At 29.7% G+C, this 72,089-nt stretch overlaps 2 protein-coding genes and 1 long non-coding RNA gene across 3 annotated transcripts in view; 2 read left to right on the forward strand and 1 right to left on the reverse strand.

Annotated features, from left to right (window-relative positions):
• Nucleotides 1-12,197: 12,197 nt before the first annotated feature.
• LOC123270759 lies at nt 12,198-18,092 on the forward strand. The gene is made up of 5 exons (XM_044736907.1): nt 12,198-12,421; nt 14,029-14,301; nt 14,362-14,556; nt 17,601-17,765; nt 17,840-18,092. The coding sequence occupies exons 1-5, from the start codon at nt 12,365-12,367 to the stop codon at nt 18,011-18,013; spliced, it is 864 nt and encodes a 287-aa protein (XP_044592842.1). The 5' UTR covers nt 12,198-12,364; the 3' UTR covers nt 18,014-18,092.
• A 3,222-nt stretch (nt 18,093-21,314) lies between these two features.
• LOC123270701 lies at nt 21,315-30,334 on the forward strand. The gene is made up of 5 exons (XM_044736861.1): nt 21,315-21,462; nt 21,643-21,903; nt 23,967-24,167; nt 26,297-26,452; nt 30,042-30,334. The coding sequence occupies exons 1-5, from the start codon at nt 21,418-21,420 to the stop codon at nt 30,213-30,215; spliced, it is 837 nt and encodes a 278-aa protein (XP_044592796.1). The 5' UTR covers nt 21,315-21,417; the 3' UTR covers nt 30,216-30,334.
• Nucleotides 30,335-57,584: 27,250 nt separating this feature from the next.
• The window catches only part of LOC123270534, a 16,818-nt gene continuing 2,313 nt past the window's right edge, over nt 57,585-72,089 (reverse strand). Inside the window, exon 2 of the long non-coding RNA XR_006510623.1 lies at nt 57,585-57,641. This is a non-coding gene — a long non-coding RNA (uncharacterized LOC123270534). The remainder of the gene's footprint in view (nt 57,642-72,089) is intronic.

The raw sequence follows: 72,089 nt of genomic DNA on the forward strand, positions 1-72,089 counted from the left end.
ATAGCAAACTATCCCCTTGAAACTACAGTTTATGTAAAAATAATTCCAGCGCACCCTGGCGGGTGTAGATGCAAGCTGTGAAATATCTATTTTTAACTGTAGTTTCCCATCTAATGAAGGATTACTATGCATTCTCGAATTATTTAGTCTGTGGCAGATCACTTTGCCCATCGAAAAAAAAGTCAGGATCGAAATTTTTGCGTTGCTATAGTTTGTGCTGATTAAATTTAATAATTTCAAGTCGATTAATTGTTATAAGTGAATATAATTAACTAATAACAGTCAAATAAAGTATGAATTACTGTTATAATATACAATTTAGGAAAAAAAAGTACCGTAGAATTAAATAAAATTTTGTAACCTCAAAATACTGTTCTGCTTACAGTAAACACAGTCGGTAGTCTGGCGCTCCGTTTACAGCATATTTGAACGGAACTTGGCGCCAGATTCTACCGAATCTGTGGATTTAAGAATTTTCAATTTATAAAATTACGCAGAAATCGATTTAATTAATGTTATACAACAAGTTAAATAGTATTTACAATATTAAATATTTAGGAACAATATAATAATTATTTTTATCGTAACCATGATGTTTCTCACAATATAATGGATGTTTTAAACATGACAAATCTACAGCTGTGCAAAAATAAATTATCTATATGAAAATCATTTAAAAAACGTTCAAAATTGTCGTAAAATTGTTATAAAAATGTTTCAAATTTGTTGTAAAAACATTCTAAAACTGTCCAAGAAATGTTCCAAAATTGTCTCAAAAATATCCGAAAAATTTCTCAAAAGTATTTAAAATTTATTCTCAAATAGTTAAATGTTTTAAGATTATTCAAAAAAGGTTCCACATAAAATTTAAAGACAAAACTTCAACTAAATTGCTTCAAATAAATTGTATTGATTCTAAAATTATCTTAGAAGTATTCCGAAAATCTTAAAAAAAATACTTAAAAGTTATGAAATAATTACTAAAATCCACTATTTTAGAGTTTCCGATTATCTATATGATGTCCTAAAATTGTCCTTTAATAACGGTGTTAAAGTAACATGGATCGAAAATTTACACCGAGAGAATTTCACACCATTATTTCACACTACACGGCCGTGTAAAGTGCTCTGGGTCCATTTTTACATCAAAATTTTTTACAGTGTATTTATTTTAATCAAAAACTTTTATCTACTTTATATTTTATTATTTTAAACTTTCTAAATTGAATATTAACTTCTTTTGATTATTTATCTTTAATTATTAAACATAAAAAGTTTAATTATAAAAATTGTGTTACTTAAAATATTATCAACACCGGAAAATTTATAACACCGATTTAACACCGAAAAAAAATATTTACACCGCGACCGGTGTTACTGCTACACCAGCAAGCCAAACTTGCCCCTCACTAATTCTTCGGCATTCCTCACTACAATTTCTAGTCGGGTGTATTGTCGGGGTGAGCTTGTATCTTTAAAAATGTCATTTTTTTACTAGATATTTGGTAAATTGCTCTTTACTTTCTTAAATATTGATATTTTTAAAGATATAAGCTCATCTCGATGTTACATTCATCAAGAGCTTTAATTTGAATACCTACATGCATTTTTGATATATTTTTCATATATACATATTATATATAAAATATATAAATATATGAAAAATTGATGTGGGTACTCAAATGAAAGGTCTTGATGAGTGTATTGTCGGGGTGAGCTTGTATCTTTAAAAATGTCATTTTTTTACTAGATATTTGGTAAATTGCTCTGTACTTTCTCAAATATTGATATTTTTAAAGATATTAGCTCATCTCGATGTTACATTCATCAAGAGCTTTCATTTGAGTACCCACATGCATTTTTGATATATTTTTCATATGTACATATATATATAATATATATAAATATATGAAAAATTGATGTGGGTACTCAATTGAAAGGTCTTGATGAGTGTATTGTCGGGGTGAGCTTGTATCTTTAAAAATGTCATTTTTTTACTAGATATTTGGTAAATTGCTCTGTACTTTCTCAAATATTGATATTTTTAAAGATATTAGCTCATCTCGATGTTACATTCATCAAGAGCTTTCATTTGAGTACCCACATGCATTTTTGATATATTTTTCATATATACATATATATAAAATATATAAATATATGAAAAATTGATGTGGGTATTCAAATGAAAGGTCTCGATGAGTGTAACATCGGGATGAGCTTATATCTTTAAAAATGTCAATAGTTCACGGAATACATGGTCATTTCTTAATTATGTATCTGGAAAGCGTTTTCGAATGCAGCTTAAATACTTATCATAATAAATTGACTATAGGTAAGAGTAATATAAACCTTGTAAAGGCACAACTACAGGTCAAAACCTTTCCAACGATACCAAATTTATCTATAAAAACCCATTTAAACATAAAAATAAACTGGCCATTTAATTTTCTTTACTCTCTTAATTATACAGATAATAATAATGCGAAAATAAAATAAATTTTCAAGTAAAATTTATACAATAAAAAAAACTATAATAATAATAATAATAATTTTTTTAAGGGTGTAAATTTTCCAATCAAACATTTGCAATGAAAGGAAATAAATTAAAATAAAAGCGACAAGAGTGCAATGAAAAGAAGCTAACGAACTTATTCACTCTTCAGTTCAACTTAAAAGTTCTTTAGCTCCTAAAATTATGCCTTCAATTGATGAGGATATTAATTCATCAGGTGAATACGAGAGTAAAGAAAAAATATTCTGAATAAAACACTAATTATTCATAATCATAATTATAATAATAAAGAATATTAATAAGAACTTTGTCTAATTAAAATTGTAAGTCCACTTAAAGCTTCTTGTGTTTATTTCGTTTATTCGATAATTAAATGATGCATAAGATAAAGAACGAAAATAATCAGCAGTCGAATATAAAGAATTTTAAATTATTAATTGAGCAATTTTTAAACCTAATTAAAAATAATATTTATTTATAAATTACTAGGGCATTAAGGTGCAAAAATACACGTAATTAAAAATAATTATGTACTGTCGATTATTTAAGGTTCCATAACCTGATGAAACGGTCAGACACCTTTAACACCTTAGCGATTTATCAAGTACGTGACCGCGCGTTAATTAAACTCTGGCATACGAGCATATAATGAGAAATCTTCCGTATATGCACTCGTTTATTACACTATATTAAATATATGGATTCATATCTCTTTTATTCCCACAAGATGTAAATCTTAGAGCTCATTTATCTTTATTTCTTATTATAACAGCTCAGGCGTCTTATTAATTATCAATATCGGTATTAATCTCTTTTTTTTTCTTCCAAGAAAAAAAATTATGGAGAATTTTTGATGTTTTGTTGGTAGATAATGGTTGCTAGGGGCGTTACTAGGGGCGTGGTTAAGGTTACTAGGCAACGGTTTCTAAGCAACAGTTGTTAGAGGCGTTTCTAGGCAATAGTTAATAGATAACAATTTTTAGAGAACAGTTAGTTAGGAATTGTTGCTAAAAAAAGGTTTTTAGGGGCGTTGCTAAGTTATTGTTGCTAAGCAACAGTTACTAGGGGCGTTGCTAAGTAACTGTTGCTAAGCAACAGTCACTAGGGGCGTTCCTAAATGGTTGTTGCTATGGAGATGTCTATAGGGGCGTTTCCAAGCTATGGTTGCTAAGCAACAGTTGCTAACGGGCGTTTCCGGATGATAGTTGCTATGGAATTTTAGTTAGGGGCGTTTCTTAGCAACGGTTGCTAAGCAACAGTTGTTAAAAGCGTTGCTAGGCAATATTTAATAGATAACAATTTTTAGGGAACAGTTAGTTAGAAATTGTTGCTAGAAAACTGTTTCTAGAGGCGTTGCTAAGCAATTTTCGCTAAGCAACAGTTACTAGGGAAGTTTCTGGATGGTAGTTGCTATGAAATTGTTGATAGGGGCGTTTCTAGACAGTAGTTGCTAAGCAACAGTTGCTACGGGGCGTTTCTAGATGGTAGTTGCTATGGAGTTGTTGCTACAATAGGTTGCCAGGTAATTCTTAAAATAATATGGTTGCTAGGGGCATTTCTAAGTTAAATTGCTAAGTAATTATTATTAGGAAACGTTGCTAGGTTATTGTTGCTAGGGGCTTTTCTAGTTAGTAGTCTCTAAAGAAGTGTTGTTACAAAAGGATGCAAGGGGCGTTGCTAAGTAATTGTTGCGAAGCAACAATTACTAGGGGCGTTCCTAGGTGATAGTTGCTATGGAGTTGTTGCTAGGGGCGTTTCTAAACAATAGTTGCTAAGGAATTGTTGCCAGGAGCATTTCTAAGCTATAGTTACTAAGGAGTTGTTGCAAGGAGAGTTTCTAAGGAATATTTTCAAAGAAATAGTTCCTTAAGAATAGTGGCAAATCAATTGTTACTAAGAACAAGTAACCAGAGGCATTACTAAGCAACAGTTGCTAAGGAATTGTTGCTAAAAGCGTTTTTAGACAGTAGTTGCTATAAAGTTGTCGCTACAATAGGATGCTAGGTGATTGTTGCGAAGCAACAATCAATAGGGGCGTTCTCAGATGATAGTTGCTATGGAGTTGTTGCTAGGGGCGTTTCTTAGCGACGGTTGCTAAATAATTGTTGCTAGGGGCGTTTCTTAGCAATGGTTGCTAAGAAATTATTATTAGGGGTGTTTCTAGGCAGCAGCTTTGAAATAATTGTTGCTACAAAACGTTACTAGTGGCGTTGCTAAGCAACAAATGCTAAGGGGCGTTGCTAAGTGATTGTTGCGAGGTAACGGTTGCTAAGGGCCGTTACCAAGATTGTTATAGGCGTTTCTTAACAATATTTACTAAGTAATCAATGCTAGGGAGTTTCTAGACATTAGCTTTTAAATAATTGTTGCTATAAAATGTTTCTAGGGGCGTTGCTAGGTAACAGTTGCTAAGGGGCGTTGCTAAATGGTTGTTGCTAGGCAACAGTTGCTGGGGGGCGTTACTAAGATTGTTATGGGCATTACTAAAAAAATAAAGTAAGTAGTTTTTTTGTATTAGACATAATTATATATTATTTTATAATAAATATGAACTTATTAAATTATATAATAATAAATTTAAAAAGAAATTTTAAACTTAACGCTAGAGGCGTGCAATAAAAGTCGATTTAAACCGAAGGCCACTCAAAAGTCAGGCTCGTTCCTGCGCAAAGTTTGTTTGTCATAAACACAAAAAAAGAATAATCCAAATAGTTATTTATTTGTAAGATGCGAAAGGCAATGGAAGAATAGACTCGGATATTGAATGAATCAAAAAGACACGTGTCTTTGACTCTTTGTTGACGACTTTACCACCCGCAGATGCTCCGCTAAATAAAGACCAGAACAAGACTATGTATGGATTTTCAGGTAACATATAGATACACGAGATGTAGATGTAGATACAACTCCGCTTTTCTTAGTTTTATATTATACACATATATATATATATATATATGTATGTCTACTGAAAAGATTCGCTCGATAACATTCTATCCGTTTTAGAGTTTTTTATTCTCATCCCTCGCAAACGTTATTGTGTCGCAAATCCGAGGGAACTTTTAAAAAAATTACATTGCAAAAATAGTCCGCTGTAAATAGATTTAATGTTGTTGTGATGTGTGAATTAAATTTGGAGCGTATATCTATTTTTCAATTTGCATCAATATTGAAAAATAAATTAGTCAAGAGGATTTTAATAAAAAACATTAAATAAAATAAATTGATCCACACGGAAAAAATTTTCTTTAAAATTTACCCTTAAGGGGTTATATACAGTTAGAAGGCCGAGAAAAAGCGAATTTTCCAGAATTTTTTCTGAGAAAACTTTTAAATTTATTTATCTCAAAATTTGTGCACATATTATGGTATCTTTAAACTGTATTTTAAGACTTAGTATTTGTAAAAATATTTATTTGGAAAGGAGCTACAGCTGATCCGAACAAAAACAGTTTCACTGTAAAAAAGTCGCACCAAGTCCACGTTCATAAGACTATTAGGAAAAAAAATTTTTTTTTTCTTTACAAAAAGATACAAAATAAAAAAATTAAAAAATCCGAGTAACCGATATGATTGTTTATGATTTTCGAAATTAAAAAATTTTTGTAAATTTAAAAATTAAAAAAAAATTTTGGAACGTATTTAGTGTGCGCGGTTGCAAAATATTTTACTTTTAATGAAATTCGTAAAATCTATTTACTAGGACTTTAAAAAAAATTGAAATACACAATGACACACACCAAGTACGTTCCAAAATTTTTAATTTTAAATTTACAAAAAAAAATTTTTTTTTAATTTCCGAAAATCCTAAACAATCATATCGGTTACTCGGATTTTTTAATTTTTTTATTTTGTAGCTTTTTGTAAAGAAAAAAAAAATTTTTTTTTCCTAATAGTCTTATGAACGTGGGACTTCAGGCGACCTTTTTACAGTGAAACTGTTTGTTCGGATTTTTAGTATTTTTGTAATTATAATGAAAATTTACAATTGATAACAACTTAAATCTCGTGTTGACTGCATTTTTTACTGCAAACTATCCCCTTAAAGCTACAGTTTATGTAGATGTAATTCCAGTGCACCCTGGCGGCTATAGATGCAAAGCTATGAATCACTTTTACTGTAGTTGCGTGTCTATAGGAAGGATTACTACACATTTTTATTTTATCTAGTCTGTGGCGCTGATATTCCCCATCGAAAAAAAGTCAGGATCGAAATTTCTGGGCTTACTATAGTTTGTGCTGATAAAATTTAATAATTTTAAGTGAATTAAGTGTTATAATTGATTATAATTAATTAATATCAGTAAAATAAAGTATAAATTACTTTTATAATATATTATTTTGGAAAAAGGAGAACCATATAATTAAATAAAATTTTGCAACCTCGAAATACCGTTCTGCTTACAGTAAACACAGTCGGTAGTCTGGCGCTCCGTTTACAACGGATTTGAACGGAACTTGGCGCCAGATTCTACCGAATCTGTGGATCTCCGGGAGCTCCTCTTAAAAAAGACGTTTTGCGGTGACTACTATATCTCTGAACTGAATCTCTTAAAATTAAAAAACCGAACAGATTTCGTTAAAGTAATGTTAAACCTAGTAATTAATCGAAGGAATGAGTAAAATAAATTTTTTTGACAAAATGGCGGTTTCTCAAAAAAAAAAAATTGATTTTTGACCAAAATTTTGGCCATAAATTGTTTATAAAAAAAAAATATTTATCGGTTGGAAAAAATCTTCGATTAATTACTAAAAAATATATTTAAGAAGCTCGTGTTAATATTTGAAATTAATCGGTTTAACCGTTTTCGAGTAATGTTAGTCACCGACTTTGTAAACACCATTTTGAGAAAATCGCGTTTAAAGTTTGAAAAGTACTTTACATAGGATACAAATTTTTTTTTTTAATTGCGTGTAACTTCGAAAATATTCACCGGAACGATATGAAATTAAGAAAATAAAATTAAAAAAAAATCGATTTTTTGAAAATTCTAACTGTATATAACCCCTTAAATTAACGAGAAAAATTACCGGACTGTATTGTAATTGTGGGACGCTAAGGTGCTGCTTTACCATTTACTAGAAACAGAAATACTTTTTATAAGTGTAAGTAAAACTTACCGTTTTCCAGTAAAAAAATTTTTATTTTCACTGCAGCTTGCCGCTTGAAATATAATTATTATTGGACATATTGTTATTAATGGAATATTATTATTAGAAATTTTCTAGGTTTTATGTTTAAAAAAATTAGGAAAACGGTTGACCCTAAAGGCCATCCCTGCAACTTCCCGCTAATTCCGTTAATACCTGGCCGCTTTTTTGAGCTCTTCGAGCTCAAAAGTACAATCTGTGTGTTGTTTTAAGCTCTCCGAGCTCAAAAAGATACCTTTTCTATGCTTTTGAGCTCTTTGAGCTCAAAAGTCTGATAGAAGTTTCGTAGAACACTATTTTTTGAATGTTCATACCGCAATAATTTTTGAATGAATGAACCGATTTTTACGCGGTTGGTGGCATTCTACGTAGTTTTTTAAGCCTTATAAATAATTTCTAAGTTTCAATTGGTCAAACTAGAAATTTCGGAGTAACTCTGAAAAAACACTTTTTTCTGTTTTCTTTCGTTCACGATATCTCTCGAACGAATCAACCGATTTTGACCGGATTGGCGGCGATCGACGTGGTTTTTCAAGGTTGAGAGCTGATTAGTTTTTGGAATCGATCGGTTGAGCCGTTTAAAAGTTATCCCAAAAAAACCACTTCAGAAAAAATTTTTTTTCCTACTTTTTTTTAGATTCCTCCAAATTTCTCAAATTCTATCGGTCCGAATCGGTTTAAATTAACAGGAAATCTAAGTTTGGCGGTCCTTTCGAATGGCACCAACCGCGATGAAATCGGTTCAACCGTTCAAAAGTTATAAGAGGTTTACATACTTACACACACACACACATACATACAGATATAGTGACACCCTCGCGGGAATAGTCAGGAAAGCTTCCTAGGACCTCAAAACGTCGAGATCTGATGAAAACTCGATTTTCGAAAAACGGAGTAAAACCAATAACTTCCCGATTTTTGAAAATTTTCAATTTTCTTAGCGGGAAGTTAAAAAAGTTAATTTTAATTTAACAACATTAAATGTTCATTTAATTTTTTTAATTCAATTTATTTTTTTAGGTTATTTTACTTTACAATCTATATATATATATATATATAGAATAATAGCAAATATTTATAGATAATTAAGAATGTCATTAAAGCACATCTTTACAATTAATAGTTAACTAATTGCATAAAATTTTATTATAATGATAATTGTATAAATGTGTTGTTAGAATTTACTGCAATTCAGTGTCAACTGATCACTGACATGTGAAATTTTGTAAACAGCTGAGAAGTCTACAGCGATTGCAGCGCCGCTGAAAAGTCGGTGGATAATACCGTTACTTAGATCAACAGACTCGATAGAGTCTGGCGCCAAGTTCCGTTCTCAAGCCTGACTACCGAGTGTGTATATACCGTAAGCAGAACGGTATTTTGAGGTTACAAATTGTTTTTCAAATTTATTTTGATTTTTTTTTTATATGATATTTTATAATAGTAGTTTCTGCTTTTTATTACGCGTATTACTTGATTATTATCAATTATCTTTATAATTTCTATTTAAAATTATTAAAAATAATCAGCACAAACTATAGCGACCCAGATTTTTAGATTTTAACTTTTTTTTTATGTAAAAAGCGGACGGCCAGAGACTAAATAATATAATGATCCATGCTAATCTTATAATAGATGGGAAACTACAGTGAAAAAAAGATATTTGACAGCTTGCAATTACACACGCCAGGCGGCGCAAGAATAACTTTTACATGAACTATAGCTTAACTGGTAGAGCCTTTGGCGCGTAACCAAACGATCCGGGTTCGAGTCCCGGTCTGGGCTGTCTGAATTATTTTTTCGGTTACCGAAAAAATTCCTACTGAGTAAGGTCCCTCCTCCCCCCTTTATCCTTTATTTCCCCAGTTCCCAAATTTGTCTTTAATAACAAATTTAGCTATAAATTATGGCTGGTTGGACTAGTGATAAATTTTGAAAAAACGAAGGTTATGATACTGGGAAACAGCAGGAAATTAAAAGTCCTTGAAAACAGTGGACTACCACTGAATAATTACAGAAAGAGCGGAAAAGCGGGGATCAGGTTTAGGTCTGGATATCTCAATTAAAACGCTTAAATTATTATAAAAAATAACACTAGGAATTTATTTACATTAATTACACTCAATATTTAATATAGTTAATAGCGGATTGTTAAGATAAAAGCGGATTTGTAAATTACAGCGTGGTTTGCAAAGCGAAGCCGGTTGACACGTGGTTGAACACTTTGCCGGCACTGAAAAAGCGGTGAAATAAATGCACTGTTAACACAAATTACCTATAACAAACTAAAGCGAATTATTAGCGGTTAATTTAAGCAGTTTAAATTATAAAATTAGCAAAATGCGGTTTATTAACAAAAAGCAAAAGTAAAGAAATACTAATGGCGACTTGATGCAGCGAAAGCGTAGAAACGAAAGATAATAACAATAGTTCGTCTTCTTCCTCGTTGAGTTGGGGAAGAAGGCTATTGCGCATGTCTAGTGGGAGCGATCAGCCAATAAAGCGGTCGATTCATGACGTGATCGAGAGGCTGATTTTCTATTGGCGGTTCGATTTTTGCGGGAACTAGCGGTGGACAGGTGCGTCTCTTGAATTTGGGAGTCCCCCAGGAGCGAGTTAATCGCTACTGGGCCTTGTTGACCGAACAACCACAAATAGTGATTGATGGAAATATAATTCCATATGTTAATTCAGCTAAACATCTAGGGATTCATTTGTCAAATAATCTATCCTGGGATGTCCATATTGCTCAGATTACTAGAAAGGTCTATCTATGCTACTCTAAAGAACCTGAAATACAGGAAAAGCATACTATCTTCCTCTACAAGAAAACTTCTAATCACTGCTACTGTCATTCCTATTATTGAATACTGTTCTCTTGTTCAACTTGGTTGATTCATCAAAAAGATTGGACTATAAATTACAATGTCTAATGAACAATGCAATCAGATTCATTTTTAATCTAAGACGTGATGAGCATATTACACCATACAGACGCTCTCTAAATTGGCTGAAAATCAAATCCAAAAGGTCCTACAGTCTCGCTTGTTTCTTCTATAAGCTCATAAATTCTGGTGAACCAAAGTTTTTGAGAGACCTTTTTATAGATGAATCTCCTGACATCAGACGATCTGATAGACTGGCTACAAAGTACAATAATGTGAATTTCAAAATTCCAATTTTCTCAACAAACTCATTTGAGCACTCCTTCACTGTAACTGCTATTCGTCTATGGCAAGACCTACCAATCGACATCATAAATGCACTGAGTCTCGAGACTTTCAAAATTAAGGCTTTTGAGTTTTTCCAACATCTAGAATTGGAAAGTTCAACGTGCTAATAAATCTGATCTGAAAACTGATTTTTAAAATTTTGAAATTAAAATTATATGCAAACTTAATATCTTTACACAAATAGCTAATATATAACAATATTTCAGGATCTTTAAATTCTTTAAATTTTATAAATTTTTGATAAAATTCTCTTTTCTGTCATTTCTCTTTCTCTTTTCATTATATTTTAAATTTTAATTATTTATACGCTATGTTTCTCACTACTATACAAAGATGTAAATTGTTTCGATATGTTACTTACGTGTTCCATTTCTAATACTGTAATTTATAACATTTGTCATTCGGCTCTTAGCCTTGGCATTTAAATATAAATAAATAAAATAAATAAAGGGGATAGTTTGCCACCGGAAATGTATTAAATTAAAATTGTCAATTTTTATTATAATTACAAAAAATACTGAAATCCGAACAAAAACAGTTTCACTGTAAAAAAATCGCACCAAGTCCACGTTCATAAGACTATTAAGAAAAAAAATTTTTATTTCTTTACAAAAAGATATAAAATAAAAAATTAAAAAATCCAAGTAACCGATATGGTTGTATATGATTTTCGGAAATTAAAAAAAATTTTGTTGTAAATTTAAAAATTAAACGAAACAATTTTGGAACGTACTTGGTGTGCGTCATTGTGTACTTCAATTTTTTTTAAAAGTCCTAGTAGATAGATTTTATGAATTTCATAAAAAGTGAAATTTTTCGTAACCACGGTTCGTTTTTTTTTTTTTTTTAACAAATATAAATAATGCTGTGAAGCGGGAAAGAATAGAAATTACGGTAATTATTACGTGAAGCGTTCCACATTCACGTAACAGGATATTGGTAGGAAAGGATTGAGAAAGGAATGTGGAGAGGATCATCTTAATGTGAGTTTATAGAATATGCGAGAAAAAATTATTAGATAGCTCGGACTGGGGTTCGAACCCAGAACCTTCCGAAGACATGTCGGCTACTCTACCATTTGAGCTATCCGGTCTATACTAAATTTCCTTTCGCTTATTCTGTATACATTAAGCCACACCGTCCATTTGGAATCTGTGCAAATCAAAACAATACCCAATTAAATTTAAAGTCTAGATCTAAAAATGCAATTATAAATTATAAATTTCATTTTTATTTTTTTATAGTAATAATTAATTTTTATTCTTTAAATATTTGACTGTAATAATATTAATCAAGAACTTGCAAATATTTAATTATGTTAACCTTGTGATAATACTAGTAACAAGCCTCGATAACGAGGTTTATCTAGAGACAATTATTTAACTACCAAGTTCGCTCGCGGTATTTGTTCACTAAACATTGTCACAATTTTTTTTTTGTACGACGAAAATAAATAAAAGAAACTTAAACAATGTTTCAGTATTTTATTTTAATATTAAATATTTTGGGCATCATTTTGACAGCAGAAGTAAGTATTAGTATATTACACTACAAGGGCAGAAAGTTTGAGATTCCTGCACTGTGCGCCATGATGCCCGAGGCGAAGCCGAGGGCATCATGGCGCGCAGTTCAGGGCTCTCAAACTTTCTGCCCGTGTGGTGTATACTATTTTTCTTTATTTTCGGCCGAAAGTACGCTGACTTACAAATCAATTAACGTTACAGTTAAATGTTCTTAGTATGTTGTCGATGCCCACCCGTCATTTGCGGCACGAGTGAAGCGAGTGCGGCTAGTCGGGGGCGGTCATCGACTTCATCTAAATAGACAAAAATAATAGTAACTTTTTAAAATTAAATTAATTCAATTGAATAGTCTTATTTTTATTAATTTTTGATTACTCAAATACATTAAAATCATTAATTTTATCAGAATTTTAATTATTTCGAGTAATTTGTCAACTATTTTTAATTAATTATTGCATATTTTCTTTTTCATCACAACTATTACCAGTACATGAACTATAAGAATTATAAAAATTATTAATAATGAATGAAAAAAAATGATTCAATATTATTTGATCTTCCCATTTGACATGTTCGTCAATAAAAATATTAATGAAAATTTATTATTAAGATATTTAATTTTTTGGAGCAAAAGAAAAATTTTCTCAAGACAAGAAAATTTACTTCTGTCAAGAACTTAATTTTTTGGAACAAGAGAGAAATTTTCTCAAAACAAGAAAATTTTCTTGATTTAAATAAATTGTCTTGGATCAAGACACGTATTTCTTGAAGCAAGGGAATTAATTTTGTTGGAATAAGTGAAATTTCTTGTGTCAAGAAAATAATTAGGAAGAAAAATATTTTCTTGGTTCAAGTGAACCTTTCTTTCTGTGTAAATATTTATCTGCAGACTTTTTAGGTAACGTATCTGTTCTTATAATTAGATTAGCTTCCGTATCGAAATTCCTTAAAATTTCCTTTTGATGATGATAACGCATTCATTTTTTAAAATTTTAATTATTTTTCACTCGATATAATTTTTAGATTATAAATTTCAGCACACAACGACATAAGAACCTACAAAAGCAATTTTAAGGTTAGGCCTGAGTGCACAATAAACCGCGTCAGCTCTGGTGAATACTTTTTTTCGCTGCCTCGTACATCAATTCAGTGCACAACTAGTTTCTTCCAGCTCACTAGAGCAGCGCGCATGCGCGCCCCTACCAAAGCATCAATTACGGTCTTTCTGATTCCCAACAGAAGTATCAAGTACGTGCTTTCGGCCGTGAATAAAGAATAGTATATTACACACCTGTGGCAAGAAAATGAGAAATGTCTCCAGAACACATATATGTTGCCCGAGGCGAAGCCGAGGTCGACATATATGTGATCTGAGATATTTATTATTTTCCTGCCATAGGTTTGTATACTATTTTTCTGTCCGACAGAGGCGGAAAGCGGCAATTTCGTTTAGCGCAGCGGGCCGAAAGTTGCCACTTTCCGCCTGGAGGGCAGAACAATTACTTTTAGACTTGTTAAACTCTCAATTGAGAGGTTCAGGGTTCGATTCCCGGTGGGGGTCAAGCAAAAAGAAATGAGTAATTTTATTTTATTCTATAATTTTTTTTTTCAGGCTCAAAGTTTCAGAAATCATCTGAAAGTTTCAACGCGACTAGACTTGTCGGGGTCATTGAAGCATCTTTGTGCTGGGGATGATCAAAATGATGACGATCAAGTTGTCTCCTGTGCTTGCCTGAGTAAATTGTCAGTTGTATCGACCGTCCAAGTGGGAAAGTACCAAAATGTCTACCATTACAACGAGAGCAATCAATATGGCGTAAACACTTACGCGTCACTTCACCAAACTGAAGAAGACTTGGAAGTTTTTGGCTTCGGACGCTTCAATGTATTTTTTTCTTACTTTTAGAAGTTTTTGGCGGAAAAATTGATGTAATTTTTTTTGCAGTTACATAATGTTAAATGCGTAGAAAATAATGAGGTTAAAGATGTTGAAAGTCGGTACACTCATTGGTTCCACGTTTATTATACTTGGTCAAGTGTAGCTACACCAAATAAATTTGTTGATTACGAGGACTATGAGGCCGAGGTTCCATTGCCAGTAACGATTGTAGATATTAATCTTGATAATGCACCTAAGATTGTAAGTATTGTTATTATTATTTAATAATAATAAGGGGGCGTCCATAAATTACGTAAGGCATTTTTGAGAATTTTTTAACCCCCCCTCCCCCCTTGATGAGATTTCGTAAGATTTTCCTCAACTCCCTCCCCCCTCCCCTAATCTCACGCGAGATTATTCAAAATTTATGTTTTGGCTGTAAACGGGTTGGATTATTGAGAAAAAAAGTGCCATTCGGCTACACCCGACATGGATAGGTAGATTTCTTGTTTGAATATTGAAAAAAACACGTTATTAAAAGGCCGTAATGTCCTAAAATTTATTTTTTATTATATTTTTGCAAATAACGATATGAGACTGACTACAGCAAATAGATATTTAAAGACATCTACCTAAAAAATAGGATTTTTACACGCTTTATATTAGCTTCACTTGTATGTCAGTTTGTTTGTCAGTTTGTCAGTATGTCAGTAACTCTCCGTGGGTAATCTGCGCGCCTGCGGCCTTCCTTGGTTCTGGTAGCCGTTTCTCAGGCTCGCTCTCCGAAATCGAACTCTGATTCCCCGTATTTATAATATTTATAAATAATTATTTTTTATTAGCTTCACTTGTATGTCAGTATGTCAGTATGTCAGTATGTAACTCTCCGTGGGTAATTTGCGCGCCTGAATATTTTTGATAATCAACAAATAATAGTTTAAAAAAACTAAAAAATCACGCTTTTATAAATAAACCAAACTAAAAAGTAAAAAATAAATAATAGTTTAAGAAAACTAAAAACACGCTTTTTATAGAAAACCAAACTAAAAAATAGAAAATAAATTTAAATTAAGAATAGTGTTAAAAATTTCAATAAATATAAATTAATAATAGTGTAAATAAAAAAAATGTATTTTATTTTAAAAAAAGCGTGGGGTGCTTTTTAAGATATTATCAAAATGATAATCACTCTACTCATATCTGTCAATAAAATATTTATAATTATTGACACCATGCACCTCACGCTTTTGATAAATGATAAAATGCATTTTGATATATTTTTCATATAAACATATCTATATATATATATAAGAGATTCCCACCTATATATTGACTCATCACGATATCTCTGGAACCATAAGACGTAGCGACTTGAAATTTGGTAGGAATCTCCTATATGTGACGTAGAAATGATCTAAGAGCGGATTTTACGATAATCTACTCCCAATATGGATTGCGGGGGTGGACGTTAACAATGAAAATTAAAAATTTCCGACTTCTAGCTCCTACAGACTCAAAATTTTGTAGGAATTTTCTGTAAGTGATGTAAAAATAATTTATAAACGAATTTTAGGATATCTCAACCCACAGGGGGTTGCGGGGGTGGGTATTAACAATGAAAATTTTTAATTTTCAATCTATAGCTCCTACAGACTCCAATTGGGTAGGAATTTTCGCTAAGAGATGTAGAAATAATATACGAACGAATTTTAAGATACCTCACAGGAGTTTGCGGGGGTGGGTGTTAACAATTAAAATTTTGAATTTCCAAGCTATAGCTCCTATAAACTCCAAATTTAGTAGAGGTCTTCTATATGTGATATAAAAATGATCTAATAATGGATTTTACAACGAATCAACTCCATTAATGATCGTGGGGGTGAGTGTTAACCATAAAAAATCTTAATTTTCAAAATATAGCTTCTAAAAACTCTAAATTTGTTAGAAATTTTTTATCTCTTATGTAGAGATCACCTCAAAATGGATTTCAATAAAGTCTACTTCCGATAGGAATTGCGGAGGTGGGTGTTAAAATCTAAAATTTTCATTTCCAAACTGTAACTTCTACAGACTCAAAATTCGGTGAGAATCTTCGTGTATGACGTCTATTTCAGTTAAGGGATTGCGGGGGCATTGATAATGAAAATTTCCCGTTTGTAAAATATAGTTCTTATAGACTCTAAATTTGGTGAAAATCTTCTACATGTGGTGTAGAAATAATCTAAGAGCGGATTTAACGACGAATCACACCCAATAAGGATTGCGAGGGTGGGTGTTGACAAAAAAAAATCTTAATTTCCAAAATATAGCTTCTAAAAGCTGTAAATTTGGTAAGAATCGTTTATTTGTCATGTAAAAATCATCTCGAATAGGATCTTACGAAGTTCCTCCCCCACATAGGAGTGCAGGAATGATAATTGTCAAAAAATTCATATTCTTTAAATACAGTTCCTACAAATATCAAATTTGATAGAATCTCAAGAGAAACAGACAAATACCGGGATGGCCTCCAAGTTCAACGGATTTAAATATTTTTCTTACTTTATAGTGATATTTTCTTACAACAATCGTCTCTTTGGCAGCGGCAAAAAAGTCATTGTAACGTTTCCAAAATTTAACATTACATATAGCTATTCAGTCAACGGACTAAGAATTTTACATACATTTTATTTTTTCTGATCACATAATTGATGAATTGTTCTCATTACGGAATTGCGAAAATGTAACAGATTAAAAGCATTGCATTTTCTAAACACATGAGATATAAAAAAGAAATTTGAGATATAGAAAATATGAAAAAAAATAAATAGAAATAAAACATAAAATTTAATTTATTTCCTTTTCAATTCGCCCAGCGAAGCGGGCGGGAAACCGCTAGTATATAATATATATATTTTCAAAGATATAAGCTCATCTTGATGTTACACTCATCAAGAGCTTTCATTTGAGTACCCACATGCATTTTCATATATTTTTTATATATACATATATATATATAATATATATAAATATGTGAAAAATTGATGTGGGTACTCAAATGAAAGGTCTCGATGAATGTAATGCCAGGGTGAGCTTATATCTTTAAAAATGTCAATAGTTCTCAAGATACAAGGTCATTTCTTAATTTTGTATCTAGAGGTAGAGAATTTTCGAATGTAGCCTAAGTACTTATGACTAAAATGACTTTTTTTAATATTTATCAATTACAAATGATATTCCATAAATAATAATAATAACAACAGCCACAATAATAATAATAATAATAATAATAATAATAATAATAATAATAATAAGAATTTTTGCAGAGAAATTTAATAGTAAAATTGAACAGTACAGAAGTTTATAAATTCGAAGATAATTTGGGAACAATGTGTGGTGAATCGCTAGAAAAAGGTTCGATGGAACGTGCATTGTGGAGCATTGTAGATCAAGTTCTATTACATAATGATAATAATTGCAACTATCCCAAGGTATTTATTTTACATTAATACGAATAACTATTATAATAATTATTACTAAATGTAATGTGAATTTTTTTACGAAGGGTTCCACTTTCCCGACTGTCGAAAAAATTCCATTGACTATGATAGTTGACAAGCCTCTAAAGTGTGGCCAGTATGTGCTTGAGTTTTCAATTCATTTAGATGATCTTCCAACAATAAATTGGATTGGTAAAATTTATTGGTACTTGGAAGCTGGTAGTACTTGCGTTGGATAATTGACCGAAAAAAAAAAAAAAAAATTTCCTTTGGAATTCAATGAATTGTATTTATATTTATAAATGATGTATAATTAAATAAAGGATAACAATTTAATTTTAAGTGTACTTAATTTTATTACGACATTTTAGACTGACTTTTTTTTCCATAGCTTAATTTAAAACGAAACAACAATATAAATAATAAATTGAAAAAAATATAAAAATTTTTTTTTAAGAATTATTAATGATTAAAATAAATTTCAAAAAAATAAATAATTTGGATTTTTTTAACTTCCCGCTAAGGAAATTGAAAATTTTCAAAAATCGGGAAGTTATTGGTTTTACCCCATTTTTCGAAAATCGAGTTTTCATCAGATCTCGACGTTTTGAGGTCCTAGGAAAGTTTTCCTGACTATTCCCGCGAGGGTGTCACTATGTCTGTATGTATGTGTGTGTGTATGTGTGTGTGTGTGTGTGTGTGTGTGTGTGTGTGTGTGTGTGTGTGTGTGTGTGTGTGTGTGTGTGTGTGTGTGTGTGTGTGAGTACACTGTAAAAAAAAGCGGTGTTAAAATGGACTCATTGAGTACATTTTAATACCGTTGAGTTAACATAACAACACATAACACATAACAACATTGAGTTATCAGAACTAAATAACATTATGTTACTGTAACTCTACAACGAATAGTAAACTGTGTATAGTTGTGGTAACTCTACAGTTAAGTTACCAGAACGAAATTTTTTTTCCGTTTACGTAGAAACAATTAAAAAAATTAGGAAAACAGTTGACCCTAAAGGCCATCCCTGCAACTTCCCGCTAATTCCGTTAATACCTGGCCGCTTTTTTGAGCTCTTCGAGCTCAAAAGTACAATCTGTGTGTTGTTTTAAGCTCTCCGAGCTCAAAAAGGTACCTTTTCTCTATGCTTTTGAGCTCTTTGAGCTCAAAAGTCTGATAGAAGTTTCGTAGAACACTATTTTTTGAATGTTCATACCGCAATAACTTTTGAATGAATGAACCGATTTTTACGCGGTTGGTGGCATTCTACGCAGTTTTTTAAGCCTTATAAATAATTTCTAAGTTTCAATTGGTCAAACTAGAAATTTCGGAGTAACTCTGAAAAAACACTTTTTTCTGTTTTCTTTCGTTCACGATATCTCTCGAACAAATCAACCGATTTTGACCGGATTGGCGGCGATCGACGTGGTTTTTCAAGGTTGAGAGCTGATTAGTTTTTGGAATCGATCGGTTGAACCCTTTAAAAGTTATCCCAAAAAAACCACTTCAGAAAAAATTTTTTTTCCTACTTTTTTTTAGATTTCTCAAAATTTCTCAAAATCTATCAATCCGAATCAGTTCAAATTAACAGAAAATCTAAGTTTGGCGAAGCCCTTTCGAATGGCACCAACTGCGATGAAATCGGTTCAACCGTTCAAAAGTTATAAGAGGTTTACATACTTACACACACACACACACACACACACACACACACACACACACACACATACATACAGACATAGTGACACCCTCGCGGGAATAGTCAGGAAAGCTTTCTAGGACCTCAAAACGTCGAGATCTGATGAAAACTCGATTTTCGAAAAACGGGGTAAAACCAATAACTTCCCGATTTTTGAAAATTTTCAATTTTCTTAGCGGGAAGTTAAAAATTTGTTTTTATTGTGACTGGTGGGACAGGCATTTGTGACTGGTGGGACAAGTACAAAATGCCTACATCAAGTTGTTTATTAAAAAGACTTTTATATTATTTCAACCTTAGAAACATTATTGTTTATCCACAGATTTGGTAGAATCTGGCGCCAAGTTCCGTTCAAATCCGTTGTAAACGGAGCGCCAGACTACCGACTATGTTTACTGTAAGCAGAACGGTATTTCGAGGTTGCAAAATTTTATTTAATTCTATGGTACTTCTTGTTCCTAAATTTTATATTATAACAGTAATTCATACTTTATTTTACTGATACCAATTAATTATATTCAATTATAACAATTAATCGACTTGAAATTATTAAATTTTATCAGCACAAACTATAGCAAGCTCAAAAATTTCGATCCTGACTTTTTTTCTATGTAAAAAGTGACATGCCACAGACTAAATAATTCGAGAATGCATGGTAATCTTCCAATAGATGGGAAACTACAGTTAAAAAAATACATTTCACAGCTTGCATCGACATAAACTGTAGCTTCAAGAGGATAGTTTGCTATAAAAAATGCAACCAACGCGAGATTTAAGTAAGTTGGTACCAATTGTAAATTTTTATTATAATTACAAAAAATACTAAAATCCGAACAAAAACAGTTTCACTGTAAAAAATCGCGCCAAGTCCACGTTCATAAGACTATTAAGAAAAAAAAATTTGTTTTTTTCTTTACAAAATATATAAAATAAAATAAAAATCCAAGTAACCGATATGATTGTTTATGATTTTCGGAAATTAAAAAAAATTTTGTTATAAATTTAAAAATTAAGAAAAAAATTTTGGAACGTACTTGGTGTGCGTCATTGCGTATTTCAATTTTTTAAAATTTTGCAACCGCGCACACTAAATACATTCCAAACTTTTTTTTTAATTTTCAAATTTACAATAAAATTTTTTTTAATTTCCGAAAATCAAATACAATCATATCGGTTACTTGGATTTTTTAATTTTTTTATTTTATATCTTTTTGTAAAGAAATAAGAAATTTTTTTTTCTTAATAGTCTTATGAACGTGGGCGCGATTTTTTTTACAGTGAAACTGTTTTTGTTCGGACATATTTAACTATAAATTATTTAAGATAATTAAAAAAAACTAATTAAAAAACACTAATAAAGGATTCAGCATGCTGATAACACGATCTTGATAAACTTAGGTGTTAATTAATAACGAACATAAACAAAATTTGTTCTTAAGACTATAATAATAACTATGTTAGTTAATAACAAAGATAGAATGAATTTGTTGTTAAAACTATTAAAACAACATTTAACCCGGATAGAAGTTAGTACGGCTGAAAAGTTTCTAGAAGAGAAAAATCGATTTTCTTATTGATTAAAAAAAATTTTCTTTACAAATTAGTAAAATATAAACTTTTAATAATAAATTAGGACTAAATTAGAATGAATTAGAGAAATTTAAAGATTTTTGTCATTTTTCCAATTCGCATAGAATGCTCCTAAAATACTTCAATTGCAAATTTTCTTACTTGATAGAATTATAAAATAATTATTCTAGCTAGACAATAACCACAAGCTACCTTGGCAAACAAATAAGCGATAAAAATAATTGCGCTTCAAAATTGATAATGCGGTAATTAACCGTAACACTGACGTATGTGTCCAGTGTTTCGAGCCAAGAAAGCGACGTTCTATTTCTAAAGTATTTCATTAGATTGTTTTTTTAAAAATAAAATCAAATAAAATGAGGTCTTTGCTCCTAAAAATTTTGCTGCTCATTGCAGTGGAGGTAAGTAAATTTTTTTAAATAAAAAATCAATAATTGCACTAAAAAAAAAAAATTAGTTTAAATCAAAAAAAATTTTTTAGTTGAAAAAAATCGAGTTAAATTTCTTTAAAATTATTTAAGTTTATTTTTATTTTTTTTTTGTTGAAAAAAATAAAATAATTGATAATATCATTTTATTAGAGTACAGTATCGACGGGAATAGGAATACACGCTGATTGGGATATTCAAGGAAAAGTCGGACATTTATGCGAAAATGGAGTAATGCTAGATGAAGACTATCCACCTTGTGATTGCTTAAAAAAAATGCCAATTATGGGAAATCTTGCACTAGGGCCTCCAGATATTCCTTATTTTGGAGATGTTCCTGGGTTTAATGATCAACAATCAGTACCTAATATTTCGAGTGATAATGAGATGATTATTCCTTCTGGTTCTGTTTTGGTAAGATTTTTGCACGCCTCATAGCGCGAAGCGCGTGAGGTTGTGCTTTATACTCGACTCGTCAAGGTCAAGCAATTTTGTGATCTTTAAATGTCTCTATCACAACCATATTACACTTATACAATAATATAAGTAGATGTACACGGAGAAAACACTTAAATTAAACCATCTTTTACTTTCTAAAATCATTTCATGTTGCTATTTTGAAAAAAAAATTAGGAAAACGGTTGACCCTAAAGGCCATCCCTGCAACTTCCCGCTAATTCCGTTAATACCTGGCCGCTTTTTTAAGCTCTTCGAGCTCAAAAGTACAATCTGTGTGTTGTTTTAAGCTCTCCGAGCTCAAAAAGATACCTTTTCTATGCTTTTGAGCTCTTTGAGCTCAAAAGTCTGATAGAAGTTTCATGGAACACTATTTTTTGAATGTTCATACCGCAATAACTTTTGAATGAATGAACCGATTTTTACGCGGTTGGCGGCATTCTACGTAGTTTTTTAAGCCTTATAAATAATTTCTAAGTTTCAATTGGTCAAACTAGAAATTTCGGAGTAACTCTGAAAAAACACTTTTTTCTGTTTTCTTTCGTTCACGATATCTCTCGAACGAATCAACCGATTTTGACCGGATTGGCGGCGATCGACGTGGTTGTTCAAGGTTAAGAGCTGATTAGTTTTTGGAATCGATCGGTTGAGCCGTTTGAAAGTTATCCCAAAAAAACCACTTCAGAAAAAATTTTTTTTCCTACTTTTTTTTAGATTTCTCCAAATTTCTCAAAATCTATCGGTCCGAATCGGTTCAAATCAACAGAAAATCTAAGTTTGGCGAAGCCCTTTCGAATGGCACCAACCGCGATAAAATCGGTTCAACCGTTCAAAAGTTATAAGAGGTTTACATACTTACACACACACACACACACACACACACACACACACACATACATACAGACATAGTGACACCCTCGCGGGAATAGTCAGGAAAGCTTCCTAGGACCTCAAAACGTCGAGATCTGATGAAAACTTGATTTTCGAAAAACGGGGTAAAACCAATAACTTCCCGATTTTTGAAAATTTTCAATTTTCTTAGCGGGAAGTTAAAAAACGTTTTGAAAAAAATTTTACGTGGACGTCCGGATGTCACCCCATTTTGGATGTACCAATGATTACTCCCGAACAAATTGATATTTCAAGACCGGACCTTTTTTATTAGTTTACGAATGCGATGAACTGGGTCCGTATTTCATATCAGTAGCCTAGTTTACGTATTTTTTTTTTAAATTGAATTTTCATTAAAATTTATTACGATATAACCGTACAAAGACAAACGAATTTTTCTTATTTGTCACGTGAAAACTATGGCGCCACTTGATAAAGCTAGATTTTTTTAGACTGCGTGCGCATATAACAAGAAAAAAGGGCGCTGATATTTAAAAAAAAAAAAATACTCTGTAAGAAATTACTTAATTATAATTTTATTTTTTCTTATCAGTTCCACAATTTATTTTTTCTTAAAAAATGAATGAGCGTTATGAGGCGTGCACTTTTGGATTTTCCAAACTTTTTTAGTATTTTATTTGGTGTCTTTAATTAATATTTATTTAATTTAATTTTTTAATTAATATTTAGTTAATTTATTTTTGTAATTAATATTTATTTAAATTATTTTTTTTTAATTAATATTTATTTAATTTATTTTTTTTAATTAATATTGATTTAATTTCTTTTTGTTTTTTTTAATCAATATTTATTTAATTTAATTTCGTAATTAATATTTATTTTATTCAATTTTTTATTTAATTTGTTTTGTTAATTAATATTTATTTAATTTGATTTTTTTTTAATTAATATTTATTTAATTTAATTTTTTAATTAATATTTAGTTAATTTATTTTTGTAATTAATATTTATTTTATTAAATTTCTTATTTAATATTTATTTAATTTGTTTTTTTTAATTAATATTTATTTAAATTGTTTTTTTTTTTAGTTAATATTTATTTAATTTAATTTTTTATTTAATATTTATTCAAATTGTTTTTTTTTTATTAATAATGATTGTTTTTTAAGATTGACGGATTAGAGTGCATAGAAAACGGAAGCAATGAGACAGTAAAGTTAGAACGGACAATACTTTACATGCTTAATATTAAAATCACTGAGCATCAGTATAATTCTGAAAACAGTTATATTAAATTTAAAGATACGTCTTCTGGGGAATTTAAAATGAATTTCTTGAAAAATATCACTCGGAAAAATTCACTGAATCTTGTAAGTTTAAAATTATTATTATTGTTATTATTACTTATAAAAATTTATTTAAAATTTTTTCTAATGGATTATATGAAAACTGAAATATGAAAATTATAAAAAAAATTTTTTTTCTAATTTGCGGATTTTCTCGCGATTTTTCGCGTATTGATATTTTAAGAAGAAGAAAAAATGACCTTGTATTTCGTGAACTATTGACATTTTTAAAGATATAAGCTCATCCCGATGTTACACTCATCGAGACCTTTCATTTGAGTACCCACATCAATTTTTCATATATTTATATATATTATATATATGTATATATGAAAAATATATGAAAAGGCATGTGGGTACTCAAATGAAAGCTCTTGATAAGTGTAATATCGGGATGCGCTTATATCTTTAAAAACGTCAATAGTTAAGAAAGTGCTGCAAGGCTGCTAGTTATTATTATTATTATTATTATTATTATGATTTATAAAAATTCATCTAAAATTACTTCTAAAGAATTGTATAAAAATTAAAACGTATGAAAATTACAAAAAAATTCATAAAAATAATTTTTTTTTTCTAATTTGCGGATTTTTTCGCGATTTTTCGCAAATCGATATTTTAAGAAAAAGAAGAAATGACCTTGTATTTCGTGAACTATTGACATTTTTAACGATATAAGCTCATTCCGATGTTACACTCATCAAGACCTATCATTTGAGTACCCACATCAATTTTTCATATATTTATATATTTATATATATATATATATATATATGTATATATGAAAAATATATCAAAAATGCATGTTGGTGGTCAAATGAAAGCTCTTGATGAGTCTAACATCGGGATGAGCTTATATTTTCAAAATATATATTATATATATTTATATATGAAAAATATGTCAAAATTTAAAATGTTATTAAATTAAAAAAAAAAATTATTTTTAAAAAAATTGCATTTTTTTTTTTATTTTTTTTCCCATTATTTAATTGTTACAAATTTTTTAAAATTATTAAATATATGCTACATTAATTTTCATTAATTAAGAAATGACCTTGTATCTTGTGAACTATTGACATTTTTAAAGATATAAGCTCATTCCGATGTTACACTCATCAAGACCTTTCATTTAAGTACCCACATCAATTTTTCATCTATTTATATATTTATATATATGTATATACGAAAAATATATCAAAAATGCATATGGGTACTCAAATGAAAGCTCTTGATGAGTGTAACATCGAGATGAGCTTATATCTTCAATATATATATTATATATATTTATATATGAAAAATATATCAAAATTTAAAATGTTATTAAATTAAAAAAAAAAAATTATTTTTAAAAAAATTGTATTTTTTTAAAATTATTTTTCCCATTATTTAATTGTTACAAATTTTTTAAAATTATTAAATATATGCTAAATTAATTTTCATTAATGAAGAAATGACCTTGTATTTTGTGAACTATTGACATTTTTAAAGATATAAGCTCATTCCGATGTTACACTCATCAAGACCTTTCATTTAAGTATCCACATCAATTTTTCATATATTTATATATTTGTATATATGTATATATGAAAAATATATCAAAAATGCATGTTGGTACTCAAATAAAAGCTCTTGATGAGTCTAACATCGAGATGAGCTTATATCTTTAAAATATATATATTATATATATGTAGATATGAAAAATATATAAAAATGCATGTGGGTACTCAAATGAAAGCTCTTGATGAGTGAAATATCGGGATGAGCTTATATCTTTAAAAACGTCAATATTTAAGAAAGTACAGTGCAATTTAATAAAAGTCATTATTTAATAAACCAAAATTTTATTTATTTATCGTTCACAAGTCACAGTAGTCACATAGTGACTGCAAGGCTGCTAGTTATTATTATTATTATCTATCAAAATTTATCTAAAATTTCTTCTAAAGAATTATCTAAAAATTAAAACGCATAAAAATTAAAAAAAAAATTTTTTTTTTTTAATTCGTGGATTTTCGCGGTTTTCCGCGAATTGATATTTTAAAATAATTTTAGGCGTGTAAGTACTCATTTGAAAAGGAATTTTATTTTCTATAAGATACTATTGTTCAAAATTATTATTATTTTTTTTTTAATAAATAAAATATTTGATTTAGATAAGTGGCGAATTAAAAATCAACGACGAATCCGTCCAAACATTTGGACCAGAAGATAACCTTTGCAGACCTTTTGAAGATGGGATGATGAAAGACATTGTAGGACCAATATTAAGCCTGATTATGTTTGAGCGACAAAGTTGCCCAATTAAAAAAGTATTCAACTATTTTCTTCACGTAATTGGTTTTTAACTTCCCGCTAAGAAAATCTCAGATTTTCAAAAATCGGGAAGTTATTATTTTTACCCCGTTTTGCAAAAATCGAGTTTATCAGATCTCGACGTTTGAAGGTCACAGGAAGCTTCCCTGACTATCCCCGCGAGGTTGTCACTATGTCTGTACACGCATAAAATGATTTTGTTGAAATAACAAAAGACGGGATAACTAAAAAATTTGTTCTGGTAACAAATGAGTGTAGTTATAGCAACAAATCTATTAGTTGCATTAACAAAGTGTTTCAAGTTGTACTTACAAACCAATTTGTTAATTCAAAAAATCAGTTTGTTGTCCCAACAAAATCATTTTGTTGCTGTCACAAAATGAATTTTTCGCTGTTACAAAATGTTTTTTTTTTGCAATAACAATAGTATTTTTCTTACCTAGGACAGGAAAATAAGAATTGTCTCAGATTACATGTAATTGTTGACCGAGGCGAAGCCGAGGTCGACAAACATGTGATCTGAGGCTTTCTTATTTCCTGCCCGTGGTGAGAATACTATTTTTCTCCTCGACGGAGGCGAAAAGCGGCATTTTCATTTAGCGCAGCGGGCGGAAAATTGACGCTTTCCGCCCGGAGGGGAGAAATAGTATATTACACACCTGTGGCAAGAAAATGAGAAATGTCTCAGAACACATATATGTTGCCCGAGGCGAAGCCGAGGTCGACATATATGTGATCTGAGATATTTATTATTTTCCTGCCATAGGTTTGTATACTATTTTTCTGTCCGACAGAGGCGGAAAGCGGCAATTTCGTTTAGCGCAGCGGGCCGAAAGTTGCCACTTTCCGCCTGGAGGGCAGAAAAAGATTTTTTTGCCCTCTGGGCGGAAAGTGGCAACTTTGGTCTCACTGCGCTAAACAAAGTTGCCGCTTTCCTCCTTCCTCGGACAAAAAATATTATACAGCCCTTGGGAAGTAAAAAAGAAAACCTCAGATCACATGTTTGTTGACCTCGGCTTCGCCTCGGCCAACAATTACATGTGATCTGAGGCTTTTCTAATTTTCCTTCCCAAGGGGTGTAATATACTATTGTTGCTAAAATATTTTCCAAATCAGCTATAGTTGATTACATAATATTTTTAAATTATGTATTCTTTTGATTACTTTAACAAATTGTCTTTGTTACTCGAACAAATTCTCTTTGTTATTTTAATAGCATAATTTTGATGTTCCAACAAAAAAATTTGTTATACAAACTAAAGTATTTTGTCGAATCAACTTAAAGATTTTGCTATCGTAACAAAACTCTATCGTTGTTATAACATATCAATAACTTTGTTATAACCTAAATTTTGTTATTTCAACTTATAATTTGTTATCCCTATGTTAACAAATTCATTTGTTACCACAACATGTCTTAGGTTATCTTAACAAAATTTTTTTCTGCGTGTATGTATGTGTGTGTGTGTGTGACTATGTGACTCGCTTATAACTTTTGAACGACTGAACTGATCGGAACGTACTAAACGGTCTTCTAAAGAGTTCCCTAAAACTTAGATTTTCTGAGAATTTCAACCGATTCGGACCGATAGATTTTGAGAAATTTTGAAAAATCTCAAAAAAAATAAGAAAAAAATCATTTTTGAAAGTGGTTTTTTTGGAATATCTTTTAAACGGCTCTATCGATCAACTTCAAAAACTAATCCGCCTTTAAGCTTGAAAAACCACGCCGATCGTCGCTAATCCGGTCAAAATCGGCTGATTCGTTCGAGAGATATCGTGAACGAAAGAAAACAGAAAAAAGTGTTTTTTTGACATAACTTCGTCATTTCTTCTCGGATCGTTTTTGATGATGTAGAATAATTCCGGAACTTAAAAAACCGCGTCGATCGCCGCCAAAAACGTGGAAATCGGTTGATTGGTTCGAGAGATATCCTCGATAAAATATTTGGAAACAAGTGTTTTTTTTAACATAACTCCGAAATTTTTTGGAATAACTTTTAAACGGCTGCACTGATCGATTTCAAAAACTAATCAGCTATTAGCATGAAAAAATTACGTCGATTGCCGTCAAGCCGGTCAAAATTGGTCAATTCGTTCAAGAAATATCATGAACGAAAGAAAACCAAAAAAAGTGTTTTTTTGGAATTACTCCAAATTTCCTAGTTTTATCAATTCAAACTTGAAGATTCGTCATGAAACTAGAAAAATTGCATCAAATACTGCCAACCGCGTGAAAATCGGTTGATTCATTTAAAAGTTAGTGCGGTTTGAAAATTTAAAAAATATTGTTCTATGATACTTTTATCAGATTTTAAAGCTCGAAGAGATCAAAATAACACAGAAATTGTATTTTTGAGCTCGAAGAGCTCAAAAACGTCATTAGTGTAGTTTTATGCACCTACACGGTGAGAAATTTCCATTATTTTTTATTCTGCATGGATTTTAGATATTACAATGGTGCATATTACTAGTGAACCTTATTGACTCAGAATAAAATTTTACAATGGCCCATAGTAATTTCCGAAACAAATGAAATCAGACATAGTAAATGGTAGAAATTGAAATGTACCATAGTAAAATGAAATATGCAATAATTTAAATTTCCGAATGTACTATAGCAAAAAAAATAAGAAAACGTTTGTAAAAAATAAAAAATTTTAGAGTAAAAATGTTTTTAGCAATCAAAAAATATCAAACCAATCAAAATTTTTTGTTTGCAATAATTTTTAAAAATATTTTTTAAAATATAGTTTTTATTTTTTTTTCATTTTTAACAATGAACGTAGGATTTATTTTGGCATTTAATTTTATTATGTATAATTATAAACACATTTTATAACTTTTAAATTATTTTTATTATTATTAGAAGTGTCGGTTGCAGGTTAACCATCAAATGTTTGTTTTCATTTTAATTTTTCACGGTAAATTATTAAATATTTTATTATTTATGAATCTTACAAATTTCCATTAACTATTCATGTGTTGATGGATTTATAAACTAATATTTATTTAAAACTTAATGTTTATTGCAATTTTCATAACACCGTTAACCACTACTGATAGCGTCTGTAGACTTATGTTGACAAAACAAAGCAGGACGAAAAAATGAAAGAGCGCGCGTCGCGACTGACGCGCATACGTTTACTATGGGACATTTGAAAATTTCATAGTCACAATTTTAAATTTAAACCGAGCACACGTGACTAAATGTGAAACTTTTTTATAAATTTTTATTGTCGACTGAGCAACAGAAATTTTACTATGGAACTATAATGAAAAGTTTTAAGCACACTAACAGTTTTTGTTCTGTCAGTTTACGAAAATTTTTTATATATGTTTATGTAACAGTTGCATGGTGAAATTTACTATGGTCCCTAGTAAATATTGATTGGTACAATATGATATTCTTAAATTTTTATGGTAATATTTTGAATTGAGTCATTAAGGTTCAGTCTTATTATGTATGCATAGTAAATTTCTACAGAAATTTCTCACCGTGTAGGTATGGAATTAGCGGGAAGTTGCACGAATGGCCTTCAGGGTCTACCGTGTTTCTAATTTTTTTTTTTTTTTTTATTGAAGGGAACTTCTGTGGTAGTCAAATCCAACAACCCCATAACTTTGATATCAGATGATCCTCTGCAATGTGGCAATTACGAAATGAATGTACAAATCAATTCTTTGATGGAACCGGACGTTTTTTTGGAGCTTACGCTCGAGTGGACAGTGTCTGAAAATTTACACTGCGGAAAATAATTGTTTTATTATTTATGTTTGTTGATTTTAATTAGATACAAATTTAGTGATTTTGTTTTAAGGAAAATCATTTTAATGTAATAAATTTTGGTGATTAATAAAAAATTGTTCGATAAGAATATAACTGTGCAATTTTATTAACAATTTTTAAGAATAATTAAGAAAAAAAATTTTTTTTTGATTATTAAAATTTTTTCAATTTTTAATATCATAGTTTTTATTATTAAAATTTTTTTCAATTTTTAGTGTCAAATTTTTGTTTTAATTTTTATAATTAAAAAATTTTCTAAATTTTAAACAAAAAAAATTTTATTTTATTTTTCATAAAAAATTTTTTCAAAATTATCAATAAAAAATTTTTTTTTAATTTTTAGTGACAAATTTTTGTTTTAATTTTTGTAATTAAAAAATTTTCTAAATTTTAACCAAAAAAAATTTTATTTAATTTTTCATAAAAAATTTTTTCAAAATTTTTAATATGAAATTTTTTAAAAATTCTAAATAAAAAATTTTATTTAAATTTTAATCGAAAATTTTGTTTAATTTTTAATAAAAAATTTTTGCTATAAAAATTTATTTTGAATTTACAATAAAATTTTTGATAAAAATTTCAAACAATTAACTTTAAAAAATAAAACAAAATTGACCAGCAATTACCTTGAAAAAAAAAAAGATATTTATAATTTTAAACTTTTGATAAGAATTAGAAATTTCTTTTATCGAAAACTAAAACGAAATAAAAAAAAGTTTGGACAATCCAAAAGTGCACGACTCATAATGCTCATTTAATTATGAAATATAAAAAAAAAAAAAAAAAAAAACTTAAGTCGTTCAAAATTAATTGCCGAAAAAACAGCTGTAGTAGGAAGGTACTGCACAAGCGCCCCTGGTGGAATAAAATATACATAATATCTATAGATATAGATATATCACCATCCATGTTAATTTTACATAGATATATATAGATACACAATCTTATAGTTTTCGTTTTTTATTAATTGCAATTAAACGACACTGAATTAATTAATCATTCGCATTCAGTGACCTACAATCGTCGATTAGAATTAAAAAAAAAAAAATTTAACTCAAATAATGGATTTTTTCACAAGTTACAGTGTTTCCGGGTTTCACACATGACGGACAGGAAAATTTTTTGACCTATTTTGGTGTTTTTTTTTCCAATTCTATTGCAGTAAATCAATTTTTAAAAAGTATCAAATTAATCTCCATTAAATTATCTCGACAATAGTATGCAAAATATCTTGATTCCGTGAACTAACGAGGCTATAATAATAAAAATAGCCGCCAAAATGACCCGTGTAAAAAAAAAATTGTCCCAAAAATGTCCCAAGCGTGGGACATCCAAACGTGACACAATTTGGGACATTTTTGGAACAATTTTGGGACATCTCAAAAAAAAATTAAAAATTTTAAAATAGTGCGTTTAAGTAATTTTTCGTCGATTTTAGGTATTTTTTTGAAGATTTTCAGAAGACTTCACAATTTCATGACAATTTTACAACAATTTCAAACGGTTTTTAAATGATTTTGAAGAAGATAATTTATTTTTGCACAGCTGTAGATTTGTCTAGAAATTAATGGATGAAACATTTATTGAACATTTTTGGGACAATTTTAGGACATTTTTGGGACAATTCTGTAATGTTTCTACAACAAACTTTGAACATTTTTAGAACTATTTCACGACACTTTTGACCGATTTCAAGAAAGATAATTTATTTTTACACGCTTGTAGATTTGTACTAAAATTAATAGATGAAAAATTTTAGGAAATTTTTGGGACAACTTTAGGACATTTTTGGGACAATTTTAGGACATTTTTGGGACAATTTTAGGACATTTTTGGGACAATTCTGTAATGTTTCTACAACAAAATTCGAAAATTTTTAGAACTTTTTCACGACGTTTTTTTTTTTAATTATTTGAAAAACGTTCAAAATTGTCCTAAAAATATTTAAAAAATATTCAGAAAATGTCCTAAAATTGTCCTAAAGTTTTCCCAAAAATGTCTTAAAATTGTCCCAAAAATGTCCTAAATCTGTCCCAAAAATGTCCTAAAATTTTTCATCTATTAATTTTAGGACAAATCTACAACCGTGCAAAAATAAATTGTTTTTTTTTTTTTTAATTATTTGAAAAACGTTCAAAATTGTCCTAAAAATATTAAAAAAATGTTCCAAAAATATCCTAAAATTGTCCCAAAAATGTCCTAAAATTGTCCCAAAAATGGTCAATAAATGTTTCATTCATTAATTTCTAGACAAATCTACAGCTGTGCAAAAATAAATTATCTTCTTCAAAATCATTTAAAAACCGTTTAAAATTGTAGTAAAATTGTCATGAAATTGTGAAGTCTTCTGAAAATCTTCAAAAAAATACCTCAAATCGAGGAAAAATTACTTAAACGCACTATTTTTAAATTTTTAATTTTTTTTAAGATGTCCTAAAATTGTCCCAAATTGTGTCACGTTTGGATGTCCCACGCTTGGGACATTTTTGGGACAATTTTTTTTTACACGCGGAGGCGAAAAAAATTATTCGATCGTAAAGCACTCTCTGATGCTTCGCATCATGAGTCGTGCAATTAACAACTCAATTATTAGTAATTAATCATTAATGATTATAAGACGGTAATTCTGAATCAGTATCAGATTTGATAGCCATGAGAATGACATTAAATCAGAGAAGCACTCATAAACTTTTAATAAAAGTATAAAAATGAGTTTTGCGTTAGAAATAGTCAGTCATTTAATTAGTTGACTAGAGTAAAGACCTAAAAAAATAAAAATTACGTGATATTTTTTGGTGGATATTAAGAAGTATGTCTTTAATTGCTGGATCATTAAATGAAAGATAACTTTTATTCGATTGTTTCTATAATTAAATATACTTTACTTAAGTACAAGTGTAAGTATTGTCTTTAATGACTTAGAAGTAGTTTAGGAAAAATACTCGGATTTAAAAGCTGTTTATTTTATTGCAGGTGGAAAAGTTTAAAATAAAAAAAAATGAAAAGCCGAAAAGAGAGATTGTGGATTATTCTTTTGATATTGATGGTTTATTCAGTGGCTGGAGGAGTTTTTTTAAATTCATTTGGAGGTGTGACAATGGAATTTTATTTTGACCCTTATCCGATAAAATATAAGCCGTTTCAAAGACGACTTTCTATACCTACAGATCATTATTTATATGTTTTGTACAGAAAATTGTAATTAATTTTTTTTTGATTAAGAATTTTTTTACGAAGGTTGTATTTATTTTTTTATTTATAATAAAAAGAATGATATATTTTAATTATTGTATTTTATAGATCAGGAAATTCCTTTTAAAATATGTAATTACTCACCCGGATTTATTTTTCTAAATAAATCCGCAGAAAATTCCAAGAAAACGAAAATTAAAAAAAAACATTGAATTAAAAAAATTTTTTTTAATTTTTAAAAGTTTTACTGTTTATACAAATAATTAGAAGTTATTGAGAATAAATTTTAAAAATACGAATATTAATATTAATAAGAATAATTCTGAATAAACAATTCTTACACTGCACTGTAAAAAAAGCGGTGTTAAAATGAAATCTCGAACACTATTGTAGATATAAAAATGAGCTTTTTTTGTTTAAAAGGGGACACTTAAGGTTATTGAAAAAAAATTTTCAAAACAATAAAGACAATATTTGTCAAATTTTGAATTTTTGAAAATTGTTAAAAATGACGATCGAAGTTAAAATTTTAGCTCAATCCTTTTTGTATAATACATAGTAATCATTTTAAAAAATTCTGAAATTTTTAGAAGGGTGTTTTTTTTCAAAAATATCAATTTTTGAATTTCGAAATAGTATATTACACTACAAGGGCAGAAAGTTTGAGATTCCTGCACTGTGCGCAGATCATGGCGCGCAGTTCAGGGCTCTCAAACTTTCTGCCCGTGTGGTGTATACTATTTTTCTGCCCTCCAGGCGGAAAGTGGCAACTTTCGGCCCGCTGCGCTAAACGAAATTACCGCTTTCCGCCTCTGTCGGACAGAAAAATAGTATACAAACCTATGGCAGGAAAATAATAAATATCTCAGATCACATATATGTCGACCTCGGCTTCGCCTCGGGCAACATATATGTGTTCTGAGACATTTCTCATTTTCTTGCCACAGGTGTGTAATATACTATTTCTTTATTTTCGGCCGAAAGTACGCTGACTTACAAATCAATTAACGTTACAGTTAAATGTTCTTAGTATGTTGTCGATGCCCGCCCGACATTTGCGGCACGAGCGAAGCGAGTGCGGCTGGTTGGGGGCGGGCATCGACTTCATCTAAATAGACAAAAATAATAGTAACTTTTTAAAATTAAATTAATTCAATTGAATAGTCTTATTTTTGTTAATTTTTGATTACTCAAATACATTAAAATCATTAATTTTATCAGAATTTTAATTATTTCGAGTAATTTGTCAACTATTTTTAATTAATTATTGCATATTTTCTTTTTCATCACAACTATTACCAGTAAATGAACTATAAGAATTATAAAAATTATTAATAATGAATGAAAAAAAATGATTCAATATTATTTGATCTTCCCATTTGACATGTTCGTCAATAAAAATATTAATGAAAATTTATTATTAAGATATTTAATTTTTGGAGCAAAAGAAAAATTTTCTCAAGACAAGAAAATTTACTTCTGTCAAGAACTTAATTTTTTGGAACAAGAGAGAAATTTTCTCAAAACAAGAAAATTTTCTTGATTTAAATAAATTGTCTTGGATCAAGACACGTATTTCTTGAAGCAAGGGAATTAATTTTGTTGGAATAAGTGAAATTTCTTGTGTCAAGAAAATAATTAGGAAGAAAAATATTTTCTTGGTTCAAGTGAACCTTTCTTTCTGTGTAAATATTTATCTGCAGACTTTTTAGGTAACGTATCTGTTCTTATAATTAGATTAGCTTCCGTATCGAAATTCCTTAAAATTTCCTTTTGATGATGATAACGCATTCATTTTTTAAAATTTTTATTATTTTTCACTCGATATAATTTTTTAGATTATAAATTTCAACACACAACGACATAAGAACCCACAAAAGCAATTTTAAGGTTTGGCCTGAGTGCACAATAAACCGCGTCAGCTCTGGTGAATACTTTTTTTCGCTGCCTCGTACATCAATTCAGTGCACAACTAGTTTCTTCCAGCGCACTAGAGCAGCGCGCATGCGCGCCCCTACCAAAGCATAAATGTCGGTCTTTCTGATTCCCAACAGAAGTAGCAAGTACGTGCTTTCGGCCGTGAATAAAGAAAAATAGTATATTACACACCTAGGGAAGTAAAGTAAGAAATGTCTCAGATCACATGTAATTGTTGGCCGAGGCGAAGCCGAGGTCAACAAACATGTGATCTGAGGCTTTCTTATTTACTTCTCGTGGAGTGTATACTATTTTTTTGTTCGACGAAGGCAGAAAGGGGCAACTTTGTTTAGCGCAGCGGGCCGAAAGTTGACGCTTTCTGCCCGTCGAGCAAAAATTTTTTTTCGTTTTTTGCAACTTATAAAACAGGTGAAGTTATGCAGATACATAGTATTGTAATTTTGAGGATGACAATTTGAATTCATCACGTGGAAATATTGAATAATAAATTAATTTCAACTTTTTTTTATTTTTTTGACATGATCTCAAAGTCATCCTTAACGCATGGAAAATAAAAAAAAAATTGAAATTAATTTATTACTCAATATTTCCACGTGATGCATTCAAGTTTTAATCCTCAAATTTACAATACTATGTATCTGCATAACTTCACCTATTTTAGAAGTTGCAAAAAAAAAAAAAATTTTTTTTTGAAATTCAAAAATTGATATTTTTGAAAAAAAAAAACACCCTTCTAAAAATTTCAGAATTTTTTAAGATGATTACTATGTATCATACAAAAAAAATTGAGCTAAAATTTTAACTTCGATCGTCATTTTTAACAATTTTCAAAAATTCAAAATTTGACAAATTTGGCATTTTTGAAAATTTTTTTCAAAAATATTTTTTTTTCAATAACCCTAAGTGTCCCCTTTTAAACAAAAAACGGTTATTTCTATACCTACAATAGCGTTCGAGATATTACAAAACCAAAATTGAAAAACTGAAAAAATTGCGAAATTTTGAATTTGCATATCTTTTGAAAAAAATTTTTTTAGTTTTTCCTTTGGCAGAACTTCGTTTTATGATAAACGAAAAGTTCTAATAAAAATTTGTCCAAATCGAAAGAGATCGATTCCAACTATTTGTCGATCTGACATGGAATGACCCAATTGCCAACTATTTCTTTAAATTTCGAAATTTAGTCATTTTTAAATGGTAAGTAGTCTTTTTGTAGAGATAATCATACTTTGTCTTAGAGTTTTGTAAAGCTCGAAGACTCTACTTTAAGAATATCGAAACGTTTTTTGTAAAAAATTGCGTAAATTATGTGTAAATTCAATTTAAAACAAAAAAGAATTTTTCCCATGTTAATTAAATGAGAAACTAAAATAATAAAAGCGACCCCTTAGAGTTGAGCTATAGGGCTCGTGTTTGGTGAGGATTTTTGTTATATCAAATAGAAACATTTGAGAGGGTAAGAGTTAAAAAAAAAAAATTAAAAAGTTTTTTTGAATCACCCTAATATATATATATATCTTCTAATATATAAAATTCTCGTGTCACAATGTTCGTTCCCATACTCCTCCGAAACGGCTTGACCGATCCTCATGAAATTTTTTATGCATATTCAGTAAGCCTGAGAATCGGCTACTATCTATTTTTCTAACCTCTAAGTGATAAGGGGTGTTCACCCCAAAAATTTTTTTTTTATTTTTTTGATAAAATTTTTAACTTCCCGCTAAGAAAATCGAAGATTTTCAAAAATCGGAAAGTTATTGTTTTCACCCCGTTTTGCAAAAATCGAGTTTTCATCAGATCTCGACGTTTAAAGGTCATAGGAAGCTTCCCTGACTATCCCCGCAAGGTTGTCACGGTGTCTGTATGTGTGTGTGTGTGTGTGTGTGAAAGTATGTGAACCGCTTATAACTTTTGAACGGCTTGACTGATTTTATCGCGGTTGATACCATTCAAAAGGGCTTGACCAAACTTAAATTTTTAAAATTATTTGGACCGATTCAGATCAATAGATTTTGAGAAATCTTTAAAAAACTGATAAAAAAATTTTTTTCAAATGTGGTTTTTTTGGAATAACTTTTAAACGGCTTAATAGTTCAATTCCAAAAACTGATCAGCTCTTAACCTCAAAAAACTACGTAGATCGCCACCAGTCCGGTCAAAATCGGTTGATTCGTTCGAGAAATATCGTGAACGAAAGAAAACCGAAAAAAGTGTTTTTTTCGGAATAACTCCAAAATTTCTAGCGCGATCAATTCAAAATTTAAGATTCTTTATGAGGCTTGAAAAACTGCGTCGAATGCTACCAACCGCGTGAAAATCGGTTTATTCATTCAAAAGTTATTGCGGTTTAAAAATTCAAAAAATAGTGTCATCAAATCCCTATCAGACTTTTGAGCTCGAAGAGCTCAAAAGCATAAGAAAACAATCTCTTTGAGTTTGGAGAGCTCAAAATAACCCATAAATTGTATTTTTGAGCTCGAAGAGCTCAAAAACGTCATTGGTGCAATTTTAAGCGCCTAAGTATGGAATTAGCGGGAAGTTGCAGGGATGGCCTTCAGGGTCAACCGTTTTCCTAATTTTTTTTTACAATGTTTAATTATAATTAATTTATAAAAAAAAAATAAATAAAAACATTATAATAATAATTAAAATAAAATATTAAAAATAATAAATTAAATTTTTAATTATTAAATATTAAAAGGATTTATAAAAATATTTTTTTTACAAAAATTTATTTATTTCTAAATTCATTTATTTTGGGAGTGAATGCGGAGTGAATTTTAAAATTAATAAAAATTAATTCCTTCTCGGAGTAAATATCACTCCCGCTGGGAGTGAATCAATTAAAAATCATTCACTCTTCATTCACTCCGCGTTCATTTCGCAAATTTTTTACAGTGTACACCGCTTTGGACTTACCCCGATTTTTTTTACAGTGTACAATTTATTTTTAATAAAATTAATTAAAATCAATTTTCAATAAAATTTCTAAAAATCAATAATAATTTTATCCAAAAACGTCCCAAAAATATCTTAACTAAATAAAATTAGTACCTTCTAAAAAAATTAGGAAAACGGTTGACCCTAAAGGCCATCCCTGCAACTTCCCGCTAATTCCGTTAATACCTGGCCGCTTTTTTGAGCTCTTCGAGCTCAAAAGTACAATCTGTGTATTATTTTAAGCTCGCTGAGCTCAAAAAGATACCTTTTCTATGCTTTTGAGCTCTTTGAGCTCAAAAGTCTGATAGAAGTTTCATAGAACACTATTTTTTGAAAGTTCATACCGCAATAACTTTTGAATGAATGAACCGATTTCTACGCGGTTGGTGGCATTCTATGCAGTTTTTTAAGCCTCATAAATAATTTCTAAGTTTTAATTGGTCAAACTAGAAATTTCGGAGTAACTCTGAAAAAACACTTTTTTCGGTTATCTTTCGACAACAATAATTCACGAACGAATCAACCGATTTTGACCGAGCTTACGGTGATCGACGTGATTTTTTGATCTTAAGAGCTGATTAGATTTTGGAATCGATCGGTGAAGCTATTTAAAAGTAATTCCAAAAAACCACATTTAAAAAAATTAGGAAAACGGTTGACCCTAAAGGCCATCCCTGCAACTTCCCGCTAATTCCGTTAATACCTGGCCGCTTTTTTGAGCTCTTCGAGCTCAAAAGTACAATCTGTGTATTGTTTTAAGCTCGCTGAGCTCAAAAAGATACCTTTTCTATGCTTTTGAGCTCTTTGAGCTCAAAAGTCTGATAGAAGTTTCATAGAACACTATTTTTTGAATGTTCATACCGCAATAACTTTTGAATGAATGAACTGATTTTTACGCGGTTGGTGGCATTCTACGCAGTTTTTTAAGCCTCATAAATAATTTCTAAGTTTCAATTGGTCAAACTAGAAATTTCGGAGTAACTCTGAAAAAACACTTTTTTCTGTTTTCTTTCGTTCACGATATCTCTCGAACGAATCAACCGATTTTGACCGGATTGGCGGTGATCGACGTGGTTTTTCAAGGTTAAGAGCTGATTAGATTTTGGAATCGATCGGTTGAGCCGTTTAAAAGTTATCCCAAAAAAACCACTTCAGAAAAAATTTTTTTTCCTACTTTTTTTGAGATTTCTCCAAATTTCTCAAAATCTATCCGTCCGAATCTGTTCAAATTAACAGAAAATCTAAGTTTGGTGAAGCCCTTTCGAATGGCACCAACGCGATAAAATCGGTTTAACCGTTCAAAAGTTATAAGAGGTTTACATACTTACACACACACACACACACATACATACAGACATAGTGACACCCTCGCGGGAATAGTCAGGAAAGCTTCCTAGGACCTCAAAACGTCGAGATCTGATGAAAACTCGATTTTCGAAAAACGAGGTAAAACCAATAATTTCCCGATTTTTGAAAATTTTTAATTCTCTTAGCGGGAAGTTAAAAAATCTCAACTCATCAAAAAATTCCCTGAAGAGCTCCATAAATTCCGTGATAATCTGATAAAAATTCACGGCGTGGTCCTATAAATCAGCATACATGATTCCTCGCTGATGATGCTGGTGAAAGAAGAAGATATATAATGTTTGATCAAATAAGGCTCACTTCTTGTCAAGCAAAGTACCGATCTTTTAAACCGTAGCATTATTTACTCCACAGAATCTGTATCAGTATCTTGATCTGGCTCTTCAACACCTCCCTTATCTTCGTCTCGGCTTTCCACCTAACTAATGACACGTTTGTGGTAACCTCGGGGCGTATTGGTTTTGAAAAGCACCAGTTCAGAGTAACCGGATCCATGATGGACATAAACCAGCCTCTGGCTTACGTTTTTGGTGATGGAATTCGGCAAACACCCGACGCTAGCAATTACATCGTCAACTGGGTCTTTTCCATCATCTGGAGTAGCCAAATGTTGGCAATAAGATTAGATTAAGCTTCTAAAAAATAAATAGTGTTGGCTTTCTCACCTGAACAAAATAATATCAGCCAATCAGACCGAGATGCTGATGAGGGTCCAGAGATTGGAGATTTGATTCGATTCTAACTCATCTCGTAGATTGTAGAACCGGTAATTAGCCCTGGATCACGAGTCATGCTTTTGGGAACGCATGTCTTAGCTCGTTTTTAATTATTGAAGGCTGTAAGTGGCTGCTAACGAGCAACCGAACCTCTGTTGGTTTTTTGCTCGAATGGAGGAGCTCGATATGAGGCCCAGATGGGCGTACAAGGCTCTAGCACTCTCGTGCACCAGATAAAATCGTCTGGCTGGAGATACAACCGCATCAACGCTTAGGATGTAAAAACCAGAGGCGTTGACTCGACCTTTCAAGTAGAGCGATTTAAACGTTTGATTATTTAACGCCGCACGGGGTTATTCTTCGGATTCAAGTTGTTGTTTCGCGTGTGAAAGTTTTAATTAGATATTTCGATTTGTTGCCAAGCAATGAGTTTGATTAAAAAATTATTAAAATTATGGATACAGAAAAAAGAATTTACTTGAATCAAGAAAATAATTTTGAAAAATTTCTTCGAGTAGAAAAAATTCTTAAAGAGATTTTCTGGTCTAGAAGCTTGAATTTCAGGTTTTTTTGAAGTAAAAAAAAAGGGCAAACATTATTTTTACGATCCACTTTTATGATACTTATTAGGGTGGCGCAAAAAAACCGACTATTTTTTTTTTTAAGTCTCGAGTGAAAAAATGTTAGTTTTTGATGTTTTAAGAGCCCTCACCAAAGGACAGCTCAAAAAAAAATTTTAAGAGGTCACTCCAAATTTTTTTAAATTTCAAAAATCGTCAAAAATCGAATTTTTTTTTTTAATTTCTTTTCTCGTTACGGTATAATTTTATAGACCAAAAAAAAATAAGTTTCTGAAAGTTTCAGTTCAAAATTTAAATTTTGAAAGGTCGCTCATAATTTGTTTTTTTTTTTCTTTAATTAGTCATATCGCCGACTTGTTGTAGCCATAATTTATAGCTACATTTGTCATTAAAAACAAATTTAGGAACTGGGGAAATAAAGGATAAAGGGGGGAGGAGGGACCTTACTCAGTCGGAATTTTTTCGGTAACCGAAAAAATAATTCAGACAGCCCAGACCGGGACTCGAACCCGGATCATTTGGTTACGCGCCAAAGGCTCTACCAGTTAAGCTATCCCGGAGACATTGTCCGTAACTACCATTCCGTCACCTAATAAGTGTTGGGAGTGGTACGTTGGGGTCTTTTTGGTTTGAAAAAATCTTAACCTACGCGGCAAGGTCAAATCTCAACCAAGCTGGTTTCTAAGACCAGCTTGGGATTCGAACCCACGCCTGGCAGTTGATTAAATAAAATTATTAAATTAAAAAAAAATTATATTTTCAGTGTTGTGCTTGATTTTTAGTTCATCTCGTGATGTATTTTTATCGATTATTGTACTAAATAAAAAAAAAAAAATGCATGGAATTTTAATTTGAATAGTAAAAGGTCGCTTGAAAAAATCTAAACTAATGCACTAATAAATTGAAAAAAATTATGAGCGACCTTTCAAAATTAAAATTTTGAACTGAAATTTTCAGAAACTTATTTTTTTTTAGTCTATAAAATTATACCGTAATGAGAAAAAAAATAAAAAAAAAAAAAAATTCGATTTTTGAATTTTAAAAAATTTTGGAGCGACATCTTAAAAATTTTTTTTTTAGCTGTCCTTTGGAGAGAGCTCTTAAAACATCAAAAATTAACATTTTTTCACTCGAGACTCAAAAAAAAAATAGTCGGTTTTTTTGCGCCACCCTAATACTTATTACTATTTCAAAAATACAGAAAAAATTCAAAATTCACAATGTTAGCAGCTATACTAACTAAAAAAAAGTTAAAAAAAAATTTTTTTTTCCTAGATAGCAACTGCCTGAAAAAATTAATTTTTGTACCACTTTTTTTGAGTTTTCCGAATTTTTTAAAAATAGTATATTTAAATTTGGGGACGAGGATAGTTGATGCGATAGAGAAGTCTTTAAAGAAGACTAACACCAAATTTCAAGTAATTCGGTTCAGTAGAACTTGAGAAATCGTGGGTTGAGTTTTAAAAAAGACAGTTTCAAGAAAAACGCGTTTAAAGTTTTGCGTAAAGTTTCTCGCAGTCTAGTTCCGGCCGGGCCGGTTTGGATGCCGTGTCAGCAAATCAGCCATTTCTCCGAAAATAATTTGAATTTTCTAAATTACGGATTGTGTTTTATTTATTTAATTAGTTATTTTTGTATTAGAAAATATTTTTTTAAAATTGAATATTGATTAATAATTTTTTCTAGAAGGATAAAATTGATGATTTTGATGGAAAAATTCATTATTAAAAAAATAATATCAATGTTAGGGATAAAATATTTATTTTGACCAAAATTACTCTCAAAAATTGTTAATAATTTTTTGAATAATTTTAAATTAATACAAATTTTTAATAATTGTTAATAATTGTTAATAATTTTTTGAATAATTTTAAATTAATACAAATTTTTTATTAATTAAAAAAAAATTATAAAAATTGCATTGGTTAATTAAAATCCTCCTTTACATGTGTCATAAGTTTATTTTATTGACATAAATAAAACATAGTCAGACACTAAATAATTAAGTAGGGCTGGAACATTATTTTTTGGATAATTAGTATAAGTAATTTTGGCCAGACATTTATTATAAAAATTCTACAATAATTTCATCTTGTTTTATTATTTTTTATTCTCAATTTTCGATATCTTACACACAAATTTATATTTATATTCATCTTTATTTATTAATTATTCGTATAACTAATTTGAAAATAAAAATTTTATTAAAATAAAGGTTAAAATTCAAGAGAAAAAAATTGTAGAAGAAACTGATATTAAATAACTCGCTTTTCCTTGTTTACTTTGTTCATATAATATTGACGTAATTTTTTTTTAAATCCTGCTTTAATATTTTACTCACTCTTTTCTATTAGTTTTAATTAGATTATAAATAGCTTGTAAGTAAATTTAAGAGCAATTATTTTAATTTCTCGGCGCGGCTCATAGGTCAATACAGTAAGTACTGATATTTTAATTAATTATTCGAGATGAGATTATATTAAAAAAAAGTTAGAGTAATTTATTTTTAGTTTCTTATAAGACTTGAACTTTCTTCTTAAACTTTACCTCTTAAATTCAAATTATTATTTCAATAAAGTTTTTGCTCCTCAATTATTTATGCGATCAATACAAATAAGTTCAAAATAAAGATTTTTATGAAAAAAATAAAAAAAAACAATAATCTGTATTATTAAAAGAATAAAAAAAAATTTTGTCTCGAGGATAGTTATCTGATAAAATTGTTTTTTTTAATCAAAATTTTTTATTTATTAAAAAGAATTTTGATTTTTTTAACTTCCCGCTAAGAAAATTGAAAATTTTCAAAAGTCGGGAAGTTATTGGTTTTACCCCGTTTTTCGAAAATCGAGTTCTCATCAGATCTCGACGTTTTGAGGTCCTAGGAAGCTTTCCTGACTATTCCCGCGAGGGTGTCACTATGTCTGTGTGTATGTGTGTGTGTGTGTGTAAGTATGTAAACCTCTTATAACTTTTGAACGGTTGAACCGATTTCATCGCGGTTGGTGCCATTCGAAAGGGCTTTGCCAAACTTAGATTTCCTGTTAATTTGAACTGATTCGGACCGATAGATATTGAGAAATGTGGAGAAATCTAAAAAAAAGTAGGAAAAAACATTTTTTCTGAAGTGGTTTTTTTGGGATAACTTTTAAATGGCTCAACCGATCGATTCCAAAAACTAATCAGCTCTCAACCTTGAAAAACCACGTCGATCGCCGCCAATCCGGTCAAAATCGGTTGATTCGTTCGAGAGATATCGTGAACGAAAGAAAACAGAAAAAAGTGTTTTTTCAGAGTTACTCCGAAATTTCTAGTTTGACCAATTGAAACTTAGAAATTATTTATAAGGCTTAAAAAACTACGTAGAATGCCGCCAACCGCGTAAAAATCGGTTCATTCATTCAAAAGTTATTGCGGTATGAACATTCAAAAAATAGTGTTCTATGAAACCTATCAGACTTTTGAGCTCAAAGAGCTCAAAAGCATAAAAAAGGTATCTTTTTGAGCTCGGAGAGCTTAAAACAACACACAGATTGTACTTTTGAGCTCGGAGAGCTCAAAAAAGCGGCCAGGTATTAACGGAATTAGCGGGAAGTTGCAGGGATGGCCTTTAGGGTCAACCGTTTTCCTAATTTTTTAATCATAATAAAATCAAAATTCTGAATTTTAACATTTTTTCAGATATAAATTGACATTTTTAAATATTTAAGCTTATCCTGATGTTACACTCGTCAAAACCTTTCATTTGAGTACCTACATCAATTTTTCATATATTTTATATATTCATATATATGGGTGATCAATTTTCAATGATACCACCTATTATTTTGTTACTAATTTATTTTATTATCATTTTAGATAGTAAGAGTTACTATTTTTTGTATAGTAGGAAGCATAATTAATTTTTCTCCGTATATAATATATAGATATTATTTATATATATAAAAATATATATTTATAATATATATATATATATATATATATATATATATATATATATATATATATATATATATATATATATATATATATATATGATAAATATATAAAATGAATTTTATCATTTATCTTTGAGTATTAATATTAAAAAATAACAATTAAAATTTATATTTAAATTATTTTTCTTAAGAATAATCACAAAAAAAATGATTAAAATTTTTATAGAAAATTTATAATTTATTAAAACGAATTTTGATTTTTTTTAATCATAATAAAATCAAAATTTCGAATTTTAACATTTTTTCAGATATAAATTGACGTTTTTAAATGTTTAAGCTCATCCTGATGTTACACTCGTCAAAACCTTTCATTTGAGTACCCACATCAATTTTTCATATATTTATATATATTATATGTATGTATATATAAAAATATATAAAAAATGCATGTGGGTACTCGAATGAAAGCTCTTGATGAGTGTAACATCAGGATGAGCTTATATTTTTAAAAACTTCAATATTTAAGAAAGTACAGTGCAATTTAACAAAAGTCATTATTTAATAAAGCGAAATTTTTACGAAAATTTACAGCAATGTTAGATCCGGTTCCATTTTAGAAACCCCGACACCAAAAAAATAGTAAACCTAATTCAAATGTAAACATGCAAAGTACCTGACTAAACAATAAAATTGCCCTGGTGATTTAGTTAAAAGCGAAATTTATAAATTTTACGAGGCACATCCGGCGGATTCCTATGCAAAGCGAGAAGTAGGGTGAGCCGAAATCTCCATACAAAAAAATGGCTCCCCCGGGGCATGCAAAATCGGTCTGAGCATGCGAGGAGCGAATAGTATAGGTCGGTTCCCAACTCTGGGTGAGCCTCCATGATTATATGTGTCTTTTTCAACACAAAGGGCTCGAAAACCAACACCGTAATACGTCGGGGCGAGCGCCCTGTAATCAATCGAACTTTGAATCCTCCAGCCCAGAGGATCCTTCCAATATTATCGATTCCGATCCCTCCTCTTTCCTCACTTGATTCATTTTTATTCCCAATGACCCGGCTCCTTTTTTTGCCAACGTGACAGAGCCCTCAAGCTGTCATTACCTCCCGGTGATATCAAACATGGATGATAGTGATCAGGTCCAGGTGATGTCGTGACAAAACCAATTCAGACTCTGTTTGTTTATCTGAATTCATCGAGCCAGTGATTGGCAGACTTTAAGCACTTGTCTAAAGCTCAATTGCTGTTTACGACGAGCCAATTGAATCTGATGGCCGAAATTAAAACAAGTACGTACACTCGGAACAGTTTGGGGGAATAATTGAAGCCACCTGCCAAGTTGCCTCCTTAAACTTGGCTTAGAATCACCACGGGGACTGTTTTAGTGGCTTTAAGATGAGCGCAATTTCGAAACGGCTGCTGGCGAGATAATTACGTGTTGGTTTTAGAAAAGGGGAATGGTTAATTGCACACTACTGGAAGGTACCTGCCTCCGGGCTTGGGAGAAAAAAATGGAGATTGGATTAGATCGAATACCTGTGAACAATTTTTTGATATGCTTGTAAGTATTTTTTTGTGTGAAAGTGAACATATCTGGCATGGTAATAGACTAAACTGTGACCATATGTACAATAATAATTTATTTAATAATCAAGGGTATAATACTGTTATAAAATAATTTTTTTTTTTCATTATTTTGGAATTTTGGTAGAGCTTTAAAAATTATTTTCTTTTTTATTGGAGGCTTCGGAACTTCTAAATTTAATTTTACAATAAAAAAAATTGATTTTATTAAAAAAAAAAAAAATTTTTGCTTATATATACTCTGGTAGGAATTTTCTGGTAGCGAGAAAGCGTAGCCACCTAGCGGAGAAACTAAAAACTAAGTTCTAAAAAAAAATTATTATATAATTTTAAATTATTTAGAGTAAATTTCGCTGAAATTTATTATTATAATTGAAAATTTCATTCAAAAAAATTTTTTTCTTTATTTTAGGATTTTTGAGAAACTCTAAAAAATTATTTAATTTTTTTTTGGAGGCTTTAAACTTCTAAATTTAATGTTATAATAACAAAAAATTGATTTTATTGAAAAATAAATTTTTTGCTTATATATATTCTGGTAGGATTTTTCTGGTAGCGAGAGAGCGTGGCCACCTAGCGGCAAAATGAAAAACTAGGTTCAAAAAAAAATTATTGAATAATTTTACTCTATTTAGAATAAATTTTACTGAAATTTATTACTAATAATTGAAAATTATATTCAAGAAAAATTATTTAAAAAAAAAAAATATTTTTTTTTATTTTGGAATTTTCGTAGCGCTTTAAAAAGTTATTAACGAATTTTTTAGAGACTTTAAGCTTGTAAATTTAATCTTACAATGAAAAAAAAATTGATTTTATTGAAAAAAAAAAAAATTTTATATTTATATATACTTTGGTAGGATTTCTCTGATAGCGAGAGAGCGTAGCCACCTAGCGGTGAAACTAAAAACTAAGTTCTAAAAACATTATAACATAATTTTACTATATTTAGAGTAAATTTTACTGAACTTTTTTTATGATTATTGAAAATTATACTCTAGAAAAATTTTTTTCAAAAAATAAAAAGGTAAAAAAATTATTTTTTTCTTTTCTAACGATTTTTGTAGAGCTCTAAAAAATTATTTACCTTCTTTTTGGAGACTTTTATATTGCAAACTTAAATTTACACTGAAAAACAATGATTGATTAAAAAAAATTTTTTTTGGCTTATATATACTCTGGTAGAATTTCTCTGATAGCGAGAAAGCGTAGCCACCTAGCGGCAAAATGAAACAATAAGTTTTAAAAAAAATTATTACATAATTTTACTTTATTCAGAGTAAATTTCACTGAAATTCATTAATTATAATTGAAAATTATATTCAAAAAAATTTTTTTTGAAAAAAAAAGTTTTTTTTTATCATTTTGGGATTTTTGTAGAGCTCTAAAAAATTATTTAAATTTTTTTTTGAGACTTTGAGCTTCTAAATTTAATCTTAAAATGAAAAAAAAATTGATTTTATTGAAAAAAAAATTTTTCACTTATATATACTTTGGTAGGATTTTTCTGAGAGCGAGAGAGCGTAGCCATCTAGCGGTGAAACCAAAAACTTAATTTTAAAAAAAATTACGAATTAATTTTACTTTATTTAGAGCAAATTTCACTGAACTTTATTAATAATTTTTGAAAATTTTATTCAAGAAAAATGATTAAATAAATTTTTTTACTGGATTTAAAATCATTAAACTTTTTTTAATTAAATTTTTTTAATTTAATAATTTTTATTATAAATAAAATTAATTTTTTTTAACAGCGCAGAAGCTTAAAAAATTTAATTATGACTCAATAAAAATAATTTTAACGTAAAAAAAAATTAAACCAATTATTTTTTCACGATTTTTAAAAGATGAATGTTAGCTTGTAAAAAAAGAATAATATTTGACAAAATTATGCAGTTAAAATTAAAAGCTGCAATTGACTTTAACAACTTAATAACTCCTACAAGCTTCAACATGTTTACAATCAAGCAAGGGTTCATTCCACTCCTAATGTCCGCAAAAGTTGTAGCTGGACATTGCAAAGTTTTGGGTTTTTTCTATCCGACTGCGGACAAATGAATTAACGAGGCGTCAAGCCGCGCTGCAGCTGGCGACATAAGTCACCGCAACAACCGAAAAATATACATAGATTATCTCAGAGTTGCAGCAAAAACACAGAGATGTTAACTTTAAAGTTGCCCGTGATTTATTTTCCCCCAGTTTGTTATTAACTTTATGAATTACTGCCGCTTCAATCTTCGTCACTTCTCCGCGTTTTTTTACCGAGCAACTAAACTAAATTACCCAGTTAGCTTTTTAAAATCATAATTTTTTTTATTTTCAATCGAAAATTTAAAAATAAAAAATAAAACAACAACAATTGATCATTTAGATTGATTCTTGTGAAGAAGTTCCGGCTAACACATGTTACCTATGATTTTCTCACGATCAGGCGGCGAATTAAATTGAGCCCGGCTGTTGCTAGTTCCGAGTTACTTAAGACGCCTTATAGCCAAACTAGACAGCTCGGAAATTCAAAATTCGCAACAGCACACTTTTATTTTTATTTTATTACACATTGTGTTGGAAATTATTTCCTAGAAAAAACATATTTCGGGCCTTAAACGCCGCGTGTTATATTTAGGCGTAAAATAGCGTTTGTAGCCTCAAGTGTTTAATTTGAAGAAAAAAAAAAAAGAACCACTTGAGTAATCGATTTCTATAAACGATTTTCTACTCTACGCTTCACTCGATTCTTTATCGTCTACTCAACCACTAAATTTATGCACCGCAATACATTTTAACTCTGTAAATATACTTTACGATTCAAATAACCAGGGGCGTAATACTGTCACGAAATAATTTTTTTTTATTTTAGGATTTTTGTGGGTCTAAAAAACTATTTACTTTTTTTTTGGAGACTTTCAACTTCTAAATTTAATCTTACTTAAAAAAAAGAACTGATTTTATTGAGAAAAAAATTTTTTTTGCTTATATATACACTGGTAAGATTTTTCTGGTAGCGAGAAGGCGTAGCCATCTAGCGGCGAAACCAAAAACTAAGTTCTAAAAAGAGATATTAAATAATTTTACTATGTTTAGAGTCAATATTACTGAACTCTATGTATTGTAATTAAAAATTATATTACAAAAAATTTTTTTTCAAAAAAAAAATTTTTTTTTTTATTTTGGGATTTTTGCAGCTCTAAAAAATTTTCTACTTATTTTTTTAAAGACTTTCAGCTTTTAAATTAAATCACACTAAAAAAAAAATGATTTTATTAAAAAAAAAATTTTTTTGCTTATATATACTCTAGTAAATTTTTTCTGACAGCGAGAGAGCGTGGCCACCTAGCGGTAAAACCAAAAACTAAATTCAAAAAAATTTATAACATTATTTTACTTTATTTAGAGTAAATGTCACTGAACTTTTTTAATTATATTTGAAAATTATATTGAAGAGAAATTTTTTTTTTTATTTTGGGATTTTTGTTGAACTTTAGAAAATTATTCACATTTTCTTTAAAGACTTTCAGGTTCTAAATTTTATTTAGCACTGGAAAAAAATTTATTTTATTAAAAAAAAATTTTTTTTGCTTACATATACTCTGGTAAGATTTTTCTGATAGCGAGAGAACGTAGCCACCTGGCGGAAAAACCAAGAACTAAGCTTAAGAAAAAATTATTTTAAAGTTTTACTTTATTTAGAGTGAATTTCATTGAATTTTATTCAACATAATTGAAAATTATGTTCAAAAAAATTTTTATTTTAAAAAAGAAATTCTATTTTTTTTTTGGAATTCTTGTTGAACTCCAAAAAATTATTTACTTTTTTCTTAAAAACTTTCAGCTTTTAAATTTAATCTTACAATGAAGAAAAATCGATTTTATTTAAAAAAAATTTTTTTTGCTTATATATACTCTGGTAAGATTTTTCTGATAGCGAGAGAGCGTGGCCGCCTAGCGGCAAAACCAAAAACTAAATTCTAAAAAAATTCTTTCATAATTACATTTTATTTAGAGTAAATTTCACTGAAATCTTTTAATTATATTTGAAAATTAAAGGAAAAAAAAATTTTTTTTTCATTTTGGGACTTTTTGAGAATTCTAAAAAATTATTTACTTTTTTTGTGGAAACTTTGAGCTTCTAAATTTAATCTTACAATGAAAAAATGTTGATTTTATTAAAAAAAATGTTTTTACTTATATATACTCTGGTAAGATTTTTCTGATAGCGAGAGAGCGTAGCCACCTAGCGGCAAAACCAAAAACTAAGTTCAAAAAAAATTATTAAATAATGGTACCTGATTTGAATTTCTCTGAACTTTAAAAAAAAATAAAATAAATAAAAAGTGAAATAAAAATTTACGATTTGAGGCTTCTGTAAACCAACAAACCCGTTCCTAAACTTAATTATCATAATTATAATAAATTCCCGAATTTCGATTATAGACTTTTGCTAAAAAAAAGCAAAGGTGTCGACAGAAATTTGATAGATCGCTCGTAATCATAGGGTTGCTCTTAAATAAAAACAGTTTAGTAAAAGTTTTTGTTTACCAATTTTATATAAAATTTAATATTATTTAAAAAAGTTTAAATGAAAAAGTAATTAACGTCAGCGGAGGAATTCAACTGAAATAAAAAGTTATAAATTTATATTTTATTATTCATGCTTTCTCTTAATTATCATGGTCCATAAAAACAGGAATACACGATCGGAGATCACAACTCGTGCATCCAGAGGAGAAGGGAGATGGAGTGGTGGTGGGAAGAGGGGGGGGAGAGGAAGGGGGAGGAAGCCCATGGGCAGCATAACGAGCTTTACCGATGTGTGATAAATCTTAGAGGTACAAAAAAGGTAAAAAGTATAATGTTAAATGTAAAGAGCGAGTTGAGCTAACTGCCCGAAAATATTCACCGCGAGATGGATGGGTGGAGTGTGAGGGCGGAACCGACCGACTTTCGTTTCAGTTTGTTCTCCACTCTTTATATTATGGTCTTCGTCTGCACCGACATAATACAAGTGTGCTCGTTTTTTGTTCCACTCAATAAGAGTTCACTTTTTAAATTTTTTAAGTGATTGCTCGATTAGAAGAGGGCGTTGTCCATAAATCTACATTTATGACTTTTGCTTTTAAGAATTTTGAGAAAAATATTTAACATATTTCGGGCACCTGTGTTTGCTCGGGTGTTTTTGCAGCTTCCTTAGCTTGAGGACAAATATGTGCTCTATGGTTAATTTAAACTAATTTCATACGCGGTTTAACAAATGGGAAAATAAAAAGGGTTGATCATCTGTACAAATATTTTGTTATTTTAGTCGCTTAGAGTTTTTCAGGCTAAGTTATAAGCCGGATGTTTTTACTAGACTCGAGGAGAGACACAAGTGCAGCCTTTGTGATCTGCTTAGGAAAATAGCCTGTTTACCTAAAGGCTTTTGGTAGCTTGCCGGAGGAATGATTGGTCTTGGAAATTTTGTTTGATATTATAATTTTATTTTTCATGAAATATTCATTGGCTGAAAAATAAAATCATTTTTATACTGGAGAAAAAAAAATAATGAAAAAAACGAGATTATAGTTGCTAGATAACAATTTTTAGGGGCATTATTAGCTTACAGTTGCTATGTAACAGTTTCTAGGGGCGGTGCTAACTAATAATTGCTAAGTAACAATCTTTGAAGGCGTTACTAACCAATAGTTGCTAGGTAACAATTTTAAGGGGCGTTTCTAACTAATAGTTGCTAGGTAACAACTGTTAGGGGCATTACTAGCTTACAGTTGCTAAGTAACGAAAGTTGGAGGCGTTACTTAATTATAATTGCTATGTAAGAGTTGCTAGGGGTGTTACTAACTAATAGTTGCTAGGTAAAAATTTTTAGGGGCGTTACTAACTAATAGTTGATAAGTAACAATTGTTAGGGGCGTTACTAGCTTACAGTTGCTAGGTAATGAAGATTGGGGGCGTTAATTAGTTATAGTTGCTAGGTAACAGTTGAAAGGGGCGTGTCTAACTAATAGTTGTTAGGTAAAAATTTTTAGGGGCGTTACTAACTAATGGTTGCTAGGTAACGAAAGTTGGAGGCGTTACTTAGTTCTAGTTGCTAGGTAACAGTTAAAAGGGGCGTGGCTAACTAATAGCTGCTAGGTAACGATTTTTAGGGGCGTTACTAGCTTATAGTTGCTAGTAAGAGTTGTTGGGGGCGTTACTTACCAATATATGCTAGGTAATGGTTTCTAAAAGCGTTGCTAAGTAATAGTTGCTGGGTAAAGGTTATAAGAGGCGTTGCTAAGTTACAGTTACTAAGTAACGGTTGTTAGGGGCATTCCTTGCTTACAGTTGCTAAGTAACAGTAAATAAGGGCGTTACTAATAGTAATAGTTGCGAGATAATGGTTGCTACGGCTGTTACTAGGTTACAGTTGCTGGGTAAATGTTGTTGGGGGTGTTACTAACTCATAGTTGCTAAGTAACAGTTTTTGGGGGCGTTACTAATTAATAGTTGTCAAATAACAGTTTATGGGGATGTTACTAGATTATAGTTGCAAGGTAATAGTTCTCAGGGGCGTTACTAACCAATGGTTGCTAGGGAACGGTTGTTGAGGGCGTTCCTAGAGGATTTACTATACTACAGTTACTAAGTAACGGTCGTTGGACGCGTTACTTACTAATTATTAGGACGTAAAGGTTTCTAAGAGCGTTGCTAAGTAATAGTTACTAGATAAAGGTTTTAAAAGGCGTTGTTTAATTATAGTTTCTAGGTAGCAGTTGTTGGAGGCGTTCCTAACCAATAGTTGCTAGGTAAAAATTGTTAGGGGCGTTTACTAATAGTAATAGTTGCTAGATAACAGTTGCTAAGACCGTTACTAGGTTGCAGTTGCTAAGTAACATTTTTTTGGGGACATTACTAACTAACAGCTGCTAGGTAACGATTGTTAGGAGCGTTCCTAGCTTACAGTTGCATAGTAACGTTGCTAGCGGCGTGAATAACAGAAATAGTTGCTAGGTAATGATTTCTAAGGCTGTTACTGGATTACAGTTGCTAAGTAATGGTTGTCGGGGGCGTTACTAACTAATAGTAGCTAGGTAACGATTGCTAGGGGCATTACTAGCATACAATTGCTAGGTAACGGTAATTAAAGGCGTTGCCAGGTATTAATTGCTAGGTAACCGTCGTTAGGGGCGTTACTTACTAATAGCTACGAAAGGCGTTACTAAATAATAGTCGTTAGGGGCATAACTAAGTAATAGTTGCTAGATACTAGTTGCTAAGGTTGTGACTAGGTTACAGTTGCTAAGTAACGTTTTTTAAGGGCGTTTTTAAGTAATAATTGATAACTAAGCGTTGCTAAGTAGTTGTTGTCAGAAAATAATTGCTAGGCGGTTGCTAAGTTTACTAGAGTACTAGGGGCGTGGTTAAGGATTGGGGAGTAGAAATTCAATATCAAGCTTACTCTGCATGCTATTTGAAATTAAAAAGCTAATGATTGATTCCAAAAATATAACATTGCACTAAAGGAAGAACCAGAAGTGTCGATGGCCCTTTTTTAGAGCGAGCAATTTGTGAGCAAGTGTCAATGTCACGTGCAAGAAAGTCAGAGACGAGAAGTAACCTGAAGCGTGGCACCTGGGAGCCGATTTAACGGAAAAAAAGTGTGATGCCGGAATGCCAAAGTTGATGGACATTATTGCTTATTACTCTTGTCAGAATTGAAGCAATTTCGAATCCCAAAAAGGATTCCTGCTCTCTGTAAAAGGAGATGTAATTTATCCTTCAGAATCTTCGATCTCGTGTATTCTGCTGCTTCGATTCGCATCGAACATAACTGAGGCATTAATTGAAGACTGGTATTTTATCTTACCCCGGAAATAAAAGGACGGGTACCGACCCGACTCGTCCCGTCTTTATCTCATCGTCCGAAATAAAATGAAACCTGGACGGAAGTAGGGAATCTTCAAACGATTCATTCAGGTGCAATGGTCAGTAAAAGAAGCTGATGGTTTAGTTGTCCTATGTCTGAGCCGGATGAATTGATTCATGTTACAAGCTCCCGCTGAGAATCCTCGCTCATGTTTGGTTCAACTGCGTGTCATTATATTATTCTGGGGAATATTGTGATGACGTAGAAATGAAGAATCAATTTGCTAGGACTGGCAAAGGGGACCCGAGATATTAAATATTGATTTAAACTGGTGTTTAAGTTTTACTTCAGGTGGGCGAACTATTAAATCTTTAAATCCTAAATCAACTTGGAAGAGCTTGAGCAAACGTTGTCCAACGGCGCAATCTGCCGAAAGTTAAATATTGGGTAAACAAACAGTCTCTAGACTCGGGGTTTTTATCCGACTGGACGATGTGAGGATGTGAGCATCTCCGGGAGGTCCTGAGCTTTGCTTTTTCGTCAGCTCGTTTGTCAGCGCTTCCATGTGGACATAGGGAAATTTAAGAGTGGGTGTAGAAAAATTTTGTTCGATAGAATGTTATTTTTAGAGGATAGAGAATTTTAAATAAAATTATTTTCGGTTCTTTTTATATGATAAAATGGGTTTTTATGGGTAAATTTGGTATCGCAAAAGTAGCCTGAAATTGTGTCTTTATAATGTTTCATTTCCTTTTCTAAAATAGTTTATTTATTATGATAAGTTTTTGAAGTAGTTATAAATAGATTCGAATTTAGCGATAAACAAAATTTGTTTATTTATTAACTTCCCGCTAAGAAAATTGAAAATTTTCGAAAATCGGGAAGTTATTGGTTTTACCCCATTTTTCGAAAATCGAGTTTTCATCAGATCTCGACGTTTTGAGGTCTTAGGAAGCTTTCCTGACTATTCCCGCGAGGGTGTCACTATGTCTGTATGTATGTGTGTGTGTGTGTGTGTGAGTGTGTAAGTATGTAAACCTCTTATAACTTTTGAATGGTTGAACCGATTTCATCGCGGTTGGTGCCATTCGAAAGGGCTTTGCCAAACTTAAATTTCCTGTTAATTTGAACCGATTCGAACCGATAGATTTTGAGAAATTTGGAAAAATCTAAAAAAAAGTAGGAAAAACAATTTTTTCTGAAGTGGTTTTTTTGGGATAACTTTTAAACGGCTCAACCGATCGATTACAAAAACTAATCAGCTCTTAACCTTGAAAAACCACGTCGATCGCCGCCAATCCGGTCAAAATCGGTTGATTCGTTCGAGAGATATCGTGAACGAAAGAAAACAGAAAAAAGTGTTTTTTCAGAGTTACTCCGAAATTTCTAGTTTGACCAATTGAAACTTAGAAATTCTTTATAAGGCTTAAAAAACTACGTAGAATCCCGCCCCCGTAAAAATCGGTTCATTCATTCAAAAGTTATTGCGGTATGAACATTCAAAAAATAGTGTTCTATGAAACTTCTATAAGACTTTTGAGCTCAAAGAGCTCAAAAGCATAGAAAAGGTATCTTTTTGAGCTCGGAGAGCTTAAAACAACACACAGATTGTACTTTTGAGCTCGAAGAGCTCAAAAAAGCGGCCAGGTATTAACGGAATTAGCGAGAAGTTGCAGGGATGGCCTTTAGGGTCAACCGTTTTCCTAATTTTTATTTTGTTTTGTTTACGTCAATGTGGTTGGGTCAATAATAAATCTATATAATTAAGAGACTAAAAAATTTAGTTTAGGGTATATATTTATCGTAAATTCGGTTTGATATTTTTAGCGATAGTTATTTATGATTTAGATAATTGAGAGAGAAAGGAAAATTTTGTGACGAGCATATTATTATTTTTAAGGAATTTTTATAGTTTAATTTGGTACCATCAGAAAGGTCTTGATAAGAATTAGTGCCTAGGTTTTATATATTTTTAGAAAATTTTTTATTTAAAGTTTTTGGAGGAGTTTTTAATAGTTTTTTGGTTCTATAAATTTGTTCGGTCACATTTGTCCATTAAATTATTTGTAATTGGTCCTGTGATAGCACTATTATTTTTAAAATTTATTTAAAAATTTCCCAAACTATTAGTGTGATTAAAAAATCATTAAAGTTTTCTTAATCATAATTCGTAAATCCCGGCAGTCACGAAGTCACTGCCAATTGTTAATTATTATTAGTATTTAAAAATATTTATGTAAAATCACTTGTAATGACTCTATAAAACTTAAAATACAAAAATATTAAGAAAAAAAAATTTTTTTCTTCTAATTCGCGGATTTCCGCGGATTGATATTTTTAAATCAATTTAGGCGTGTAAGTACTTATTTTAAAAGAAATTTCATGATCTATAAAATATTATTATTCAAAATTATAATAATAATAATAACTAGCAACGCTGCAATGACTATGTGACTGCCGTGACTTTTGAATTATAAATAAATAAAATTTTGCTTTATTAAATGATGAATTTTCTTAAATTGCACTATACTTTCTTAAATAATGATGATTTTAAAGATATTAGCTCATTTCGATGTTACACTCATCAAGAGCTTTCATTTGAGTACCCACATGCATTTTTGATATATTTTTCATATATATATATTTATAATATATATAAATATATGAAAAATTGATGTGGGTACTCAAATGAAAGGTCTTAATGAGTGTAATGTCGGAGTGAGCTTATATCTTTAAAAATGTCAATTTATATCTAAAAAATGTTAAAATTCGAAATTTTGATTTTTTTATGATTAAAAAAAATCAAAATTCCTTTTACAAATTAAAAATTTTCTTTAAAACTTTTAATAAATTTTTTTTGTGAATATTCTTAAAAACAATGATTTAAATATTAAATTTTAGTTATTCTTTTTTAATATTAATACTCAAAGATAAATGATAAAATGCATTTTGATATATTTTTCATATAAACATACATATAATATATATATTTTGAAGATATAAGCTCATCCTGATGTTTCACTCATCAAGAGCTTTCATTTGAGTACCCACATGCATTTTTGATATATTTTTCATATTTACATATATATAATATATATAAATATATGAAAAATCGATGTGGGTACTCAAATGAAAGGTCTCGATGAGTATAACATCGGGATGAGCTTATATCTTTAAAAATGTCAATAGTTCACAAGATACAAGGTCATTTCTTAATTATGTATCTAGAAATAAATTTTTAAATGCAGCCTAAATACTTATCATAATAAATTGACAATTGGTGAAAATTATATGAGACCTTGAAAAGGTACAAATTCAATAAAAAATTTTTCTTATTCTCTTAATAATATAAATTATTATTATTATTATTTTTTTTTTAATATTAAATAAAAATAATTAAAACGGTACATTTTAAAGCGCAGTTTCCATCACAAAAGAAAACAACAACAAAAAGAAGTGTGGAAATAAATCCGAATTGTTACTTCTCAGAAATAAAATAAAATCGACTTTCATTTTCCTCATCAATGGACTAGCGTCCATTATTGAGCAATTATTTATTCACATAATAAACCAACTTGTCATTAAATTAACGTCATCAGAAAATTTACAACATCCCTTGTAAATAACGAGCTTATTTTGTATAAAAAAAAAAGAACAAAATAAAGAAAGCGGAGCAAACAGGAGAAATTCAAGTTGGGTCCTAAATCCTCGGTCACAAAAAACCTACAGCGAAAAGGACGCACACACGTGGCTTAACATACTGGTAGTTAAATGAAGGTATTGACAGTGCCGGAAGTGGGCGGAACTGCAGCCTGGCCCGTGCATTGTAAGGAAAACGGTTTTTTTACTTTTTCCTAGCTCTTATGAACAAGACTAGACTATTTTCCGAATAGAATAAAATGTTCTTTCTCCGGAAAAAAAGTGCTCTGTATGAGAAGTCGGTGAGCGATCAACTCATTCTAAAAAGACATTCGATATCCGTAATTCCAGTTTTAGTGTCTGGGATCATCGTGTACATAACGCTTGAGAAAATTCACGAAAACACTTGCAAGAAATAGAAAGAAAAAAGATTCCTTCTTTTTGTTCTTGCGTTTCATTTTTTAGGTAGATTTCTATAGAAATATAACTATTGTAGCCGGTCTCATGTTGTAATTTTAGGAAAATTTTATCATAATATGTTTTATTTTATCGAGTAATGTCGAAAAATGGCATTGGCTCAAAAGTTTATATATGTATTTATGTATGTATATATATATATATATGTGATATAACGCGCCATGTTAGCAGGATTGCGCCCACAGTTCTCAACCGATCTTTATGAAATTTTGTGAGCTTATTCTGTGGATCAATACCAAGATCAAGTTCAAAGATGAGCAAAATCGGCCGGTTAGTTTACGAGTTGTGGGTGTTTGAAAATTTTTTTCATTTTCAAAAAATTTTGAATTTTGTATTTTTTATGAAAATAATCTTCCAGATGTAAAAAATAGATAAAATCTATCAAATTTATCTTAAATTTCATTTAATAACCTTCAATTTAAACTATTATTTGTCTAGTTTTGATGATTTTTTTAATTAATTCCGTGAATTTGAAAATTTTCAAAAATTTTTCAATGAACGTATTTCAGCCCTTTTTCTTTAAATAATTTTTAAGCCATAAAAGATAGCTTGAATTTATCAACTTTATGTCAAAATTCACATAATTATCTTCGATTTGAGCTATTATTCGTTACCTTTTGATACTTTTTTCAATTTATTTCGGAGTTTGGAAAATTAAAAAAAAATCAAAAATAAATTAATTTTTAGCTATTATCATCAAATGACTTTCGTCTGTTACAAATCCTATTTTTTAGGAAGATGTCTTTGAATATCTATTGGTTGTAGTCGGTCTCATATCATTATTTGCAAAAATATAATAAAAAATAAATTTTAGGACATTTTTGCCTTTTAATAACGTGTTTTTTTTTTCAATATTCAAACAAGAAATCTACCTATCCATGTCGGGTATGGCCGAATGGCGTTTTTTTTAAATTGAGAGAGCAATGACTAAAATTTTAAATTTTTCTAATTCAGTCCTAATTTATTATTAAAAGTTTATATTTTACTAATTTGTTAAGAAAATTTTTTTTAATCAATAAGAAAATCGGTTTTTCTTTCCTAGTAACTTTTCAGCCGTACTAACTTGTATCCGGGTCAAATGTTGTTTTAATAGTTTTATCAACAAATTCATTTTATCTTTGTTATTAACTAACATAATTAATATTATAGTTTTAAGAACAAATTTTGTTTATGTTCGTTATTAATTAACACCTAAGTTTATCAAGATCGTGTTGTCAGCATGCTAAATCCTTTATTTGTCTTTTTTAATTAGTTTTTTTTAATTATCCTTAATGATTAATAGTTAAATATATAAACAATCCGAACAAAAACAGTTTCACTGTAAAAAAATCGCGCCAAGTCCACGTTCATAAGATTATTAAGAAAAAAAAATTTTTTTTTTTCTTTACAAAAAGATATAAAATAGAAAAATTAAAAAATCCAAGTAACCGATATGATTTTCGGAAATTAAAAAAAATTTTGTTGTAAATTTGAAAATTAAGAAAAAAATTTGGAACGTATTTAGTGTGCGTGATTGCAAAATATTTTACTTTTCATAAAGTTCGTAAAATCTATTCACTAGGACTTTAAAAAAATTGAAATACACAATGACGCACACCAAGTACGTTCCAAAATTTTTTTCTTAATTTTTAAATTTACAACAAAATTTTTTTTAATTTCCGAAAATCATATACAATCATATCGGTTACTTGGATTTTTTAATTTTTCTATTTTATATCTTTTTGTAAAGAAAAAAAAAAATTTTTTTTTCTTAATAATCTTATGAACGTGGACTTGGCGCGATTTTTTTTACAGTGAAACTGTTTTTGTTCGGATTTCAGTATTTTTTGTAATTACAAGGGAAAAAATTTCTGGGAAAATTTACGATACAACTATTGTAAAGCTGGACTATACTTTTATTACTATTAATTGTCAAATATTTTAGAAGAAAAAATACTATTTATTCATGATAAAATACGATATTACTATTGTAAAAAGTAAGAGATGAAAATTTCCAGTGCTGCCTCTGTATCTTTTCAATAGAACTATAGCAAATTTTACAATAGTTGAATTGGAATGTTTCTCAATTAGTTTGAGTGATGGCCGTGCACAGCGCTAGACTTCGAGTTTATGTAAATGTTAAAGGATATGCTTCTTAGTTCATCTCGGATAGCGTAGAGGGACAGTCTCTGGCTACCAACACAGAGTTCTGGGTTCGATTCCCAGATAGCACGAAAATGTCGCTTTCTTTTTCGATTACTGTACAGGTACCAATTAGTCCAACCTTCTATCTCTCCCTCCTTAATATTTCTTTAAAAAAAACCAACTATAAATTTTTACAATAGTTGAATTGTAAAGTTCACAAACACATATTGTTTAATTTGCTCTATAGTATTCGACTTTTTACGACTCTTGCTAGTCTTATTTGTTGGATAAAATTTACAATAGTAGATCGTAAAAATTACTAAATGAGAAGTATAGTCCACTGTTACTATTTTATTTAGTAAAAATTACAATAGTAAAATAGTAAAAACTCCTTCAATTTTCTTTCCGTGTATAATAAAAATTTGCAATTGGTACCAACTTAAATCTCAAGTTGGCTGCATTTTTTATAGCAAACTATCCCCTTGAAGCTACAGTTTATGTAAAAATAATTGCAGGTGTAGATGCAAACTGTGAAATTTATTTTTTTAACTGTAGTTTCCCATCTATTGGAGGATTACCATGTATTGTCGAATCACTTAGTCTGTGGTATGTCACTTTTTACATCGAAAAAAAGTCAGGATCGAAATTTTTGAGCTTGCTATAGTTTGTGCTGATAAAATTTAATAATTTCAAGTAGATTAATTGTTATAATTGAATATAATTAATTGATATCAGTAAAATAAAGTATGAATTACTGTTATAATATAAAATTTAGGAACAAGAAGTACCATAGAATTAAATAAAATTTTGCAACCTCGAAATACCGTTCTGCTTACAGTAAACACACTCGGTAGTCTGGCGCTCCGTTTACAACGGATTTGAACGGAACTTGGCGCCAGATTCTACCGAATCTGTGGATAATGTTTCTAAGGTTGAAATAATATAAAAGTCTTTTTAATAAACAACTTGATGTAGACATTTTGTACTTGTCCCACCAGTCGCAATAAAAACAAATCCCACAAAAAACAGTTTCACTGTAAACCGCCGCGCCAAGTACACGTCCAACTATTGTTACAAACTATAATAATTCAATTTTTACAAAAAACTATTGAATCGAAAAAAAAAAACGAAGTACAAAAAATTTTTTAGATTAAAAAAACATTAAAGACAGTAAATATTAAGGAAAAAAATTTAATGTATTTGGTGAGCATCATTCGAATACTTTCATTATCCACAGTTTTTAAAATTGATACTTGTAGTGTGAATTGTATAGCACACCAAGTACACTAAATTTTTGTCCTTAGTATTTACTGTCTTTAGTGTTTTTTTAATCTAAAAAATTTTTTGTACTTCGTTTTTTTTTTTCGATTCAATAGTTTTTTGTAAAAATTGAATTATTATAGTTTGTAACAATAGTTGGACGTGTACTTGGCGCGGCGGTTTACAGTGAAACTGTTTTTTGTGGGATATATCTTTTTTTTGTAAAGAGTATATTAAGTGACATAATCAAATATTTTATAAATATTTTAAAATTCCAAATATGTACTTCTCAAGTAATTCAACTGATTCTTTATGCATGAATTTTTGTAATAATTTAATTACAAACAAAATTACTACAATACTTCAAATGACGCGCGTGACTAACCAATGTGACATCTAAAATATAGCGGTAATGATTTTGTGGCTCCACCTACTGTCATATATTGAAATGTTAAACTAAAGACCAACTACTTATATCGGCGCTAAGTTCAGTACTTAGTATATTAACTACTTAGATGGTAGAATAACAGGGTTAAGTGGTGCCAACTTGGAAATAAGAAAATTCGCCCTAAATTTGTAAAATCTCTCGTAGAATCGAAAACAGGCGCAAGCAAAAGTTTTCAAACTGGCGATATATTAAATAATTGTTAAGATCCAATAATTGTTTGTAATATATGCATAATTGGTAAAAAAAAACTTATTAACAATGATGTCAAGTGTTAGTGTCTCAGCAATAATAAAAAAATATAGAGCTAAATATGTGAGGAGGTTATGTTGACATATGATGAGAGAATAGAGACACGTTGTCTCACGCCATATATTGGACGTGTACTTGGCGCGAGATACTATCGTGTCTCCGGATTTAACTTCCCGCTAAGAAAATCGAAGATTTTCAAAAATCAGGAAGTTATAGTTTTCACCGCGTTTTGCAAAAATCGAGTTTTTATTAGATCTCGACGTTTGAAGGTCACAGAAAGCTTCCTTGACTATCCCCGCGAGGTTTTCACTATGTCTGTATGTGTTTGTGTGCGTGCGTGCGTGCGTGTGTGTGTGTGTGACTATGTGACTCGCTTATAACTTTTGAACGACTGAACCGATCGGAACATACCAAACGATGTTCTAAAGAGTTCCCTCAAACTTAGATTTTCTGAGAATTTGAATCTATTCGGACCGATAGATTTTGAGAAATTTTGAAAAATCTCAAAAAAAATAAGAAAAAAATCATTTTTGAAAGTGGTTTTTTTGGAATAACTTTTAAACGGCTCTATCGATTAACTTCAAAAACTAATCCGCCCTTGAGCTTGAAAAACCACGCCGATCGTCGCTAATCCGGTCAAAATCGGTTGTATCGTTCGAGAGATATCGTGAACGAAAGAAAACCGAAAAAAGTGTTTTTTTGACATAACTTCGTCATTTCTTCTCGGATCGTTTTTGATGATATAGAATAAATTCAGAGCTTAAAAAACCGCGTCGATCGCCGCCAAAAACGTGGAAATCGGTTGATTGGTTCGAGAGATATCCTCGATAAAATATTTGGAAACAAGTGTTTTTTTAACATAGCTCCGACATTTTTTGGAATAACTTTTAAACGGGTGCACTGATTGATTTCAAAAACTAATCAGCTATCAGCATGAAAAAATTACGTCGATCGCCGTCAAGCCGGTCAAAATTGGTCAATTCGTGCAAGAAATATCATGAAGGAAAGAAAACCAAAAAAAGTGTTTTTTTTTTTAATTACTCTAAATTTCCTAGTTTTATCAAGTCAAACTTGAAGATTCTTCACGAAACTAAAAAAATTGTCCTTTAATAATGGTGTTAAAGTAACACGGATCGAAAATTTACACCGAGAGAATTTTACACCATTATTTCACACTACACGGCCATGTAAAGTGCTCTGGGTCCATTTTTACATCGAAATTTTTTACAGTGTATTTATTTTAATCAAAAACTTTTATCTCTTTTATATTTTATTATTTTAAACTTTCTAAATTAAATATAAACTTTTTTTTGATTATTTATCTTTAATTATTAAACATAAAAAGTTTAATTATAAAAATTGTGTTACTTAAAATATTATCAACACCGGAAAATTTATAACACCGATTTATCACCGAAAAAAATATTTACACCGCGACCGGTGTTACTGCTACACCGATTTCGGTGTTGAATTTAACACCGGAATTTTTAACACCGTACACCGTGTGGACTCACACCGGTCTTTTTTTACAGTGTAATTATTAATAATAATTCAACTAAATAAACCAAAACAAAATAGTATTTGGTTGAAAGTAATCCAAATTTATATCAAACAAATTTGTTTATATTAAATACGTATTTTTAAGTTATTTCAAATAAATTACGAATTTAAATCAAACGGTTTTCTCAGTGTATGTTAAGTGGGGCCGTGACGTGAGCGAAAATCGAGAGCCAATTGAGCCTCTAGAAGATAAAAAAAGTAAATTCCGTCATTTGAATATCCAGATCTGGATCTAGACCTGCTTTACAATGTAAATTCGGTTTTTCTTTCGTATTTTACACCTCTCTTTAATCGACAAAGACATTCCGGCCGGGATCTGAGCGGCTAAGCCAATCAAAGGAACAATCGATGATTCAGAATTTAGAATTTAGAATTCTTCGAATAAAACAATCGAGACCTCCTGAGTTTTTTTTTTGCTTTCAAGAATTGTCACTCGAAACTTAACAGCTTCTGTGAATATGGAGATTTGAGAAAAATAACATCTGCTGGCCTCTTGTTCTGGCACGTGTGTTTAAAAAACGTTTTTTCGGCCCAAAAATTCATCCTCAATGACAACCTTTGAAAAACCGAGGTCATAAATCCAGATGGGATAATTAAAATCGAGATTTTCAAATGGGATTAAGGTTGGTGACATCGACAAACAAACAAAGGAAATTTCATTTTAAATTAATTGAGAGAGTATTACGTTGGGACACATACACGGTGAGAAATTTCCTTTATTTTTTATTCTGCATGGATTTTAGATATTACAATGGTGCATATTACTAGTGAACCTTATTGACTCAGAATAAAATTTTACAATGGCCCATAGTAATTTCCGAAACAAATGAAATCAGACATAGTAAATGGTAGAAATTGAAATGTACCATAGTAAAATGAAATATGCAATAATTTAAATTTCCGAATGTACTATAGCAAAAAAATAAGAAAAACGTTTGTAAAAATAAAAATTTTAGAGTAAAAATGTTTTAGCAATCAAAAAAATATCAAACCAAACAAGATTTTTGTTTGCAATAATTTTAAAAATATTTTTTTTAAAATATAGTTTTTATTTTTTTTCATTTTAACAATGAACGTAGGATTTATTTTTGGCAGTTAATTTTATTATGAATAATTATAAACACAATATATAACTTTTAAATAATTTTTATTATTATTAGAAGTGTCGGTTGCAGGTTAACCATCAAATGTTTGTTTTCATTTTAATTTTTCACGGTAAATTATTAAATATTTTATTATTTATGAATCTTACAAATTTTCATTAACTATTCATGTGTTGATGGATTTATAAACTAATATTTATTTAAAACTTAATGTTTATTGCAATTTTCATAACACCGTTAACCACTACTGATAGCGTCTGTAGACTTATGTTGACAAAACAAAGCAGGACGAAAAAATGAAAGAGCGCGCGTCGCGACTGACGCGCATACGTTTACTATGGGACATTTGAAAATTTCATAGTCACAATTTTAAATTTAAACCGAGTACACGTGACTAAATGTGAAACTTTTTTATAAATTTTTATTGTCGACTGAGCAACAGAAATTTTACTATGGAACTATAATGAAAAGTTTTAAGCACACTAACAGTTTTTGTTCTGTCAGTTTACGAAAATTTTTTATATATGTTTATGTAACAGTTGCATGGTGAAATTTACTATGGTCCCTAGTAAATATTGATTGGTACAATATGATATTCTTAAATTTTTATGGTAATATTTTGAATTGAGTCATTAAGGTTCAGTCTTATTATGTATGCATAGTAAATTTCTACAGAAATTTCTCACCGTGTAATGAAGAGGAATATTAATATGGTGTATTTTTAAAAAAAGTTTTTTTTTAAGTATGTGACTTTTATTAATGTCCATGAATTTAAAAAAAATCTGAAGATATAAATATTAATGTTGTTTTTGGAAAAATATTAAAAAAAAAAAAACCCCGTAAAAATTTTCTATGTTCTGATTTAATTTTAAGTCCGTATTTAATTTTTGATATATAATTATATCAAAATTGACGGTATCAGCCATATATATGGCCATTAGGCCATATATCGCGTAAATATAGCTATTTTAAGCCTGCTATGCTCTGATATGTTCACATATGGCCAGATCAGGATCTTTTAAAAGTCACATGTGATTTTTGTCATGTTCTAATATTAAAATTGGCCATATCGGGGCAAATATTAATATATCAAGGCATATAAATGGCTTTATATGATTTTATATGGCTACTGAAAATTTAATATGTTTTATCTGGCTTAATATAATTTAATGAGGGCATAAATAATTTTTTTTTGTCCTGAAATAAAAATTGGCAATATCAGAACATTTTTAGCGCAATTTAGCTTTATATGTCATGATATATGGAAAAATTTGAACATATTTGTATATATATGGCAAAATATGGCTCAAATTTGCCATGGTAATGCCATATTCAGCCATATAAAAATTTTTATGGTTATATCTAGTTTGATATGGCCTAATATGATTTAAATTTACAATATCAAGTTTTATATGGCCTGATGTGTCCATTTATTGCCATATATGTCCATATATGGCCTTATTAGGGTGCGTCAAAATTTAATCTTCAAAAGCAACCTTTTAAAATTGAAATTTTGAGTTTCTCTTTTAACAGGAGCTGTATATGGGCATTTCCTGATATATTTTGGTGTGTCACAATTTATTTGATATCCATAGAATTTTTTAACAGGAGTTTTGTTGAAGCAATTTTTCTGGAATTTAAAAATTTCAAAATACTTTGCCATGCGCCCTTTTTGCATTAGTCACGCGATATATGGCCGTATATGACCAGATCAAGCCATATCAGGGCAAATCAAAAAATTTTTTACAGGTTGCATTCAAAAATGCCTTACATCTAGATACATAGTTAAGAAATGACCCTGTATCTTGTGAACTATTGACATTTTTGAAGATATAAGCTCATCCCGATGTTACACTCATCGAGACCTTTCATTTAAGTACCCACATCAATTTTTCATATATTTATATATAATATATATATGTATATATAAAAAATATATCAAAAATGTATGTGGGTACTCAAATGAAAGCTCTTGATGGGTGTAACACTGGGATGAGCTTATATCTTTAAAAACGTCAATAGTAAAAAAAGTACAGTGCAATTTTAATAAATATCTTGTAGAAAAATTGACATTTTTAAAGATATAAGCTCACCCCGACATTGCACTCATCGAGACCTTTCATTTGAGTGCCCACATCAATTTTTCATATATTTATATATTTTATATATATTATATATATATATGTATATATGAAAAATATATAAAAAATTGATGTAGGTACTCAAATGAAAGCTTTGGATGAGTGTAACGTCAAGATAAGCTTATATCTTAAAAAACTTCAATATTTAAGAAAGTACAGTGTAATTTAACCAAAGTCATTATTTAATAAATAAAAATTTTATTCATTTATAGTTCACAAAATAATATAAAAAATTTCAGAATCTTTTTTTCTATAACAGCACAATTTTTCTTTATTTTCAAAGCGGATTACAATTACAATTCCTCCTGACCTAGTTCCATATTCCTAGCCTCTAATCTCCCGTTAAATCTTCACAATTATATTAATATTTACCATCTCAAATATCTGAAAATTAAATTACACTTATGTATATTCTCAGAAGTGGATGAATATAAAAAGCATCTCCATATTTTCCGTATGAAAACTTTAATTCTGGGAGATCCGGATGCCCGATTTAAAATGAAAGCGACATGCAAAAAAATCTTAGGTATGTCCGTAGCCAGTGAATAGATTTATTTGTAATATTAATAAAGAATAGACTTATAGAGAGTGGAAATTTTCAGTGGGTACCAGAATAAGAATCCTAAACAAACAAACAGCCACACGACCATTTCCCCTTCTCTGGTCTATCCTCCGGAGAATCCGCTGGAGACCTTTAGGGAGAAGGGGGGAGGATTTACGGACTGTCTAGGTTTCCATTCGAATTCCATTGGAAGTTTGTCTCAGTCTAGGATTTTGAATTTCAATGTTATATTCAATAGACACGTTTCAGTTTGTAGTTTGTATAGCTGGAACATTTATATATGGATGATTTTCTGTAAGGATGTTTTTTGCTGTCCCAGGCATTTTTTTATTAGAAAAATTGTTATTTTGTTACTAAAAAAAATTTATTACGAAAGTAGAAAAACATTTCTATTTGGAGCATTGAAAACTAAAATGAAATAAATTTTGGTTTTTTTGCTATAAATTCGTAAACTACCGAAATAACAGTTCCCTGGGCTGTCCCATTCCCAAAATTAAAACTTTAAGATTAAATTTTAAGTTATTTGTCCATAATATATAATTTGGTCTATAATGTTTATAAACTTAATTAGTTAACTAACAATCTTCTTCAATAAAAAGTACCGAAAATTAATTTGTTTCATTAAATTCATTAAACCAAAGTTTGTTCCAGGCATTTTAAGAACAGTCCCCTGCCAGAAGTTCAAAGCCAAAAAAAAAATCCAGCGTGTTATTTTACCTTTTGTAAGGTTTATAAGGACCTAACTAGCCTTGAGTTAATAACCATAGGGCTGTTAGCGCTTTATCGGAATTTTATTTAGTGTCAAAGCACCGTTTGTGCTGGAAATATGTGTCTGGGCCGCTTGAAAACTCAGTCCCCGGGCAACTATTTTTATTTATAAATTATTCATAAAATTGGACCCATAAGTTTTAATATTATTCTAATTAATGCACTGTAAAAAAAGCGGTGTTAAAATAGACTCATTTTAACACCGCTATGTAACACCTGTGTATTAACACTGGTGTAGCGGTGCTCTTTTGCGGTGTTAAAAATCCGGTGTTAAACTGGTGTAATATCGGTGTAACCGGTGTAATACCGGTGTAACAGTAGAATAAATTTACACCGTATCGGAGTATGAATATTATATGATCCATAAAACACAATTAATATTCAATATTTATCAAAATGAGACAAGTAACATTTATTTAAGAATTTTCAATTTATAAATTTACTCAGAAATCGATTTAATGAATGTTATACAACAAGTTAAATAGTATTTACAATATTAAATGTTTAGGAACAATATAATAATTATTTTTATCGTAACCATGATGTTTCTCACAATATAATGGATGTTTTAAACATGACAAATCTACAGCTGTGCAAAAATAAATTATCTATATGAAAATCATTTAAAAAAACGTTCAAAATTGTCGTAAAATTGTTCTAAAAATGTTTCAAATTTTTTGTAAAAACACTCTAAAAATGTCCAAAAAATGTTCCAAAATTTTCTCAAAAATATTTGAAAAATGTCTCAAATGTATTTAAAATTTGTTCTCAAATAGTTAAAAAAATGTTTTAAGATTATTCAAAAAAGGCTCCACATAAGATTTAAGGACAAAATTTCAACTAAATTGCTTCAAATCAATTGCATTGATTCTAAAATTATCTTAGAAGTATTCCGAAAATCTTAAAAAAAATACTTAAAAGTTATGAAATAATTACTAAAATCCACTATTTTAGAGTTTCCGATTATCTATATGATGTCCTAAAATTGTCCTTTAATAATGGTGTTAAAGTAACACGGATCGAAAATTTACACCGAGAGAATTTCACACCATTATTTCACACTACACGGCCATGTAAAGTGCTCTGGGTCCATTTTTACATCGAAATTTTTTACAGTGTATTTATTTTAATCAAAAACTTTTATCTACTTTATATTTTATTATTTTAAACTTTCTAAATTAAATATTAACTTTTTTTTGATTATTTATCTTTAATTATTAAACATAAAAAGTTTAATTATAAAAATTGTGTTACTTAAAATATTATCAACACCGGAAAATTCATCACCGATTTAACACCGAAAAAAAATATTTACACCACGACCGGTGTTACTGCTACACCAATTTCGGTGTTGAATTTAACACCGGAATTTTTAACACCGTACACCGCATGGACTCACACCGGTCTTTTTTTACAGTGTGTAAACATTCATTGAGAACTTGAAAAGTTGAATGCATTGAAATAGTTTGCTTGATTTTTCTCAATTTGATAAAAAAAAAAACAGTCCCCTGGCAAACAGTCCCCTATGATGTTATATGGCTGAAGATACACAAATATCGAAAAAACAAAAATTAAATCGGCTGTTTATTTATTATGATTAAGCTGATAGTTTTGTAGCCCTTGTTAATTTTTTTTCTAACAAAATCAAAAATAATTTTGTCGGACAATTTTGTACAGATTTAAGACGTCCTTATAAAGAATCACCCATATACACATAAATGTAGACACACATCCAGATCAGCTCTTGAGCAAACAGCGGACAACAATACCAGGCATTGTGTTGTAAAAAATAGCGTAGGAGGAACGGCCTGCATGCCCAAAATAGACAACGCATTTACTATTTCATTTTGAATTTTTTAACGTCTCTCTTTAAGTAAGTGTTTGTTGGAAAAAGGATGAAAAATATATGAAGAAAGCCTGCTATTATAATATATATCTACATCACCGATCACAGCGTGAATAACCTCGTCTGCTCGCTTTTCCAAGTTCATTCTCAACGGTATATATTATGTCACGTACAAGTGACAAAACGGAAGCCTACGTATTAACCTACCTTAGGTTTCAATATTGTTATTGTTATTGTTATTGTTATTATTGTATATTGTATATTATATTAGTTGTTGTTGGAGCTGTAGGATGGCTGTGTTATGGTCTGTGCTAATGCAAACCCACGCCTCGTTAGGAACAACTTTCGACAGTGTTGATTGATCATACTCTCGTTTATCAACTTCCTGACACTTTATATTCACCTAATTTTAAGCAGTCTAGTCAAAATAAAATAGCCATCAAAATTATACCGTTTTTTTTTAATATTATTATTATTATTTTTTTTTGTATCAAAAATTTTTTAACAATATTTATACTAAGTGATAATAAAATTTTTTTTATAATTATTGTTTTATTTTTTGTTTTAAAATTATAAGTAATTTTACATAAATAAAATAATAATAATAACTAGCAATCTTGCAGTCACTATGTAACTTCCGTAACTTATATATGAATAAATAAAATCCGAACAAAAACAGTTTCACTGTAAAAAAATCGCGCCAAGTCCACGTTCATAAGACTATTAAGAAAAAAAAATTTGTTTTTTTCTTTACAAAAATATATAAAATAAAAAAATTAAAAAATCCAAGTAACCGATATGATTGTTTATGATTTTCGGAAATTAAAAAAAATTTTGTTATAAATTTAAAAATTAAAAAAAAAGTTTGGAATGTATTTAGTGTGCGCGGTTGCAAAATTTAAAAAAATTGAAATACACAATGACGCACACCAAGTACGTTCCAAAAGTTTTTTCTTAATTTTTAAATTTATAACAAAATTTTTTTTAATTTCCGAAAATCATAAACAATCATATCGGTTACTTGGATTTTTTAATTTTTTTATTTTATATATTTTTGTAAAGAAAAAAACAAATTTTTTTTTTCTTAATAGTCTTATGAACGTGGACTTGGCGCGATTTTTTTACAGTGAAACTGTTTTTGTTCGGATTTTAGTATTTTTTGTAATTATAATAAAAATTTACAATTGGTACCAACTTAATTAAATCTCGCGTTGGTTGCATTTTTTATAGCAAACTATCCCCTTGAAACTACAGTTTATGTAAAAATAATTCCAGCGCACCCTGGCGGGTGTAGATGCAAGCTGTGAAATATCTATTTTTAACTGTAGTTTCCCATCTAATGAAGGATTACTATGCATTCTCGAATTATTTAGTCTGTGGCAGATCACTTTGCCCATCGAAAAAAAGTCAGGATCGAAATTTTTGCGTTGCTATAGTTTGTGCTGATTAAATTTAATAATTTCAAGTAGATTAATTGTTATAAGTGAATATAATTAATGAATTAACAGTCAAATAAAGTATGAATTACTGTTATAATATACAATTTAGAAAAAAAAGTACCGTAGAATT

The sequence above is a fragment of the Cotesia glomerata genome, linkage group LG8 (genome assembly GCF_020080835.1).
Source record: "Cotesia glomerata isolate CgM1 linkage group LG8, MPM_Cglom_v2.3, whole genome shotgun sequence".
Classification (NCBI taxonomy): Eukaryota; Metazoa; Arthropoda; class Insecta; order Hymenoptera; family Braconidae; genus Cotesia; species Cotesia glomerata.

Bases quoted from the DNA above. Each gene is read 5' to 3' on its own strand.
- LOC123270701 (XM_044736861.1), top strand. From the start codon at position 21,418: ATGAGGTCTTTGCTCCTAAAAATTTTGCTGCTCATTGCAGTGGAG. The intron at 21,463-21,642 runs GTAAGTAAATTT...TCATTTTATTAG, and splicing joins TGCTGCTCATTGCAGTGGAG to AGTACAGTATCGACGGGAAT. The intron at 21,904-23,966 runs GTAAGATTTTTG...TTGTTTTTTAAG, and splicing joins TTCCTTCTGGTTCTGTTTTG to ATTGACGGATTAGAGTGCAT.
- LOC123270759 (XM_044736907.1), top strand. From the start codon at position 12,365: ATGTTTCAGTATTTTATTTTAATATTAAATATTTTGGGCATCATTTTG. The intron at 14,557-17,600 runs GTAAGTATTGTT...GAATTTTTGCAG, and splicing joins TTGATAATGCACCTAAGATT to AGAAATTTAATAGTAAAATT. The intron at 17,766-17,839 runs GTATTTATTTTA...TTTTTTACGAAG, and splicing joins ATAATTGCAACTATCCCAAG to GGTTCCACTTTCCCGACTGT.